We start from the raw sequence: 72,089 nt of genomic DNA, 5'->3' as shown, positions 1-72,089 counted from the left end.
AATACCAAGAACAACATCAACAACAGCAAGAACAGGAGCATCAGCCCCACCAAAATTGGCACTGGAATGGCCTCTACAGCAAGGGCTTATTAGGTCCAGTGCTGAGGCGAAGGCAAAAGAGGCAGAGCAATGCGGAGGACCCCTGAGCTTTGAGCTGATGGTCCAGGCCTATCTGGATGACCCAGCAGATGTCTACATTGATCAAAACCCATTGCTGTATTGGAACGAGAAAAAGCACCAAAGGCCTTTTGCCCAAAATAGAATTTTGGGCAATCTGGCTTGCCCTGTCGCAAGTGTCTCTTCTGAGCGTGTTTTCAGTGCTGATGGTGCTGTTTAGACATTGAGAAGGACCAGCCTCTCACCCCAAAACGTGGAGAGGTTAACCATGACCAAAATGAATCAGCACTTTATACCACCAGATTACACTATACCTGAAGTAGCACAGCAGGAAGATGATGACGGCGAATCAGCTGAAAGTAGTGTGTTAGATGACCTACTTCTGGGCGAACCACCAGAGTTTGAGGATGAGCCCTACTTCCCTGACAACTAGGCTCTTTCAATTTCCAGTTACTTTCTTTCTTTCTTTGACCACCCCCCAAAAAAAAGATATAGCTAAGGAACATTATTTACTTTATTATTTATTTGTGTGTGTGACTGTCTTTCTGGTTCACAAACCCATCCCCACCGTCTTACTATTTTTATTGCGGGATCAGAGATGCAACAGTGTGCAGTCAATGAAGAAGTAAAGTCTACTCCTGAGTCACCCAAAAGCGATTTCTCTCAAGCCAGACATTGAATAGAGATTATAAACAAATGTGTGCCTGCCTCCAACCCTGGGCCCTGACCATCTATCAATCCTAGAGGTACTGCTCTGGAAGAACACTCTGGTAAATGATGGCATGCATTGCACGATGAGTGATTGTTGTTTGTTGTGAATTTCTGTTCTACAAAGTGACACAAGTCAATCTTTCCCTTCTTGTTGTTAAATAACAAAATTATACTACAGGCCGATCCATTCCATTTTTTGTGTCGGGAGTGGACGAGTCTGGAGGACTCACTCGATAGTCGGACACTGTTGGTACAGACTCGGAGTTGGACACCATGACCACCATACTCTCAGTCAGAGTCCGGTCAGGAGGATCAGAGATGATTGATGTAATAACTCAGGGCGTGCCTCAAGAATAAGATGGATTTTTTCACATTCACTGAAACCAACCTATTTGGATGATTGATGATGACTTTGAAGTGGTCTAAAGGTAAACAACAACAGAGACCAGACCTATATGTCTGTGTAGTGGTGGTGGGCGGTGAGTGTGGTGTGACGGACAGCAGTGCATTGATTTACTTCATTTTGAAAATGCAATGTTGCAGTGTGTATACTATGTATGTGTGCTCAGTGTTGTCTGGTTCAAATCTGAAGCTAAGTGGAGTTTGGGTGGGGGTGGCCTGTTGCTGGAGGTAATTGACATAAACAGAGTCTGATTTAACCATGCTGCAGCTGAAAATCTTCTTGTTGTACTCCTTCTCATGCAGTTTAACCTTTTATTTTCTCCTTGATTTTTCAATATCCTTTTGGTTTTTCCATCTACAGGCCCTTTACTCTGCTTCATACTGGCAAAGTAACTCACACTTACCATACCAAACAGCATCCACCAGGCACCCAAGATTCACAGGCGGACAGTCCAATAGGAATGCAGAGATGCAACTCCCAAATTATACGGTATCTTTTTTTGTCTCTTCAATCATTTCGACCGTGTGTGTTGTTTATGTTTTCTTTTTACTCCTAAAGATCATTTAATTGTACAACAGAACATAAATATAATATATGTAGCTTGGGTATCTCTGGGGGCAGACAGGCAATTGCATAATAGTATACTTCCCTGTGCTTGTCTAGTACCACTCATCATCATGCATGTATTTCCTTTTTCCTCCCATAACAGATTTATGATGGTCGGCTGCCAGATGAGTGTTGTACATGTGTAGTGTTTGTCTTTGTCAAACGATTCCCTCAATCCCCCTTCCCAACCTTTTCACCAAACCCCTAACCCTCATCCCCCAGCCTGTGTGATTTATTGAGGTGTCACTTAACAATTTGTACACCATTAATTGATCACACACTTGGTGGGGCGGATGTGGTGAAAGCAACACAACAACTCAGTGCAGGGTGAGGAGGATCTTATTCTTAACTGAGCTCATATAGCCCACACTGACAGTATATATTCTACAATATCCACAACAGCCAGCACAGTGTATGGTTTTTTTCTTCATAGGAACATCTTATTGCCAGCATCATGATTCAGCCACTGCATTAATTTGTGTCTATGCTGGTTAAGCTTGTCCACTTTGTATAGTTCTTAGTAGCTCAACATTGTTCTGAATAATAAAAATTGTCATCACTTATCATGCTCTCTTCTGGTGTCTGAGACAGAGTCTGTTCTAGAAGTCTAGTCTCTGGTGACTGTCATCCAGGTTGCATATAATAATAACAGCATTAACTCAGTGTTTTTTATTTCAGTTTGTTAACTTCCCTTTCGATGAATAGTCCCCACTCCAGAGTCCTTATCCTACACTTTTAATTTGCCTATGAGGGAATGGAACCTCGCTTCTGTTCTGAATCTGATGAGTTTGCCTTCAATAGCAAAAGAAACGCTAGCAATGCATGCTGCTACTACTACCACCATCATGATGGCACCTTGGGAAATCATGGAACCCTTGCTTCATCTAATCAGGTAAGAGAAGTGAACTGTCATTGCTGTTCAACGATAATCAATCAATCATTCTATACAATGGTAATTCACCTCCCACCCCCTTCGAGTCTTTAGGAGTTCAAAATATTATATAGTAGTAGCAGAGTAGACACTATCAGCAGAAACAAACAGTCAATATCCCGCCCAATTGTTTTAAAGTCATTCATAATCATAAAATGTAAAAGTATAAAAAGCTTTTTCTCTGAAGAAATCTAAACCAAACCCACAACTGGGTCACCCCTCTCCCTAACCCCAACCAATGTCCAACTAGGGTCCAAGAAATGCCCATCAATAAAGAAAAACCCACCAATCCACAAACTCCCACCCACCCACAAACAGATTAAAAAAGGGGCTGAAGAGAGCACTACACCCGTTCCTGCCTGTCTATAATATTCGCCAGCCTTCGCATGATGCGGCGCTCACAATGGCGCAAATAAGGTGGAGCCGCAGTGCTGGTGGAATGGTGTTGGTGCTGGTGGGCACCCATCGGACTGCAGCAACAGTGTGGTGGTAGAGTGGTTGTTGGGGCCTGGCTGGAGCCGGGCCATCTGCAGGAATTTCTGCCTCATCCTCCTTGGCCACCAGCCGCTGGTACTCTGCCCTGATGGCCTCCATTTTCTACCACCGGGTCCAGGCTGCAATCTCCACCCTGGTCGGTGGAGCAGCAGTAGTAGCTACATATCAAAAAAGAAAAAAGTCAAATTGTAAACAATGCTCTTAGCAAAACACATAGAAAATAATGCCATGGGTACTATGGAGAGAGATGATTGACGATGGGTGGGTGGGTAGGAAGGATACATAATGTTGCACTTCAAAAAACTACTGTGAGTTCAGAAAGGAGTCAGAAATACCACCTCCTCGCCAATTTGAAGAAAAAAAAACCTCCAAAAAACATTCAAGGCAAGTAAAGGTGAGGCAAACACCACTACAGAGGAGCACCATAGTTCCTTATTCTCCTTCCCAAGGATTTACATTCATCATTGCATTGTTCTTCGAGTATTTAATGTTTTATTCTTCATCCATGGCTTTGCTACTCACCCCCATTTCAGTTGTTTTTACATTTTCTCAATCCCCATTGAAACTACCAAGCCATCCATATAGCAATCTATCCAAAGTTCAAAACATGGCCCTCTGTCTCACTCTAGTCTCATGATCTCGAGTACAAACTTTTCAGTAACATACATTTGTCCTTTGACATTTACCCACCCATATATCCTTAAGTTTAATTCATTCAAAAGAATCCACCACAGGATTCTAATCACCCTCCCAGGCAGGCATCCTTTCACACATACACTTTCACCCACCCAGTCAAGCTTCGTTCACACCCGTATACCAACCTTTCATTCATCCTTCACCCACCCATGCATCCTAGCTATCAGCCACCTATAGTACTATTTATGCATCCAGTGCTTTCACCCACGTATCCTTAGCTTTCAAACAAATAGAATATATTTCATTCAACCTTTCCCCTTCCATCCTTCCCTTTTCCAACAACCCATAGTTCAAGGTCTTGTTCATGAAACGTTTTCTGCTGAGTTGAAGGTAAGAGTGGCCATTAGTTACTCAGTTCAACTTCAACTCCTGCTGTGTTAACCTGTTGTTCACAAGTCAACAAGACTGCACCTTTACAGTAAGCTTATAATTATAATTAATTGTCAATAATAAGCAAGCAATATGACTTACCACCGCCTGCCACTGCCACTAGCTCAACCCCCTATGTTGTTGTATTTGCAGAGTGGCTGGTGCCGTCTGTGCTGGCCCCGGCACTGGTGGTCGGTAGGGCTAGAAAAAAAAGATTACACATTTCTTAGATGCTAAATACACCTACCCCCTATCAATTGTTTCATAGCAAAATAAAACACCACACACATCATTCACTACAATTGGGATACATTACAGACAGTATCTTCTATAAACAATATTGGGATGGGCATTTTATGGTTGGAAAGTTTAAAAGACGCCTGAAGTCAAGTCAAGGCAAGAGACAAGCTGTTAAGGAGTGGCTGGAGCTATTGATTGAGAACTGATGTTTTGAGAAAGAAATATCATATGTCCTTGGTTGGCAAATGCAATGGGGCTGTCCTCCTCGTACTTCCTCCCATGCCATGCTTGGTGCACAGTCATCAGTTCACCAACTGCTGCAAATAGTAATAATACTAGGCCTAGATAATAAGAAGAGACAATTTTGGGGTGTCCTACATGACTTTTGCCACTCTCATGTTTTAGTGATTAAGCCTTCTCATCTATTACAAGTGTAGAATCCATTACTTGGGCAATGGGAATGTAATCTGCACGGCAGAGGAGTAGTAGTAATAGTACTATGTGACCAATGGGTTCTCTGAGTCTTAGAGTACCACCACTAGGCAGTCCACAAAAGGATAGAGGGAAAGCAGACTGAAAAAAGCAGAAGAAAGGAAGCTACAGACAGACCAGTAACTAGAGACGGTTTGCGGTAAAGCAGAGAAACTTGAAATATAGAAAATAAGTAAATAGGATAATGAAGGGATAACAAGAACTTAGAAATGGATACATCATAGAGGATTTGGAAAAATAATATATAAACGGGTAGATGGCACATTATTAAAAAAGGAACAGTAAAATTAGGGGAATAAATATATTAATATTAACACCAGGAAGACTGACTGGGTCCAGCTCAGCCATCGGCAAGGAACTCTGGGAGGCACCTCCAGCTCACGGACCCTCACCCAACTCAGCCCTCTTCTTGCCCCTGGATGCTGATGCAAAGCAAGTGTCCCCAGTAATCTGACCAGGTGCAATCTATATTATAGAAATGAACACTGGTGCTATAGAGCCTATTAGGGTCCTCAGGTAGCCTAGGCTACAACTACTTAAACAAGCATTAGTCATAAGAAACAGAGAATAAGTTCACGGGGGACTTGCTGCGCAATATATGGCAGGACACAAGGTTAAATTACATCACATTTATTAACAGCATAAATGGAGAATCACTTTTTGCATTCAGGTGGTAGTTCTGGTGCTCACACAAATATAGTGAAGGTGCGTGAAGTGAGGGATTGGTGACATTTAAAAATACATCATATTGACAACAATAAACAAAACTCCAATTAAATTAGTGCAATGGAGGAGTTTTGTTTGTAGAAAGGGGTCAACACCATTTCGATCTCATTTAATTGAGATCATCATCAGGACGAAAAAGGTGTGATCGAGTAGAAACAACGAAGAGGAGAGAACATGGTGTCAACCATTGGTCTCGAGTGGTGATAATTTCATTTCATACAGTAAACAATATTTGAAAAAAGGAAATAGAGGGGTAGCCTAGGAATAGGGCTCCCTAAACAATGAATGAATGAGACAATTAAAATGTCACAATAAATGTGTGTAAGAACAGGAGTAGCAGGAGAGTGCCGCCTCCACGAGAAGAATCATCACGTTAAGCAGACACAATAGTGGGAAAAGGTCTCAATTACGCAATCGGTCTGAAGGGAAATTACAACATGCTGAGGAGCCAAGGGGAGGCTGTAAAGCTCGAGAAGCAAGAAAGTGAGGCTAAAACCAAGGCTGCATCATGCTAAGAGGCAGCAGAGGGACGTAAACCAGGGGGTGGCAGTTGCGCCGGGAGCTACTGAAAACCAGGGAGGCCAAAAACCAGGGTACTGGGGCTACTTGAGCGTGTGGATTTGCGGGGGACAGTTACAAGGCCCAAAGCCACGCAATGGGGAATGGTGAAGCAGCGGTCAGCGAGAATGGAAAAGGACTCACTTTCGAGGACCTGAGAATCGGGAACCGTGGCCATAGGAGGTCAGGGGAAGATATGGGTGCGGCGTTTGTGCGCCGATTAAGAGTTGGCTGGTGCCAGCATGGAAAATTGTCTTCCTGTGAGGAACCAAGAGGGAGTCAATTAGCAGAGAGGAATGGAGATCGCGCCGAAGCTCAGAGACATGAGCGCAACTTACCGGAGGTCATGGGTAAAGTATAGGGGGGTCGATGCAGCCGTGAGGGGGGTCAAGAACCGGTGTAAATTAGAAGACAATCGTGGGTATTAACCGTTAATCTGGGGAATTAAGGGGGTGGGGTTAGGCATGTGAGACTGCATAGGGTTACTGAGAACGTCAGTAGATCTGCGTGATTGAAGAACTTACTGTTGGTCCGCTTAAGTCAGATATGAGAGGACACCGAATGAGTCAGATCACTTCCTCAAGGAGAGGATGCGCAGAGAATGAGCCTGATAAAAGCAAACAGCTAGGGCACCCGGGGCGCATGCACAGGAAAGACCTGTCCCGGAAGGGCGACCATCTTGAGGAGTAAGAAGGAAGTCCTCTGCGTGGTTAGGGATTGCATGTGTTCTCCGTGACATGGCCACGAATCAAGGGGCCAAGTGGAGGAAGGGGGTGAAAAACCACTAATGGAGGAGACTGAAGGCAAGGGCAGTCAAGAAGCCTTCTAGAATTAGCGCAAAGAGGGTGCACTGTGTGAGTATTAAAAGGTTAGTTAGGGAGATAAAACCACATAAAAAGTACCATTGTTCAGTTATGTATACATATATACAGATAACAATGTAAGCAGAAAAGGAGAATTACATTGGCTAGAAGGGATATTACAAAATCATATTCCACTCCTCAAGTGTGTTAATTCCATTTTCGATAGATCTGCATTTGAACATCCATTTACATTCCAATTTGTTGAGGATTGGTTGTTGATCCACACCTCTGCTGTTTTGGCGTACAATGTCAAAAAAAGTAGGGGTGACAAAAGGCACCCCTGTCGAGTGCCCCTATGGATCTGGAAAGTATTGGATTGTAGCCCATTCACTTGTACCATAGCAGGGGGTTAGTTATATAACAGAGCTATCCACTTTAGATATGGTTTCTTCCCAATATAGCAAGCAGGTAATTCTACTCGAGCGAGTCAAATGCCTTTGTGGCATCTAAGAACACGGCCACTGCATTTGACTATGGATTGATATCTTACAATAGTGCACAGACCGTTGGCAGGTTGTGGGAAATTGCCCTTCCGGGAATTAACCCTGCCTGATCAGTCAGCACGAGAGCCGTCATCAACAGACTGAGTCTATTGGCTAGTATTTTAGCTAGAATTTTGGAATCGCAATTTATCAAGCATAAGAGTATATAGGTGTCGCATTTGCTGGCATCTTTGCCTGGTTTAAGGAGAGAAATTATCAGGTTTTGCTGCATTGATTGCAGGAGAATGCCATTCTCGATGGCCTCCTCCTTTTTTTAAGTATGGAGACCACCTCATCCATGTAAAAATTATAAAAATCTACCAGTAGCCCATCAGGGCCAGGGGCCCTGCCCAAACGTAGCCCAAATGTAGCTGCATAATGGCTTCCCGTACTCCATCTTCCTTGATGTCCGCAGCCAGAAATTCCCTTTGGTTGTCACTTATCCACTCAAGTGCTGTGTTTTTGAAATACGCTGCCACATCGTGCGTTCGGTAGAGTCACTGGTAGTGGGATGCAAAGATATTGAAGATTATTGCGGGGTCAGCGTGCGATATACCGTCCTCATCCTCCGCGCCAAATATGCTGTTTGTGAATCGGGGAGTTCTGATTGTCTCTGCTAGGACCTTGCTAGGCCTCTCGCCTTCCTCATAAACCGGGCTCGAGCATACTTAGACAAAAAGAGAATTTCTCTCTCTGATGTGTCTGTGTATTCTATTTACTGTTTCTTTAGCTGTATATTTAATGGTGTGGTGGGAGCCTCAGCTATTGCTTTCTCAGTTGCTTTAATTGTCTGTTTCAGTTTGTATGGAGTGTTTTTAATGTCTCTCAGTATACCCCCGCTTTTTGATATGCATAGTCCCTTGACAGTTACCTTAAAGCTCTCCCATATGCTAGCCAGTATCTGCGCACTGCCTACTTTCTGTGGGAAGAAATACTGGATTTCTTGCCTTAACTCCTCCCGGAATGCAGTGTCCACTAGTGTTGGGGGTTGGAGCCTCCATGCGCGATATGGAGTCTCATTGGCAGGGGGGCGTTAAGAGACCAGGGCAATGGTCTGAGTAGGTTCTTGCATAATGTCTTGCCTCTTTGAGCCATGTGAACATCCTAGCCAAGAGTAACCAATAGTCAATTCTTGACCAGCTTGCATGCACTGATGAGTAAAACATGCCCTCCCTATGTGTGGGGGTGTAAGAATCTCCAAGAATCTAACATATGTTGTTCTGCTATTATGTTGTTAAAGCGGCATATGTAGGTAATTTCCATTTTGTGATTCTCAAATAGCGATTTTTAACGAATCGCTATTTGAGAATAGCGAAATGGAATGTAGGTAATAATTTGCAATTTTTTTGCGAATCTCTAACATTCCTTATTTGCAATTAGCAAATTGCGAATCGTAATTAAGGAATGAGTGTCCCATTCATTCCTATGGGCCAAAAAGGTCCAAAGGAATGAACGGGGATACATTCTCAAATTGTGATTTTCTGTGAGAAAATTGCAATTTGAGAATCACAATTCCAAGGGTGCCAGGGTGTCCAAAGGACACCTATTGCACCCCTGGAATGCGCCTGTAGGTACATGTGGCGCACATACATGCCCTAAGGGCACTTTGAATTAAAATAAAAAAGCATTTTAAAGGAAAAAGCAAAATACCATCTACTTGAAGTAGGTGGTATTTTGCGATTCCTTATGCCAAAATCGCAATTTTTAAGGCACCCCTACATAGCATTTAAGGAATCGCAAAATTGCGATTCCTTAATTGCTATAAGCAAAATAAGGAATCGCAATGTTTGCGCTTCCTTATTTTGCTAAGTGGCACCTACATATCAAAACGACATTTGCGTTTCGCAAACGCCAAAATTCGTCAAATTTTGTTGTTTGTGAATCGCAAACGGCTACCTACATAAGCCCCTAAGTGTTTTCCTACCCTAGAATGAGGCTCCATGGTGTCATTTCAGTAATCTGGCTCAGGATGGAGGGCCAGGTTAAAATCTCCCCCCACACCAGGTGTGCTAATCCGGTCTCTAATATACTGCCCCATAAATCATCGAAAAACTAGGCATCATCTACATTTGGTGCATGTCAATTAACTAGCGTAACAGACTGTCCAGCGAATCGGCCCCACATAATGCAGTATCTACCAGCGAATCCTGGTAATGAACCGGGATCCAGCTGGATCTCCTGTATCATTGCGATTTGGACATGGTGATTATCTAGATAGTTAAGCATGTGACGTCTTTTGCGGTAATCACCCAATCCCACACGTTCCAAGTCAGCAGTCGGATAGTTTGTTCCGTAAAGGTTTTAGGGATGCTCATGTATGCTTTTGTGTTGTGCAATCTACTCAACCATACCTATATCGATAGGGTGTTGCCCATCGTGTATATCTGTACTGTCTGCTAGCGTTTCTTGTTCTACATGCACAATCACTGCTGCAACAAACTGCAAATAAAAAAGAACCCTCCCTTCCCCCTCCCACACCTGTGGCCCAAACCCATAGGTGAATATGATCTCCACCTGTGAATTGAGAACGCAATATATCAATAGTTAACAGAAAGGTCCAACATCTACCCCAGCATCTTCAAGTCATTACTGCCCAGGATTGGTAACATTCTGCAAATACGTAGCTGGTGACTACTAATACAGGACATTCTTGCCAGCAGAAATCTATGCCTTGCAGTCAGAGTTTTATACTAAGTAAACATAAACCCCATAATCTAATGGCAACTAGCCTTAGGGGAATACCCATAGAGGGTTGTATATAAGAGAGCCAGGCAGTCCTCCCCGGTTACGTGGGGGTGCCCTAGGTAACCAGGGCTTCAGCACCATCTAGGCCTACAGTCTCAGAGTGGAAAAATAGGAGAAAGTCAATATTCATATGTCTATGCACTTATAAAACTAAATAACCTGCCATCGTGAACCTGCACCACAAAGCAGTTGTAAAATGTGTAGAACATGATGCTCATGATAGAGTTCAGTCAGCTCAGGGTTTTCCTTCAGTCAGCGTCAAAGTTCAGTGCATTCGGTCTGAATTCATTGTCATGTTTCTCCGATCGGCAGCTATGGTATAGCGTCTTTTTGAGGAAATCGTGTGCCTGTGGGGGAGTGGTGAACACATGTTGTTTGCCCTGCTGTGTGATGCACAATCTCGCTGGATACAACATTGTGTATGGGATATTAGCCTGTAGTTGTTTGCGTTTTACAGGTAGAAGTTTTTTATGAGTTTCCTGAACCATCAGCGTGAAGTCTGGGAATATGGAAATGGAGTATCCATCATGATTGAGATCCCTCTTTTCTCGTGCCAAGCAAAGCACAGTTTCCCTGTCTTTATAATTCAGGAGGCACGTGATGATGGGCCTGGGGGGGATCCCAGCAGTGGTCTCACGGCAGGAGTTCGATGAGCGCGCTTTCATCTTGGAGAAGGAGGATGCATCGAATAGGCTTACCAGCAGGGGTTCTGCATAGTCCTCCATCTTACCAGTGTTCGCTGTCTCTGGAAGTCCTAAAACACGGATAATATGACAGTGAGAGCGTGACTCCAGGTCTTCTCTTTTGCCGCTATCACTTTCAGTAAGCGTTCCATGTTTTGCATCTGCTCCCTGCCAGAGGTCGTGACATACTCCAGCTGACAATTCTATGCTTGGTTTCACTGATACGTCCATCATGTTTCTCCAGCCTTTGAGTGAAGTAATCCATGCATACTTTCAGCGCAACCATTTTGGGCTCAATAGAGTTGTTTCATTGTCATTAGCAGAGAGTCCTCTAGTTGGGAACCCTCCGCTGCTGATGAGGCTGCATCTCCCTTCAGACCTCTAAGAGCCTTGTGTGGTTTAAAGGGAAATTTCACCTGTTTTCCCTCTGTTCTCCCCTTGTTTGTGTTGCCAGTTAGATATATTTACCCAGGACACACTTTTTGATGATGCAGCACTTTTTTACATTGCTCCGCGGATTTCTCTGCACTGCTCAGTCAAGGTGCAGGATGCTTAGGGCCTCGCTTCTGTAATCCCTTACAATGTAATTTGTTGAGTATTTCTACAGTTATCTCCACTCTTGAGTTTGGTGGGCCCTTATATGTATCTTTATTTTGAACACTGCCCCTGGAGATGTGTAAGTTTTTGGGACCTGTGTGCCTTACGCTGTTTAGTTACCATCTTCACTGCTTAGTTTCACTTAATCTAGCCATGGACACTCCAAATGCTGCATGGGTGGAGGTCGCGATCAGAAGCACGTTCCTCGAGCTCCCACAGCCCAGTCAGAGGCCCCTCCCCAGCCAAAACAGCAGCTGGAGTCTGTCCCCAGCAGGGGTGGCAGCTCTTGCACTCCTCACCTTCGGTCTGCTGTCAGGGCAACCGGGGAAAGGCCCTTGTGCAGCCGCAGTCAACGACAGACACCAGCCGTGCCCAGGGCACCGTGACACGCACCGGCCCATCCTTCATGCAGCATGCCCTCAGCAGCAGTGATGGCTTTGGCCAGGCTTTTTTTGGGTCTTCCACCTCATGATTCTTGCAGCGGAGGTATGCCTGCCTTTACATGCAATCACAGCAGTTTGCAGCTCCCGGTGGAGGGTAGTCGCTGACTTTTTTGCCTTCACTGTGGCAGTTGCCGGGTCCAGCTTCGATCTTACTTTGTTCTGGCTGTCACCATTTCTTCTCGGCCGCGTGGTTCCATTCCAGCGAAATGACGGATATGCCTATCGGCCCGGAAGCGATTACTTTCTCCTCTGCATGAGGAGTGCACGGTATCCCCTTGCCAGGGGTATGCTTTCTGCTCGTCTGTGGAGGCATTATGATGGATTGTCTCCACGGGCAGCAGGAGCCTCACCGAAGCGCGGCCATCTTGCTAGCCAGCTCTCTAGTGCCCCCACTTTTATCAGCATGCCTGCCTCTGGAGTAGCACTAACATATGTAGGAGATGTATGTCAACGTGTGCACCTAAGGATGGATACATCAGGAACTCAGAGACTACTAAGGCTTGATACCTCTTCACTCTCACCTACCCCTAAAACTGCAGTCCCAGATAAACTACTGGTTTGCATATTTTTCAAAACAGATGTTACCTACACTAATCCAGGTGCCACATCTGTACAGCAGTGACCCATCTGTGTGTATATTTACAGTGCACCTGGATAGCGTGGTAGTGGCCTGTGTCAAGCAGCTTATTGATCAGCTCCATACATCAAACCGCAACATATGCTAGTGATGCCTACTCTGTTGCATTCTATGGTGTTGTTGCATTGCTGTAGTGACTTAGTCCACTGAGTCTGTGAGTTTAGCAAAGTTATATTTCATCATATTTAGCCCACCCACCACCAATTCCCTAAAACGTTCTTGGACATCAATCAATTTTGACCATTTGATCATTTGCTGTTTTGCACTTTTGAGATTTCTTGCTTGCTGGTACTGTACAGAAAGCATAGAGACCTCTAGCTCGCCAAACAACTGAGATGTCTCATCCATATGAAGAGCACCAGTACTACAAGAAGCACTGGCATTATGACGACATTGCAACACCTTGCAACACATCTGTCAGCCTCTCTGAGACGTGGGGCTGTTCTCCATGCCTGTGGTTGGTTCATCTGTCACATCTTTAAAATCAGGGAGCAGTAAAGGTGTGGTCCTTTCTCTGGATGGTACTTCATGTGTTTAATTGGCACATAAGTGTGTGGATTCATCAATATATCAAGGATCTTCTAGAGGAACATATTACTCACTATCATGCTCTATCAATTGTGAAACATCTGTGAAAAATATATTTATGTCGTTTTCCATATACACTGTTAATGGTTTTTTTAAAATAATGCTTGTTCAATCTACTTTTCTCTTTTCTGACTACTTTAATTGTGACGTTATCTAAAGGCCAAACAAGGTACATGTGTTGCTACACTTATTTAGATAGATATTGCAGTTTCACTACAACTCCCATAATGCACTAGTGATTCACTAAGAATGTTATAAATTGATTGATTTCTTAATCAACAGTAAGAATAAATGAATATTTAACCACTTGCTAATCTAGGGAACTGACATACATAATGTGAAACGTTATCTTGAGTACTAGATGGTGGATTTGATGTATCATCATTGAAAACACCCACAACACTCTCAGGCTGAATTGTTTTCTCAATAGGAGTTTCCAAGGGTGTTGGTGGTGTCCGCTGAGATGGTCCTCCACCTGTCCTACGTGCCTCTGCCAAGCGCGTTGCAACTTTTTATTTGGTTCACGATAAGTCACCCAATTTGTTTTCATTTTTCAGGGATGGTATGCTGCCCAACACATCCTTGTCCATATCATTCCAAAGTTTTCTTCAATGGGGTTCTGGCACACTGAAGGTACTCTTTCCAAACAGCTCCTGATTTTGGGGCACACACTCCTCAGTTAGGACCTCTAATCCCTTCTCAGAAACCTTCACTTTACTTTTCCTGCCAGCAAAATCTCTGTCACCTTCTTCCCATTCCATGGTGTGCCTTCTTTTCACTCCAATATTGCTTTCTGCCTCCTCACAGTCTTTCCTGTCACTCACTGCTTTCCTCGAAGTTACAGAGCAGTGGGAGAGGATGTTTTGCTAAATATTTGAATTGCTAAATAGCGAATACTAATGGGTAACCCTGGGTGTAAAACTCTGCTCTGCTCGCAGAGTTTGCGGGGTTTTTGCAACTCCGTGTTCCGCATAGAAAATTAGTTTTCGCACACGCGGGAGCCTCTTACCGGGTTGCCTTCGATCGCCGACCAGATTTCCCATCTATTCGCAAGTGCAACGAGATTTGGTAGCCTGCTGCAGGTCCTGCAAGAGGGTGCGATCGCGAACACATCATTTGGGCGCACTATCGAACTTCCGGCGGAAATTTTGTGAAGATCGCGATCCCGAACACTCGGAATTTGCAATCTGGAGAAAAATCTCCCTCGAGCAGCATCAAAACCTTATCAAAATGATGATTTGGATTAAAAAAACTCCTTAGACTAACATTTGGTTGTACTTTTTTGTGCAAGGAGTCCTTTTTCTTTTTTTACAAGAAAGGAAGTGCCACAGAGTCTCCAACTTCCAGTTCCTGTCCAGCAGGCTTGTTCCAGTGCTTTGTCCATCTCCTGTTCGCTATTCATTTGGATTTGGAGCTGGAAGAATCGCTCTTTGAGTCTGCTGCATCATATGTCATTAAATTTGAGGACTTTTGAATTTGAGATTTCACAAGTGAGTTGGTAAATTGGTGTTGTTTGTTTGATTGGGGCATTGCACCTACATTTTCTTGTTCTTTTCATTTTTTAAATGTATTGTGGTGGGTGGCCTCTAGTTTCAGTAGGGGCCTAGTTGTTTCTTTGTAAGTAAGTTTTCTTCTTTTATAAAGAAAACATGTTGCACAGTTCACTACATTTTCTACAACTTTTTGAAAACATTTGCAATATTTATTTAATTCACTAGCCCAGTAGTCTACCAATAGGCCTTTCAGCCAGTAGACCCAGAGGTACTCATGTTTGCATGAAACAACTGTTTCTATGGTGTCTGTTGACTTTAAACATCATTTAGGGCATGGATGGCATTGGATTGAAATGCAAAATGTAGTTTTCTATTTTTGACTTTATTTTGTGTGTTAAATAAATGCCTTTGTTTGATGTATGTGGTTGTTGTGTAAATGTTTTTTAGCCCTGTGTATTTTCATTTTTGGTATTGTTGCATTAAAGCTGTGTTGTTTAGCATGCCTCCTTTGTCTGGCAAGTGTCTGTGTTGTGTTTGTAATAGTGGGCCAGCATTTGCCTTGGCGTAGCCTCAACGTATGACCAGGTACTATTTTCTGTGTCCCTATAGGCCAGATTGAGTTCATTGTTTTCCAGGCCTCCTGCTTGTTGTTATTGTGAGTGACTGACCATGTGACTGGTGGCTATTTTGTGGTGGTGGTAGTGTTTTTGCCATGTACCTGCACGTCTTCTTTCCTTTCTTCCTTTTGGCTTATTACTTCTTGCTGTGGTTGGCATGCCTGGCCATGTGGCTTGGGCAATTTTGTGAAGGAAACCAGTGTGCTTTTGCCATAGGCCTGCATTGTCTGTGTTCCCTTTCTTGTTGTTGTGGCCTGACCATGTGGCTGTCGGCCATTTTGTGAAGGCAGCCAGAGTGTTTGGCTATGGGGCTGCATTGTCTGTCTTCCCTTTCTTGTTGTTGTGACCTGGCCATGTGGCTGGCGGCCATTTTGTGAAGGCGACCAGTGTGCTTTTGCTATAAGCCTGCATTGTGTGTCTTCCCTTTGTTGTTGTTGAGGCCTGGCCATGTGGCTGGCAGCCATTTTGTGAAGGGGCAGCCAGTGTGCTTCTGCATTAGGCCTGCGAACCGTCTTTGTGGTGGCCATGCCTTCCTGCTGGTTGTTGTTTTGCATTCAATTTTTCTTCTTTTATGTTTTATGCAGCAAAAAAAGTAGTACAATTCACTACATTTTCTAAAAAATGTGCAATAATATTGATTTTAATTAATTCACTATGTGGCCTAGTCTGCCAATGGGTTTTCCAATCAATAGGCCCAGAGCGACTTATGGGTTCATGAAACAACTGTTTCTGTGGTGTCTGGTGAATTTAAACATCATTTAGGGCATGGATAGCATTGGATTAAAATTCAGAATGTGTATTTTGGGGTATTTCACTTTTTATCATGTGTGTTAAATAAATGCCTTTGTTGGATGTGGGTGGTTGTTGAGCAACTAGCGAACCTTTTTTAGGCCTGTGGATTTCGTTTTTGGCATTGTTGCATTAAAGCTGTGTTGTTTAGCATGCCTCCTTTGTCTGGCAAGTGTGTGAGTGTGTTTGTAATAGTGGGCCAGCATTTGCCTTGGCATAGCCTCAGCATATGGCCAGAGACTATTTTCTGTGTCTATATAAGCCTGCTTGAGTTCATTGTTTTCCAGGCCGGGTCCGTTACATTGGTATTTTTGTTGTTGTTGTTCTTCTTTCCTATCCTTCCTGAGTGTACTGTACACCAGTACACTAACCATGAAAGCCCTTGTTTTTGTCAAAGTCTCACAAATGTCTACACTGTATTGTTATATTTTTTAAATAACTGTGGTAATAAATATTAATAACACTAACAAGTGTGACCACACAATAAGTTATATATTATATTTGTTTGTTTGTACTAGTAGTAATTGACCACAACAATGAATGCCACCTTTCAATGATGTTCTTCTTGCTTCTTTGCTTTTAGGTGCACTAAAGAGGAGGAGATGTCATCACCCATTGTACTGCCAGACAGAATTCCTGCTGTGCATGATGTCATGTGACGTGTGGCCACAGACATCTCTTCAACTTGTGCCACTGTGTGCTGCTGACATCTTCAAGATGGCCTCCAAGAAAGGTACCAGGTCCAGTACCACGAAAGTTGCCAGCGAGAAGAAGGAACTGCCACTTACCAAGACCAGTATGTCGACCATGACCTTTTTTAGGAAACAAAAAATTGCGCCTGCAGCAGCGGGTCTGGGAAGCAACCTGGGAGCAGCACCCCCACCCCACCAACCTAGGCCCAAGCCCATGTCTGTTGCTGAGGCAGGCAGTCTAATTACGAGTCCAAAGCCAATGAGCAGTGATGTTGAAATTGACGTATCGCAAAGTAGTACCCAATCAATACAGGAAAATCAGATAAGTGGCAACAACAGCCGCAACCACCCCCAATAGTAGTAGTTCCTCCCAAAGAAGGGGCAGTTCAGAAGTTTAGGTTTACTGCAGAGGAAGAAATAGAGCAAGCCACTCTTTCAGGAGATCCATTGTCTTCCAGATCCCCAGCAAGGAAAAGGAGGGTTAGTCCATCAACTTCTTCTCCAAGCCCACTTTCTGATGATCTAGACATTACTTGGTTCCCGCCTCTGTCTGAGTCGGAGACAAGCCACGCCCACGAGATGAGGCTAGGGAATAATAAGGTTCCAGAAAGCCTTAGAGTTATGGAGGTATATGTAGAAGAGGAGGATGATGATGATGACGAGCCAGTCATCATAGACATTAGTCCCGCCCCAGTGGAGACCGACACAACCCCATCCCAAATTGCTGTGAGGGATGTGGCACGGATACCACCAACACAGATGATACCACCAACACCACCTATAGCTTACATATTTCGCCGACAGCGACCTACATCCACCACAACCACCTCAGTAGAAGTAGTTACTGCAGAGAGTCAAACTTAACACCCACCTTCCAGTTCATCCGGGATTGCAAGTGGCACCAGCAGCATCCGAAAGTTGACCTCCCCAGTTTGGGACTTCCTTTCAGTTAGCAGGAAGGAGGTGAACATTGCTATATGCTCCATTTGTGGACAAGGTGTTAGTCAGGGTAAGCTTGGTACAAACTATGGTACTGAAGGCCAAACAACCCATCTGAAAAAACACCACTTGATCCAGTGGGAGGCACACCTTAGCAGCCAAAAAACTGCACCCATTGTTACTGGTGAGGATGAAGAAGTATAAGATCCAATCATGGTGGAAGTTGAACAAATGGGAGACATTTTCTCTGGTACACAAAGTAGCCCTGTCACCAGCAATGCAATGGTACCACCCACATCGTCATCAGCAACATCGCAGTGGCACAAGACTGAGTCAGGCGGAGACACCAAGGGGTCCCAGGCAGAAGAGCACCGCAACAAAACAACATCTGGCGTCAAGAAATCACCTCAATCAGTTGCACCAGAAAAGAAAAAAATCCAGACTACAATTCTCAGCATGTTTAGGTCAGAGGGACAGTACGAACGTAATCACCCGTAAGGGCACGTTAACAACGAGAAGCTAGCTAAAATGTTGGTGCCGGACAACCTCCCTTTTTCTTTTGCAGAAGGTGTGGGTTTTCTTGAATTTGTGACAGCTATTTGCCCAAAATGGAACCAGCCGGTCCTATTTCGCCTGAGTTGCGGTTCCAGTACTACATCACGATGTGCTGGAATTGGTTGGACAAGCTTTGCAGCAGAGTGCTGTTTACACTATCCACCTGACAACAGACATGTAGACCAGTTGCTAAGCCACTGATTACATGTGCATCACTGCACACTGGATCTCTTTTGTAGGGGTTAGAGAAAAGATATCTGTAACAGGTGTTGTTGACACTGCTGAATTTTTTAAGGCCACTCGGAACCATATTGCTGCAAACATTTTAGAAGATTTTGACAGTAAGGTCATTGAATGGCTGAGAACAAGAGGGCTTACTATTGTTTTTGTTGCCACGGAAAATTGCAGTACTATATTTAAGGCCATGGCCAATGGTGGCTATTTCAGGGTCCTGTGTTTGGCTCACTGCATTAACATAATTGTTCAAGACTTTCTGAAAAAAGAAGACCGAGTCAGCAACTTACTGACCACTTGTCGATGAATCTGCACACATTTCAGCCATTCTTTTAAAGCCTGGAAGCAGTTGAGGATCATTCAATGTGAGCAAAGAATACGAGTTAAAGCACTCATCCAGGAGGTACCAACACTTTGGAACTCAACATATTACATGCTTGAACGTTTGTTTGAGTAGTACAGATCAATCAATGAATATGTAATGCAAAGAGGGGATGCTACTGTGAATGGCATGATCATTCAGATGGACCAATAGGGCCTAGTTAAATGCCTGACAAATATGCTATTTCCTTTTGAGCTCTTCACACGTGAAGTCAGCAAGGAGGACTATACTATGGGCCAAGATATCCCATTGTTGCACATGGTACAGGATCAGCTGAAGGGGGTGTCTGCAATGTACTTAGTTGTGGAAGAAAAAAAGAAGCATATCAGTTGGTGGAGAGCTTAACCCTTCGCTTATCTTAAAATACAAGGGTGCAGAGAGGAATTGTGTGATGAAACCATTACATTTGTGCCACAATTATGGATTCATGGTACAAACCTGTACTGCACACTTTCATTCCTTTTTCAGAAGGGGATTTTGCCAACTACATAACTTGGATAGCTGTGGAAGCCAGCCGCTTAGAAAAAGAACAGCTTGTAATTAGAGGCCTGCTAATCCAGGCCACAAAAAGTACTGAAGGGCAGCCGGCTTCAAGTTTAACTTCAGAGCCTGAGGGCAGTGCTGTTGGTGCACAACAGCCAAAACCACCAACAATACTAAGAACAACATCAACAACAGCAAGAACAGGAGCATCAGCCCCACCAAAATTGGCACAGGAATGGCCTCTACATCAAGGGCTTACCAGTGCTGAGGCGAAGGCAAAAGAGGCAGAGCAATGCGGAGGACCCCTGAGCTTTGAGCTGATGGTCCAGGCCTATCTGGATGACCCAGCAGATGTCTACATTGATCAAAACCCATTGCTGTATTGGAATGAGAAAAAGCACCAAAGGCCTTTTGCCCAAAATAGAATTTTGGGCAATCTGGCTTGCCCTGTCGCAAGTGTCTCTTCTGAGCGTGTTTTCAGTGCTGATGGTGCTGTTTAGACATTGAGAAGGACCAGCCTCTCACCCCAAAACGTGGAGAGGTTAACCATGACCAAAATGAATCAGCACTTTATACCACCAGATTACACTATACCTGAAGTAGCACAGCAGGAAGATGATGACGGCGAATCAGCTGAAAGTAGTGTGTTAGATGACCTACTTCTGGGCGAACCACCATTAATTAATTAATTGCAAGTTTATATAGCGCTAGGATCGACTCCCGGAGGAGTATCTCCGCGCTTCGACCGCTGCGAAACCCTTCCTGGCTTCCCTGAGAGATGGTCCCTTAATGGGTATCTCCAGGGTGAGACCAGGCATCCCCGGCGGTCTGGTGGGGCCGTTAGTGAAGATGAGGCAAGCTAGTGCCTAGAGTTGCCGAGTGCGATCGCTGATCAGAGTGGGCACCGAGGCGAGAGAATTATCGAGTCCGCTGACCCTGGTCCAGAAACCTGCCGCGTCGGGAATCGAACCCTGGTCCCGGGCCGTCCTCTGCTCTCAGGTCTGCCGCCTCTAACCAGTGAGCCACACTACTTCACTTCAGAGTTTGAGGATGAGCCCTACTTCCCTGACAACTAGGCTCTTTCAATTTCCAGTTACTTTCTTTCTTTCTTTGACCACCCCCCAAAAAAAAGATATAGCTAAGGAACATTATTTACTTTATTATTTATTTGCGTGTGTGACTGTCTTTCTGGTTCACAAACCCATCCCCACCGTCTTACTCTTTTTATTGCAGGATCAGAGATGCAACTGTGTGCAGTCAATGAAGAAGTAAAGTCTACTCCTGAGTCACCCGAAAGCCATTTCTCTCAAGCCAGACATTGAATAGAGATTATAAACAAATGTGTGCCTGCCTCCAACCCTGGGCCCTGACCATCTATCAATCCTAGAGGTACTGCTCTGGAAGAACACTCTGGTAAATGATGGCATGCATTGCACGATGAGTGATTGTTGTTTGTTGTGAATTTCTGTTCTACAAAGTGACACAAGTCAATCTTTCCCTTCTTGTTGTTAAATAACAAAATTATACTACAGGCCGATCCATTGCATTTTTTGTGTCGGGAGTGGACGAGTCTGGAGGACTCACTCGATAGTCGGACACTGTTGGTACAGACTCGGAGTTGGACACCATGACCACCATACTCTCAGTCAGAGTCCGGTCAGGAGGATCAGAGATGATTGATGTAATAACTCAGGGCGTGCCTCAAGAATAAGATGGATTTTTTCACATTCACTGAAACCAACCTATTTGGATGATTGATGATGACTTTGAAGTGGTCTAAAGGTAAACAACAACAGAGACCAGACCTATATGTCTGTGTAGTGGTGGTGGGCGGTGAGTGTGGTGTGACGGACAGCAGTGCATTGATTTACTTCATTTTGAAAATGCAATGTTACAGTGTGTATACTATGTATGTGTGCTCAGTGCTGTCTGGCTCAAATCTGAAGCTAAGTGGAGTTTGGGTGGGGGTGGCCTGTTGCTGGAGGTAATTGACATAAACAGAGTCTGATTTAACCATGCTGCAGCTGAAAATCTTCTTGTTGTACTCCTTCTCATGCAGTTTAACCTTTTATTTTCTCCTTGATTTTTCAATATCCTTTTGGTTTTTCCATCTACAGGCCCTTTACTCTGCTTCATACTGGCAAAGTAACTCACACTTACCATACCAAACAGCATCCACCAGGCACCCAAGATTCACAGGCGGACAGTCCAATAGGAATGCAGAGATGCAACTCCCAAATTATACGGTATCTTTTTTTGTCTCTTCAATCATTTCGACCGTGTGTGTTGTTTATGTTTTCTTTTTACTCCTAAATATCATTTAATTGTATTTGCTATCTTTCTAAGCCCGGTACAACAGAACATAAATATAATATATGTAGCTTGGGTATCTCTGGGGGCAGACAGGCAATTGCATAATAGTATACTTCCCTGTGCTTGTCTAGTACCACTCATCATCATGCATGTATTTCCTTTTTCCTCCCATAACAGATTTATGATGGTCGGCTGCCAGATGAGTGTTGTACATGTGTAGTGTTTGTCTTTGTCAAACGATTCCCTCAATCCCCCTTCCCAACCTTTTCACCAAACCCCTAACCCTCATCCCCCAGGCTGTGTGATTTATTGAGGTGTCACTTAACAATTTGTACACCATTAATTGATCACACACTTGGTGGGGCGGATGTGGTGAAAGCAACACAACAACTCAGTGCAGGGTGAGGAGGATCTTATTCTTAACTGAGCTCATATAGCCCACACTGACAGTATATATTCTACAATATCCACAACAGCCAGCACAGTGTATGGTTTTTTTTCTTCATAGGAACATCTTATTGCCAGTATCATGATTCAGCCACTGCATTAATTTGTGTCTATGCTGGTTAAGCTTGTCCACTTTGTATAGTTCTTAGTAGCTCAACATCGTTCTGAATAATAAAAATTGTTATCACTTATCATGCTCTCTTCTGGTGTCTGAGACTGAGTCTGTTCTAGAAGTCTAGTCTCTGGTGACTGTCATCCAGGTTGCATATAATAATAACAGCATTAACTCAGTTTTTTTTATTTCAGTTTGTTAACTTCCCTTTCGATGAATAGTCCCCACTCCAGAGTCCTTATCCTATACTTTTAATTTGCCTATGAGGGAATGGAACCTCGCTTCTGTTCTGAATCTGATGAGTTTGCCTTCAATAGCAAAAGAAACGCTATCAATGCATGCTGCTACTACTACCACCATCATGATGGCACCTTGGGAAATCATGGAACCCTTGCTTCATCTAATAAGGTAAGAGAAGTGAACTGTCATTGCTGTTCAACGATAATCAATCAATCATTCTATACAATGGTAATTCACCTCCCACCCCCTTCGAGTCTTTAGGAGTTCAAAATATTATATAGTAGTAGCAGAGTAGACACTATCAGCAGAAACAAACAATCAATATCCCGCCCAATTGTTTTAAAGTCATTCATAATCATAAAATGTAAAAGTATGAAAAGCTTTTTCTCTGATGAAATCTAAACCAAACCCACAACTGGGTCACCCCTCTCCCTAACCCCAACCAATGTCCAAATAGGGTCCAAGAAATGCCCATCAATAAAGAAAAACCCACCAATCCACCAACTCCCACCCACAAACAGATTAAAAAAGGGGCTGAAGAGAGCACTACACCCGTTCCTGCCTGTCTATAATATTCGCCAGCCTTCGCATGATGCGGCGCTCACAATGGCGCAAATAAGGTGGAGCCGCAGTGCTGGTGGAATGGTGTTGGTGCTGGTGGGCACCCATCGGACTGCAGCAACAGTGTGGTGGTAGAGTGGTTGTTGGGGCCTGGCTGGAGCCGGGCCATCTGCAGGAATTTCTGCCTCATCCTCCTTGGCCACCAGCCGCTGGTACTCTGCCCTGATGGCCTCCATTTTCTACCACCGGGTCCAGGCTGCAATCTCCACCCTGGTCGGTGGAGCAGCAGTAGTAGCTACATATCAAAAAAGAAAAAAGTCAAATTGTAAACAATGCTCTTAGCAAAACACATAGAAAATAATGCCATGGGTACTATGGAGAGAGGTGATTGACGATGGGTGGGTGGGTAGGAAGGATACATAATGTTGCACTTCAAAAAACTACTGTGAGTTCAGAAAGGAGTCAGAAATACCACCTCCTCGCCAATTTGAAGAAAAAAAACCCCCAAAAAACATTCAAGGCAAGTAAAGGTGAGGCAAACACCACTACAGAGGAGCACCATAGTTCCTTATTCTCCTTCCCAAGGATTTACATTCATCATTGCATTGTTCTTCGAGTATTTAATGTTTTATTCTTCATCCATGGCTTTGCTACTCACCCCCATTTCAGTTGTTTTTACATTTTCTCAATCCACATTGAAACTACCAAGCCATCCATATAGCAATCTATCCAAAGTTCAAAACATGGCCCTCTGTCTCACTCTAGTCTCATGATCTCAAGTACAAACTTTTCAGTAACATACATTTGTCCTTTGACATTTACCCACCCATATATCCTTAAGTTTAATTCATTCAAAAGAATCCACCACAGGATTCTAATCACCCTCCCAGGCAGGCATCCTTTCACACATACACTTTCACCCACCCAGTCAAGCTTCGTTCACACCCGTATACCAACCTTTCATTCATCCTTCATCCACCCATGCATCCTAGCTATCAGCCACCTATAGTACTATTTATGCATCCAGTGCTTTCACCCACGTATCCTTAGCTTTCAAACAAATAGAATATATTTCATTCAACCTTTCCCCTTCCATCCTTCCCTTTTCCAACAACCCATAGTTCAAGGTCTTGTTCATGAAACGTTTTCTGCTGAGTTGAAGGTAAGAGTGGCCATTAGTTACTCAGTTCAACTTCAACTCCTGCTGTGTTAACCTGTTGTTCACAAGTCAACAAGACTGCACCTTTACAGTAAGCTTATAATTATAATTAATTGTCAATAATAAGCAAGCAATATGACTTACCACCGCCTGCCACTGCCACTAGCTCAACCCCCTATGTTGTTGTATCTGCAGAGTGGCTGGTGCCGTCTGTGCTGGCCCCGGCACTGGTGGTCGGTAGGGCTAGAAAAAAAAAGATTACACATTTCTTAGATGCTAAATACACCTACCCCCTATCAATTGTTTCATAGCAAAATAAAACACCACACACATCATTCACTACAATTGGGATACATTACAGACAGTATCTTCTATAAACAATATTGGGATGGGCATTTTATGGTTGGAAAGTTTAAAAGACGCCTGAAGTCAAGGCAAGAGACAAGCTGTTAAGGAGTGGCTGGAGCTATTGATTGAGAACTGATGTTTTGAGAAAGAAATATCATATGTCCTTGGTTGGCAAATGCAATGGGGCTGTCCTCCTCGTACTTCCTCCCATGCCATGCTTGGTGCACAGTCATCAGTTCACCAACTGCTGCAAATAGTAATAATACTAGGCCTAGATAATAAGAAGAGACAATTTTGGGGTGTCCAACATGACTTTTGCCACTCTCATGTTTTAGTGATTAAGCCTTCTCATCTATTACAAGTGTAGAATCCATTACTTGGGCAATGGGAATGTAATCTGCACGGCAGAGGAGTAGTAGTAATAGTACTATGTGACCAATGGGTTCTCTGAGTCTTAGAGTACCACCACTAGGCAGTCCACAAAAGGATAGAGGGAAAGCAGACTGAAAAAAGCAGAAGAAAGGAAGCTACAGACAGACCAGTAACTAGAGACAGTTTGCGGTAAAGCAGAGAAACTTGAAATATAGAAAATAAGTAAATAGGATAATGAAGGGATAACAAGAATTTAGAAATGGATACATCATAGAGGATTTGGAAAAATAATATATAAACGGGTAGATGGCACATTATTAAAAAAGGAACAGTAAAATTAGGGGAATAAATATATTAATATTAACACCAGGAAGACTGACTGGGTCCAGCTCAGCCATCGGCCAAGGAACTCTGGGAGGCACCTCCAGCTCCCGGACCCTCACCCAACTCAGCCCTCTTCTTGCCCCTGGATGCTGATGTAAAACAAGGGTCCCCAGTAATCTGACCAGGTGCAATCTATATTATAGAAATGAACACTGGTGCTATAGAGGCTATTAGGGTCCTCAGGTAGCCTAGGCTACAACTACTTAAACAAGCATTAGTCATAGGAAACAGAGAATAAGTTCACGGGGGACTTGCTGCGCAATATATGGCAGGACACAAAGTTAAATTACATCACATTTATTAACAGCATAAATGGAGTATCACTTTTTGCATTCAGGTGGTAGTTCTGGTGCTCACACAAATATAGTGAAGGTGCGTGAAGTGAGGGATTGGTGACATTTAAAAATACATCATATTGACAACAATAAACAAAACTCAAATTAAATTAGTGCAATGGAGGAGTTTTGTTTGTAGAAAGGGGTCAACAGCATTTCGATCTCATTTAATTGAGATCATCATCAGGACGAAAAAGGTGTGATCGAGTAGAAACAACGAAGAGGAGAGAACATGGTGTCAACCATTGGTCTCGAGTGGTGATAATTTCATTTCATACAGTAAACAATATTTGAAAAAAGGAAATAGAGGGGTAGCCTAGGAATAGGGCTCCCTAAACAATGAATGAATGAGACAATTAAAATGTCACAATAAATGTGTGTAAGAACAGGAGTAGCAGGAGAGTGCCGCCTCCACAAGAAGAATCATCACGTTAAGCAGACACAATAGTGGGAAAAGGTCTCAATTACGCAATCGGTCTGAAGGGAAATTAAAACATGCTGAGGAGCCAAGGGGAGGCTGTAAAGCTCGAGAAGCAAGAAAGTGAGGCTAAAACCAAGGCTGCATCATGCTAAGAGGCAGCAGAGGGACGTAAACCAGGGGGTGGCAGTTGCGCCGGGAGCTACTGAAAACCAGGGAGGCCAAAAACCAGGGTACTGGGGCTACTTGAGCGTGTGGATTTGCGGGGGACAGTTACAAGGCCCAAAGCCACGCAATGGGGAATGGTGAAGCCGCGGTCAGCGAGAAAGGAAAAGGACTCACTTTCGAGGACCTGAGAATCGGGAACCGTGGCCATAGGAGGTCAGGGGAAGATATGGGTGCGGCGTTTGTGCGCCGATTAAGAGTTGGCTGGTGCCAGCATGGAAAATTGTCTTCCTGTGAGGAACCAAGAGGGAGTCAATTAGCAGAGAGGAATGGAGATCGCGCCGAAGCTCAGAGACATGAGCGCAACTTACCGGAGGTCATGGGTAAAGTATAGGGGGGCCGATGAAGCCGTGAGTGGGGGTCAAGAACCAGTGTAAATTAGAAGACAATCGTGGGTATTAACCGTTAATCTGGGGAATTAAGGGGGTGGGGTTAGGCATGTGAGACTGCATAGGGTTACTGAGAACGTCAGTAGATCTGCGTCATTGAAGAACTTACTGTTGGTCCGCTTAAGTCAGATATGAGAGGACACCGGATGAGTCAGATCACTTCCTCAAGGAGAGGATGCGCAGAGAATGAGCCTGATAAAAGCAAACAGCTAGGGCACCCGGGGCGCATGCACAGGAAAGACCTGTCCCGGAAGGGCGACCATCTTGAGGAGTAAGAAGGAAGTCCTCTGCGTGGTTAGGGATTGCATGTATTCTCCGTGACATGGCCACGAATCAAGGGGCCAAGTGGAGGAAGGGGGTGAAAAACCACTAATGGAGGAGACTGAAGGCAAGGGCAGTCAAGAAGCCTTCTAGAATTAGCGCAACGAGGGTGCACTGTGTGAGTATTAAAAGGTTAGTGAGGGAGATAAAACCACATAAAAAGTACCATTGTTCAGTTATGTATACATATATACAGATAACAGTGTAAGCAGAAAAGGAGAATTACATTGGCTAGAAGGGATATTACAAAATCATATTCCACTCCTCAAGTGTGTTAATTCCATTTTCGATAGATCTGCATTTGAACATCCATTTACATTCCAATTTGTTGAGGATTGGTTGTTGATCCACACCTCTGCTGTTTTGGCGTACAATGTCAATGACTTGCCAACGAAGTTCTGATTCGGAATGTCCTTTCTCTAGAAAGTGCTCGACATTGGGTGCAGCGATCACTCTGCAGCGTATTCTGCTCTTATGTTGGCTTATTCTCGTTTTTACTTTTTGAGTGGTCTGTCCAACATAAATTAGGTCGCAAGGGCGGTGAATACAGTGGATTGCATTTACTGAGTTACAATTTGAAAAAAAGTTCTGTTTGTGCGACACAGTACCATGCTCAAAGGCCTTGGTATTTTTGGTGTGTGGACACGCTGCACAATTGCATTTAAAATGACCACTACTGGTGGGAGGCCTAAGCATGATTGTACAGTGTTGGAACTGCGCAAGGGTTTTTGTGCGCATACTAAGTGGTTCTTGATGTTTCGCCCACGCTTAAAGAAATATAGGGTTGCCTCATTGGTGATATTGATAGAGGTGATGATGGGCCAGTTCTTTTTGATCATTTTCGTTATTTTGTTGCTTGCAGGGCAGAATGTGGTAACGCAAGCAATGCATGACGTGGTTTTCTCAGGCTTGGGCTCAAGTAGGATGTCCCTATGTGAGTACCCCGCCAGCTTCATGGAACGTTTGTTCAATCTTCTATGGTAGCCTCTATTGGCTAGTTTGTTACATAAGGCCTCGGATTCCATAAAGAAATCTTCTTTGAGTTTGCAATTTCTGTATATCCTTAGAAATTGACTATATGGCATGCCGTCCCTAATTGCTCATGGGTGCGCACTCTTGTAGTGAAGCAACGTTATTACGTTCGGTAGGTTTTCTATATAGTGTGCGGTGAAGCCATCCCTCAAATGGTTTGTCACGTCCAGGTAGTTTATCTGTAAACTGCTAGAGCTGTAAGGGAATTTGAGGTCATGTTGGCAATTATTGATCCATGTGCAAAAGTTATGCAATTCTGTCGCATTGCCTTGCCATATCATGAAGACATTGTCAATAAAGCAATGCCAGCTTCTGAATTTTTGCCGTGGGGATTGACTGAGTTGAGGACAAAAGTTTTTTCTATGTAATCAACAAAGAGGATTGCCAATTTAGAGGCAAAAACTTCTCCCATGGACGTTCCCTTGCATTGCTTATAGTACTTGTCATTGAACATGAAGTAGTTTTTAGTAAGGGCTAACTCCAGGAACAAGATGATAAATTCAGTGGGTACCTGGTGTGGGCTAGGACGGTTGTTCATATGGGTTCTGATCACTGTGGTGCCTTTGTCCTTGGGGATGTTGGTGTAAAGTGACTCTATATCTAGAGTGACCAGGAGCTCGCACGTGGGATCAAATAACTATTGTTCAACCAGATTGATCAAGTGTGTGGTGTCTTTGACGTAGGCTATTGTGTCTTGTACCAAATCACGAGAAAGTAGTTGATGTATCTATCTAGTGGCTCAAAGATAGATCCACATCCTGAAAGGATGGGTCTGCCCGGGGGATTTGCTTGGTTTTTGTTAATCTTCAGTAATGTATATAGTACTGGGGTGCGTGGGTTTTTATTGTTGAGGTGTAGGAACTCATAGTGACTGATGAAGCCTGCTTCTTTGGCGATGGTCTGGATAGGATTCTTGATTTCTGGGAGGGGGTTATGAAGCAGAAGTTCGTAATGTGTGGTGTTTCTAAGTTGACGTAGGAACTCATTGTCATAGGAGGTTTTATTTTGGATGACAACCCCCCACCCCTTTGTCACACGGTTTTATCATTATGTGTTCCATGTTTTTGAATTTTGAGAGACTCTTCTTCTTGTCCAAGCTGATGTTGTAAGGAAGGAAGTTGTGTTCTTTCTGTAGTTTATCTAGGTCTTTCAAGACTAAGTTTTCAAAAGTGACTACCTCTGGAGGTAGGGACCCAGTAGGTGGGTTGAAGGTCGACTTTGGATGTAGTCCTATAGTGCCAGTATTGGGTATAGTCTCTCTATCCTGAAAGAAAGATTTAAGTCTTAATTTCCTAAAAATTTGGACAATCTCTGTCTGAATGGTCAACCAATTGGGTTTCTCTTTTGTCACTTTAGTGGCTTTTTTGTGATGTTCGAATTTGTGGAAGTCAGGAGATATCAGTAAATGTGCAATCAGAGCTCCCCTATCATCACCACTGGTTAACACTGGTCGTACTCCCACCGGTATTGCAGGGGTACCCTCTCTGTATGCTGCAAGCCTGGTTTTCGCATAGTGTGTCTGGATCTCCGGATAGTCTCAGGGTGTGGGTAATCAAGCTCACCTCCCTGCTGTAGGAGGGGCTGCCAGCAATTTCAGCAGTCCCAAGGGCTCTGATGCAATGTCAATCAGTTGCAGCAGCTACTCTTCCCCTCCCAGCATGGGCACTGCAAGACACAGACCGAGGCGTATGTTTCAACGAGTCCCAAACCGCCTCTGTGGTCTTCCAGTCAGTCAGCTCACCATGTTCTCTCCTCTTTGTAAATTCTACTTGCTCACACCTTTTTCGTCCTAATGATGATCTCAATTAAATGAGGTCGAAACACCGTCGACCCCTTTCTACCACCAAAACTCCTCCATTGCACTAATTTGATTGGAGTTCTGTTTATTGTTGTCAATGTGATGTATTTTTAAATGTCACCAATCCCTCACTTCATGCACCTTCACAATATTTTTGTGAGCACCAGAAATAGCACCCGAATGCAAAAAGTGCTACTTCATTTATGCTGTTAATAAATGTGATGTCATTTAAACCTTGTGTCCCGCCATATATTGCGCAGCAAGTCCCCTGTGGACTTATTCTCTGTTTTTTCTGACTAATGGTTATTTAAGTAGTAGTAGCCTAGGCTACCCGATGGCCTTAGTGGCCTCTATTGCACCAGTGTTCATTTCTATGAAGTAAAACATAAAGACACAAAAAGATTAGTGGTAAGAAATAATATCTCCCCAAAATATATTTATTTGACAGGCAAAGGCAATCGCAATAACATTGAACTTTTCAAAATCAGATCAACTAGTAGCACTATAATGCGGACCGTCCTATCCTATTCAAAATTTCCAAAACCTATCTACAAAGTCCACTCCTATTTCAAGTTCAGTAAACTGCATTTTGGAATTACTAATAATAAATTGCAACAAATCATGATGTTTGCTCTTCTCAAATCTCATTCACAACCTCTCAGTCTTGTCAACCTCCTTTGACGGGCCAATGCACTAATCACTAAGAGCCTTATTATTACTTATTATAATGATTACAATGATGTCGGGCGAAGGCCATTGGGATTCTGGAACCGCCCGATCTTAGATCAGCGCCACGGTCAAAACAACCTCACTAATCTACTAAGAATCGATATGATCACCCACAGGCCACAGGGCTGTCGCAAATCTCTATTTGTCAATGGAAGCTTGTGTAGCTGGCGAGAAAGGCCTGCAGCACAAGCTTCCACCGAAAAATGGTTGTTGTTGTTCACAAACATCCCTGCACCATCCATGTGGCATTGCCATACACCATGCAGTTACAAAATTACAAATAACTCACTAAAGAGCGTCTTACATAATCATCACTAATCGCACCAGCCCAAACAAGTGGCAACAAGTACGATTCAATAGCTAGGTTAGGTGGGTAACGCCAAGTAAGCTAAGCACCTGTCTAGAATAACAGATTATTACATAATGTTTTAAAACGTAACTTCCCTACATGTAAGCAGCATACTTGCTATTATTTGGGAAAAAAAATATTATCTATAGCATAGAACACACAAGTTATAATAAAAATCAACAATTTTAATAATTACTCACCTAGCCCTGCAACCTCAACTCCTAGCAAGTCCAGCAGGTCCAGCTCTCGCTGCAGGATGTCGGACCAGCGGTGCGCCAACTGCTGATGGGTGCGCTGGACCCCAGAGCAGCAGTAAACTGCCAGCGCACCCTCGCCCAGCGCTGCTGGCGCTCCCACATTCCGTACCGGGACCCAGGCCTGCTGCCTGCTGCCAGGGTGGAGGGGTTGTGGGGCTGGATATAAATAAACAATATAACATGCGATATGTCTAGATAGCATCTTCTTGGCAAATTAATAATTAAACGTGACCTTAGACTTGAATTCCAAAGCCCGGGTTATTTATTTCACTTTTCTTTTGTAATTTTTGAGAGCAAGATTAGACCATTATTTTCATGTCATCTTGTCTGGCAACACTTTTTTTGTGAAATGATATTTTCATACTTACAAAAAATCATACATAAACAACTTATAATGCAACGCAATGGAATGCAATAGACAATAAACAATACAGTGCTCGTATGAAATAATCCTAAAATACAAGTAACCAGTCCTTATTTGAAATGTACACTGGACGGACACTAAGGGCCTCATTTATGAGGCCGTGCGTCACTTTTTGTGACGCACCAGCAGCGTAAAAAATTTGCCTTGTTGCACCATATTTACAAAGTGACGCATCTAGGTAGATGCGTCACTTTGTAAACCCCTGCGCTACATTATACCTATGCCTGGTATAATGTATGCAGGGGGGCGTTCTGACGGAAGAAAGGGTCATAGAAGTGACGCAGTGAAATCTATAAGATTTCACTACGCCACTTCTAGGACACAAATGCGTCAATTTCTTACGCCTGCCTCACAGCAGGTGTAAGACTGACGCAGGCCTTTTCACATGGGTCTTGCCCCATGTGAAAGGACACATTGCTGGAGTTGCGTCACTTTTGTGACACACTCCAGTAATGCGTCACTTTTGCGCCCTACAGATATGTCAGAAATACTGACGTATCTGTAGCTCCTTGCGCCATGATGCGTCATACTGTAAATATGACGCATCATTGGTGTCGCAAAGAGGGCGCAGTGAAAAGTGACACATTGCTGTTTTCACGCAGCGATGCGTCACTTTTTATAAATGAGGCCCTCAAAGTTCTTTGACAGAGGCTTGTGCCCACTGTCCTGCCCGTGTCTAAAGCTTTGGGAATGGTAGTTCAAGGGGTGTTGTCCTTGCCGGGGAAAATGGTGTAGGATATACCCTTGTGGCACACCCAGTATGCCTAATGTCATAAGCTGAAGTCAATGTGTTTCGAACCCTATCCTGCTGGGGGGTTCTCCTCAGGACTTGGACTGATTAATACATGTTTGTTTTAATTACATGATCCATGCTCAGCGTCTAGTACTCAGTCAACAATTTGTATTCAAATTTGAGGGACCTACTTCGTTGTAGAGGTATCAGGAAGTTGATTAACAGCAGCAAACAATTATTTTTAGGCGTTGTAACTGCAAAAGTTGACACGAAACACGTTTTAACATACTTGCAGGAAAGCCTGTTTTGGATGGTCATGTACAAGTAAGGAAATGCCCCGTACCTTGGTCCGCTGCGGGGTGCGGGATCTATTAAAGACAAACAAGTCTCTGTTAATTAACCACTTCTTTATATTCGTATCTTCCCTCTGAAGGGAGAATAAAGAGGGACTGATTTTAGTTACTATGTTAATCTGGATCAGGCTGTGTGCAACAGGCGCGTGCTGTTTCCAGTGGGCTGATGATGGCTACATAGTGAGTTTGCCAGGCCCCGCTGTCTAATTCATGCGCTCACTCATTAGAAATCCCTTTGTGACTCGCTCTTTTTGCTGAAGGCATTGCAGGTAATCATTCTACGCACGGAATAGTCAAACACTCACAAATTCAAAAACACACTTGCCTTCTGTCAGAAGCGGTCGGACGCGGCAATGCTCGTGGGTCTCTGCTTTGACTCAGCTGGTAATCGCAGCCTTGATTACGGAATTCAACTCGATCTTTTTACAAGACCCGGAGTGGATTTGAGTAGGTAGATAAACTCATTGCATTCTGGGAACCGTAGTAAAAAAGAGGAAAATTCCCAATCTGGCAATTTCAGACAACTCATTAAGCCCACCTATGTCTGCAACAAATTTCATAATGAGAAATGCTTCTTTTGAGTCAAAATAAATTCAGGGTCGCCCCCCTCAAATTCGATTCAATGGTACACAGGACCGTCCATTTATACTCATTTTCAGAGTGTTTCAGTGTGACAAAGCGGTTCATCATGGGCGCAGTTAGGACTTAAACTTCAATCTAGAACGATGTTGTACAATCCTTTGTCTCACTTCTTGACTAGTTTTGCCTATGTATGTTTTTTGACATGGACATACAATGGACTACACCACGTTTTTGGTCTTACAATTTGAAAAATCGTTGTGGCGCTAGTGTCTTTGACCGTCGGTGAAGATGGTTCCTCCTATGGTGGAGTTGTAAACCGAGCAACTCCCGCAGTTGTGATGACCTTGGATCGGTTTAAGATTTAACATAGTGTGCAAGTTGTCAGTTCTTTCTTGGAGTGGCGCATTGGTACATATGACTTGTTGACCAATGTTACGGTTCTTTTTAAGCGCGAATAGTGGGGGGCCAACGTTTGGTATAGATCCTTCAATAAGGTGCCAATTACTTCGAAAGATCTTCTTTAAGGGTTGAGTGTGGTGTTCAAAAGTGGTTATGGAGACAATACGTTCAGTTGATGGTTTACTTTTTTTGGTCAGCAGGTGTTCCCTGGGCGTGAACCAGGCTCTCTTCAATGCTTATTTTAGAAGTTTGTTGGGGTAGCCTCTCTCCTTTAGTTTTTTACTCAGTGTCTCAGTTTGTAATTTGAAGTCCTCATGTCTGGTACAGTTAAGTCTTATGCGTAAAAATTGCCCATAGGGCAAGTTGTTCTTCAGATTTCTAGGGTGGTAACTTCTAAAATGCAGGGAGTTCTTTTTGTCTGTTGGTTTTGTGTGCAACATCATGATCAGTCCATTAGGTGATGTGTTTACCTCCATATCCAGAAATGGGAGGTTCTTTGTGCCAAACTAAATTTGATGTCTGGACTCCGGTTGTTAAGCCAAACATGGAATTCCTTCAATGATGATTCTGAACCTTTCCATATGCACCAAACATCAACGATATATCTGTACCATTGCATTATTTGGTCAGTGTACGGATTGTTGTTATGGATGAATCAATGTTCATAACAGGCCATATACAATGTGGCCAGTTCTGGAGCAAGGGGACAACCCATGGCTGTACACTTTGACTTTTAGGAAGAAATCCTCATCAAATTTGAAAACATTATTTGGTCAAGATATGGAAACCAGTCTAAGAATGAACTCCGTTGGTACTCCATGTTGTCTTGGTCATAGTTCCAGGTAAAATACCATTGCATCTAATGCATCTTGCTGAGGAATTGGAGTGTAAAGAGATGAAACATGCATGCTTACTAGGATGTGTATGTTTGTATCGAAGACAAACCATTCAACTTTGTTGATAAAATCCATGGTGTCACGTAAGTAGGATGGGACTTCCAAGAGAAATGGCTTCAGCAACCTGTCTATAGAAAACTACAGGAAAGCGAGGAATAGGTAAAGGGGTACGTCCTCTTCCCCAATATAACAAATAGAAACAACGTGGACGAACCCACAGGTAAGTGATTACACTTTTATTGACTTCATAATATGTAACAGAGTACAGATGTCTAATGGAATTGTAATAAGACCCCTCACCTACAAACCTTGTTGGTGGCATGCTTTATCATTGGGGTCCCCGCTGGGCTGCCGTATGGAACCCAGCTGTGCTTTGACAGCTGACTACAGCAGACCGAGTTTTTTAGTTCAGTGCGGTGTGTGCTCAAAGGGTGGGATTGTTAAAAATGTCTCTAAGGAATGCCCAACCGAAAAACTTTATTGTTAGGTTCTTAGGACATGGTTACAAACTAAGGCAGGAATATAATTAAGATAAAAATACTTACTTCAATATCCCTTAGGTGTAGGTCAACATGTTTCAGCCTTTTCCGGTAATCTTCAGGACTAATGTATGTGTGAAAGGTAGTGGGGTGGCTACAAAAGTACAATTAGCCACGTGATGGAAATATCAGCACACATCCTAAGGTGTGCTGTGTGTGTAGTGGAAGAACCGTACTTATAGATCCACTTAATGGTTGAAATCTGTAAGCAAAACATTCAACGTAAAGGACATACAAAACATATGCATGGAACAGGTGTCTGTCCTTACTTGCACGCTGCACGTTTTGCTGTGATCTGGTGCATCTGATGAGTCGAAAGCATCCGTATCCATTGGGCAGCCCAGCTGGGACCCCAATGATGAAGCATGCCACCAACTAGGTTGGTGGGTGAGGCGTCTTTTTACAAATTCATTTGACGTCTGTACTCTGTTACATCATATTGAGTCAATACAAGTATAATCACTTACCTGTGGGTTCCTCTATGTTGTTTCTATTTTTTCAGAAATAAGTACACATATTTGGACAGGGGCTCTGAAATAGAGTCACACCTGACACAATTGGCCTGTGTGGGGGGTGTTTGTAGCACCTTTATGGACCTTCAGCAAAAACTATAATGAAGGTGTGCATGGATATTTCCTAATGAGATATCCGCTTCTTTTGGTCCCAAGATTTCCTTTTCAGTGCCTTCAGTTACTATCTTCTATATTTCAGGTGCAACCTCTTTTGTTGGGTCAGCGTGATGCACATGGCTTCTGCCTTCTCTTAGATTTTTTGACCAAATGACCATGGTGGCACCTTTATCTGCCGGCCTGATGACAGACACTTTTTGATCCTTCAAATAGATAATGGCCTTTTTGTGTTCCAGTGAAACGTTATTTTTACTGTAGACCCTTTTCTTTTCTTTTCAAGAACATTCAACGATGATAGTACTGCGTGTTCAAAAGTAATGATGTTCTTTGGAACACTGTAGACAGGGGGCAAAAAGTAGATTTTTGTGTAATCCTGATGCCTCAGATCTCGTTGCATCCTTGTCTTTGAAAAAGACTTTAAAACGTATTTTCCAGAATAATTCCATGGCTTCCATTTTTACTTTTCTTAAATCCGATTGTACCCCAGGGACAATGGAAAAATCCTAGTTCCAAAACCGTTGTCTGTTTTTTAGTTTAAACCATGTTAGATATAAAAAACCAGCGCTGCACCCTCCACCTTGGAAAGCAGGGCACGAGGTTGTACCCCTGCCTGGCGTCGCCTTCCGCAAGGAAGGCGGCCACGCCTTGGCGCGCCCTTTTCTGCCATGGGGCTGGTGGGAAAGAGAGAAAAAAAGAAACAGAGAAATAGAAGGAAGGACTGGGTAGTAATAAGGAAGTAGGAAAGATAGAAAATTAAATACAAAACTCACCAAAAACACACAGTAAGGTAGAAAAATACACAAATACACACTTAGAAAGACAAAGGGTCAGATAATGTAAAAAGAAGATGGGGAAATAAGTTTAAAAATCCAAGGATTACAGAGATTAAGGAAGCATGAAAAAGTAGGCCCCAGCACCACAAACAGAGTAAGAAACAAGATGGGCGCGCCCATGTGCGACCACGTGGTGCAGTGCTCGCAATATTTCCACCCGAACTCGCAATCCACGTTTCCATATAGCAGAAAATGTCAGACGAACGGCGGGAGAAGCAACTCTGTGTGCTTGCGCAACTCTGCGTAGCACGGTGAAGGTTTTTGCCAACTTTGGGGAGTTCTGGGTAGCGCTGCAAACTCCACCCAGGTTTACTAATGGGAACAATTTGCAAATAGGGAAGGAAAACCATTTGTACATTCTAAATAGAGATTTCCAAATAATGATTTGGATGCAATTGCTATTTTGAAATCACAGTAGTTGCAAAATATATCGAGGCTTATTTCTGAGCCCCTTGCGACACTTTTGCACCACTTTTGCGTCCCTTTTCCTGATGCAGCGGCGGCCACATTTACAAAGTGATGCGTCTAAGCAGATGCTTTCCTTTCTAAGCCCCTAGTCACATTATACCTGCGTCAGGTGTAATGTATTCAGGGTGGGCGTTTCCCCTTAAGAAAGCCTCTGGTAGTGGCGCAGTGAAATCTGATAGATTTCTAGGATGCCACTGCGACAAAACCTTATGCCTGGCTTATACCATGCATAAGGGTTACGCAGTGCAATGTTTATAGGCCTCCCCATGAATTGTTGGAGTTGAGTCATGCTTACGACACAACTCCAGCAATGTATACGTTTAGCGTCGACAGATACGTCAGGATTCCTAACGCATCTGTCATTCCTTGCGACATGGAGCACTGTACAATAAATATGGCGCATATATGGAGTTACAAGGAGGGATCTGTTTTACCGCAGCAATGCAACACTTCCCATAAATGAGCTCCATCCTTTCTAAAGGTGGGATTGAAAGCATGCATTACTTGTCTGGCATGTTTTTTTATGTTTCCTATTAGTGCAAAATTGAGAATCATGTTTTTTCTTCATTAATACTAACTCGAGAGATTATGTAAATAAAATATATTCAATTATGATGATTAAGTTAAAAAAAAATGATATATTCTACTAAAATGTATTGCATTCAAAGATGAAACGTTTAGCTAAATAAACCTTGTTATTCTTTATTTCTATTCCACAACTTTATGCATTTTTCCTTGGGTAGCCTTATCCTAGCACCACTCTCCTGCCCTCAATGACTCTATAAACCTTTTACCCAGAAAGACTCATCTGGTACCCTTATCAATGCGAATTTAAGTATTATGTGCATGTGTGAAAGCTGTATTTATTTACACATTTTATAGTTTGTCTGCAGCGAGTACGTGCAGTATGAACCTCTGTGCATATGTTTAGGTCTATTCAAGTGTTAGTGAACCGAAATAATTTGCAATACATTGCCATTTGATTTCAGCTGACGTTGACATTATCCTAAAGCCAACCCCCTCCTTCCCCCAACACACACAAGGCGAAGGCATTAGCGTGATTAGTGCTTTCTATGCTGTCTGCCATCACACAGGCAGCCATGCCAGGGATACATCCACCTCGGTCACCCGGCGACTTCATGACTCATTCACAAACAGAGATAGAAGAACAAGTGGAAGATGACACCAGCAAGCAAGGAAAACATCGGTGAGATTATTCAGAATATTGGCACCAAAACCCAGGGACAATCTTTTGTACCAAAATCTTCTGCATGGCAGGAGGAACAGAGCTCTCCATAATACATGCTTAGAATATAATCTCCAGAGAGTTTAACCCGAACAAATACATTTTGAGGACTTCTCAAAGCCAGATGCTTACAATTGTCAGAACTAGATATTATGTTGTTATAAAGTTGGCATAGTTCAAAAATATGTTTAACAAGTTTCTCGGGCAATTCAATTAATTGTTGTTGTCATTCGTGGCAAATATATTGTATTTTGTAATTACTTCAAGGGGCTTTAGGCGAATTTCATTAATCAATTTACTGTTTTTGTCTTAGAGAAGGTGGAACTGATGGTGTTTCACCCCGTGGAACTCTGTTGAGTTACATTAAAACCCTGTGAGATTGAGCGGAGTTTCACCAACAAGCGAATAATATGCATATTATGCTGCAATGTACAGCTAGCAGTGCGAGCAGCACTAAAAATCAGCACAAACTGCACCATGCATTGAGCAAGATCCCACAGCCATTCAAGTTGTAGAAATTCTGCTTGAGTGGCAGCAAATCTACTTGAACTGCAGCCCTCTGACTGAGATCGTCCTCCTGCATCAGAAAATCTCACTAGGGGACGTCAAATTTCACACTCGCTTGCCAGAATATAGTATCTCTCTCCATGGGGAGAGAACGTGGCCTCACCGGTAGAGCAGTTGACCTTGAAGCTTGGGAACTGGGTTTGCATCTTGGCAGGGACACTCATCATCCTGTGAAGTGCATCTGAAACAGTGGTTGCGGGGAGCCATAACGGCAATTCCCAGAATCATAAATGAAACTCACTTAGTGATAGACAGCCAAAATCATATCCTTTCATCAACCTTGGACATAAGTAAGCAGTCAAAAAAAAAATATATATACACACACATATTTATGTATGTATGTGTGTATATAATATCTATCTATCTATCTATCTATCTATCTATCTATCTATCTATCTATCTATCTATCTATCTATCTATCTATCTATCTATCTATCTATCTATCTAGATACTATCGACCAATATCCCAGTTACCTTACCTCTCAAAAGTGCTGGAGAAACTGGTCAATAGACGGCTATCCACTTATTTGGAAGCCAATGAACTGTTGGATGTCTCTCAGACAGGTTTCAGGGCGAACAACAGTACTGAAACAACACTTTTGGCAGTGACGGATTATATCAGGGTAAGACAGTCGTCCTGATACTCTTGGATTTATCGGCGGCTTTTGATACTGTACCACACGACCAACTACTGAAAGCCCTTGAAGGGAAAGGTATTCGAGACAAGGCATTGGGATGGCTACAATCCTTTTTGGCGGATCGAACACAATCAGTGTGTCTGGGTGATTTCATTTCTCCCCAGTGAAACATTAAATATGGGGTTGCTCAGGGGGCTTCATTAAGCCCAACCCTGTTTAATGTATTTGTTTCCTCATTGGCAGCCATTGGAAGAAAGTGGGGTGTTAAAATGTGTTCTTATGCTGACGACACCCAGCTGATTGTCACCATTGATGAGAAAGATGATCCTAAAACTCGACTACTAAAATGCCTGACTGAGCTGGCCAATTGGATGCAAGAGCACTGTCTGAGATTAAATGCAGACAAGTCAGAAATCCTCCTGCTTGGCAAAAATCCCCAGCTCTGGGACAACAGCTGGTGGCCAAGTAACCTGGGCTTGCCCCCAAATCCTACCATAAAAGCGAAAAACTTGGGTGTGGTATTGGACAGTGCTCTGTCCATGAAATCACATGTCTCCACTGTCTGTGGCAGAGGCTTTGCATTATTGAAAATGCTCAGACGAGTCTTCCCCTGGATTCCGACTGAGTGTAGGAAGACCCTGGTCAAGTCGCTGCTGATGAGCAGACTGGACTACGGCAACTCTCTGTTTGTTGGAATGGCAGACTATCTTTTCTCTAAACTGCAGAAAGTGCAAAATGCCGCGGCAAAGGCTGTATGCAATAAGAAGAGATATGATTCGGCCAAAAGTTGCATGCGAGAACTACATTGGCTCCCAATGCGACAAAGAGCCAACTTCAAATTACTGTGTATCACACACAAGGTACTTTACAATACAGGCCCTACCATTCTACACAATAAAGCCAAATTCCATAGACCATCGAGGAACCTTCGATCCAGAACTTCAGGAAGAGCAAACACTACCCACGTGAAGACTGTCAGGATGGGAGAGCGGGCTTTCTCTCATCTAGCTGCAACCAAGTGGAATGAACTACCTCCCAATCTCAGACTGACAGAATGTCTCTTATCATTTAGGAAACAATTAAAGACACTACTCTTCCCTAAACCAGAATAATCAGTAATCAATGCGGTTACCGTACCCCTCAGCACCAAACCTCAGCGCCGTGATATCCTACCTAGGATGATTGTTAGCGCTTTATAAATAAATTAAATACAAATACAAATACAAATACAAATAGATGGATAGATAGATAGATAGATAGACAGACAGACAGACAGACAGACAGACAGACAGACAGACAGACAGACAGATAGACAGATAGACAGAAAGATTCACTGAAGAAACCAAAGGTTATAGTTAGGATCAGATTTCACTTGCACAAAACCAGTGAAATTCAACAGTTATTGTTACCTGAGCTAACTAAAACTTACGCCCCGCAATGCGCATCTTATGACCTCATATATTACATCACTCCTGACATGGTCAGTGAGATCACTGATGACACCTGATGATTACCTGAGCTAACTAAAACTTACGCCCCGCAATGCGCATCTTATGACCTCATATATTACATCACTCCTGACATGGTCAGTGAGATCACTGATGACATCCCTGGTGGAGTTTGCAGAGTTTTTCCTCTCATGCGGCGTGCCAATGATAAATTGGCGAGTGCGAGCAAGGCTAATCATACAGTAGACCACCTCCTGGCGAGATTTCTCAACGCAGATGGTCCTGAAGTCGGTGAAGTCAAGAAATCACAACCACGTTGCCAAGCTGAAGTTATACAGGTATGCCTGACTTCGCCCACCCTTGGTTTACAGGATAGCATGCACTTCACACACATTGGATTTGTTCATCTATTGTGAACAGTAGAAGTAATAGTTAACTTCAGCTATCCTTTCCTCCCAAGACATCAGTCATGTTCCTGGACTCACAGCACGACGTTCGCCTGCATGGTAGCATCTTGACAGGACAAGCTACACACTCCTGGAAAAGTACTATCATAGAGAGAGAGAGTGTCTGTCAACAGGGATATTTACACCCTCCTATTCCAGTGTGACATTCAAACGTGGCGTCCAATCCACAAGGAATATGCAAAAGGAACAATTGACGGATGTAATGCTGGACAATGCAAACATTCACCCCCAGGAACAGTCCAGCCCGAATTGCCAAGCCAGGTCCTTCCTGGACCGAAAACAAGCATCCTGGGACCGGTTTCGGGGCATCACCCTTCATCAGCCAGGCTAGCTTGAGTCCAGTGGTGTAGTGAGCACAGGACCCACGTCTGGGCATACCCTTTTCCCAAATAGGGCGAAATATGCAAAAGAAACAATTGATGGACGGAATGCTGGACAACGCAAACATTCCCCCCAGTCACAAGGATCTGGGTTAAATTCATCATTCTTTTGCTCACCACACCACCCCAGTTTGGACCAAGCCATATGCAAGTCAGTCTTGACCCTGTTCCTTGTGGGAACAGTCCAGCCCGAACTGCCAAGCCAGGTCCTCCCTGTACCGGAAACAAGCATCCTGGGACCGGTTTCAGGGCATCACCCTTGATCAGCCAGGATAGCTTGACTCCAGTGGTGTAGTGGGCACGGGACCCAAGTCGGGGCATACCCTTCCCACTTAGGGCGAAATATGCAAAAGAAACATTTGATGGACAGAATGCTGGACAAGGCATACATTCACCACCAATCCACAAGGAAGGTATGTTTCCTTGTCCAGGGAAGTTAATCTCTACATCAGGGGACTCTCTCTTCTATGCTCACATATTCCAAACATTTCTGGTACTGTCAGGGAACCACCTGACATCAGTAGCCAATCTGGGCTGGATGCCGCTTGTATTTTTCTCATCATGTTCCTCTGTGGTGAGGTCTGATCTGGAGCTGGCACTTTTCTAGGTCAGATAGATTTCACCTCCCCAGTCGGCCAGGACACCGGCCCCAGAGTACCGACGGAGAGAGCGGTGCTTCATTTACCCCTGAGCCGCTGCCAGGTGGGGTGAGGCAAGTCTACCTTACAGATTAAGTGATCGGCACTAACTGTAATGGCATTTGGACTATACAGGTGACTTTTTGCACCTGTTTTATTTCTCCTTTTGTCACTCTTTCACTTTATTATTTATTCACGTTGTGCAGTAGCCCTAGCATTGTAGTCCTGGTCCTGATGAAAGCAAGGACGCAATAGTCCATGTTTGCTGAAACATGTCGACCGACCCTACCTCAGACAGTCTACATAATTTGACTGCCTAAGGTCACATATATTTTTAACCTTGGTATTGAGAGCATACATAGAATAAATATCGTTCCGTGCTCTTTTAACCAATTTTAACACACTCTTTTGTCTTGGTTTCTTTTTCACTCACATTTACTTGCACTGCACACCCCAGTCCCATGTCTTTTTCCACTCATTAAGATCGAGTGGTAGACCACACTGTAATCAAGAACCACGTAAGGGACCTCCTTACCACCAGGTCATCCTTTGATTGTGGCAATGATTTTCTCAGACGGGTGGTCCGGATAAAATCCCAAATGATGAAGGGCGGATCCGTATGGTGAATGATGGGTATTTTCCTCATCCCTTGAGAGCCTTCTGTGCCGAATCATTTCTGAACCCTGGGTGATCAGGGTACTGTGGTGGATTAGGCGGCTAGCGTACACCTTTGAGCTGTGTTTGGCTTTAGACCCTCTGGTACCTTTTGTTGTTTTCAGATAGATTTCATTCCTACCCAAGGAGCGGGTCAGTATTCCATGGACAGTAAGTGAAGCAGCCCTGGAGAGCCAGTTGGACAATACGGCTGCTATCCCCTTCCCTGCCCAGCATCTGGCTTGCAAAATGCCTGGCAAATTGTGTGTTAATATAGCGCCAGGGTCAGAGCCGTGAGAGCTGTGGCAGAAGTACTGGCAGATGAAACTGGTGTGAGCGGAGGGGGATTACCCTCTGAGGGGAAGTCCCACTGTAGATCTCCTAGAAAGCCCCGAAAATAGTTTTCGAATATATCTTAGTGAATCCCACTCACCAAAATTAGGTCTAATGCAAATAAATCCTGCTTTATTCAATGGGAGTCCCCGTTTCTTAGAATAGCAAGTATAAAATACATTGAATATAGGTTTGAAACCCCATATTTCAAAACAAAAGAGCATAAAAGCACAGTAAAAATTTAACACTCAGTCCACTGAAAAGCATTTCTGTTCCCTCACTCCCTATGAACACAGTGCGAAAGTGTGGCAAAAATATTCTTAAATATTTTGAAAATGCACATTTTACCGCATTCTAATTGAAAACAATCAGGTTTTAAAATCCTTTCCTTACAGTCAAGATTTGAAGGTAAACAAGCCATGCCGCAGCAACATAGGTGCAATTGCCATGCTACACTGTATTGATCATCACAGAATGTTATTGAATATCCCAGAACATATTCTATTGCCGAATTAGCCTCATCTCTCTTTCAGAAGATCCCTTTTCAGATATATATCACGGGCAAGCTGCCAGTGTCTGTCACAACCAACACGGGTTAAATTGGGACAACAGCGTTACCGATTTATCATTTTTCTCTGGCTCCTGGTCTTTTGCCAAACCTATTTCCATGGATACAATCACACATGAGATTCAAAATAATTAACATTTAAAGAATCAGCTTTGAAATGCTCTCCATTGTTGCATTACTTTATTAGTAAATGTAATCTTTTCATGCAGCCTATACTCAAAGACCATTGTTTTGAAATAATCTTATATATTGTTAAATTTGACTCTATCTTTCTAAATTGGTTTAGGATTTTTCTAGTGTTATGTTCACTTCATTACTGTTTGAAGAGCTGCATAAATACTTTACCTCTGAGTTAAGTCTGACTGCTTTGTGCCAAGCTATCAGACGGTTGGGCACAGGGTAATTCGGGTTTTACTTGTGTTTCACCCTGACAAGAATTGTGGTTGCAGCTTGAGTAGAGTTTCACCCCACTCAACCAGTAACCCCATTTCCTACAGGAAGGATGCAATCTATGGGGAACTACTTTGGACCCTGGGGGGTATGCTTACAAGAACTGGTTTGTCACTGTTTTACCTCGGCAGTGCGCCTAAAAAATTACTGCAGTGGTAAAAAATATTCTAAAGCCATGCTAGCATTGTGTTTACACTACGGTACTCCATGGCATTAGTAACAGGCCAGTATCATAAAAACTGACACTGTTCTGTGAGCCATGTTATTAACAAATTTGATGCTAATGCTGCAAAAGTGAAGCTCGGTCCATTAGCGTCTAGAAAATAGGCGCTAGCCATCCTAGCATCATTTTTGTGCTTCTAGTGGGCAACAAAAATGCAGCTTTGTGAGAACACATACCTGGAAACAGAAATGGAGCAGCCAGGAGTGAGCACACCCCAGGACAACAACCCAGCAACCATAGTACCAGCCAGGATGACCAGCCAGAGTCCCAGGGAAAGAGGAAGAGAAAGTTAAGTAAGGAGGAGAATGAAATCTTTTTTTTCCTATTTTTATTAAACAAGCTCAGATGACAGTACATCTTTGAGCATATATGCATGCACATCATTAGGATGATTGGTTACAGTACATCGTAGGAGGGGTGAGGCAGACATATCTATCCAAGGAATAAAAACAGTATTGAGGTAACAGTTATATCAAAGAACAGGAGGTGAGTTATCATAGAGACCTTATCCTACATTACAAAGTAAATGGAGCTGTGACGCAGGTCCAGGATCCCACTATGCATTTCTGTATCAGCGCCATGGTGTCCATATTTTTTCTCATTTCTTCACGCCCCCTACTTTTGTATACCACCTCTTTCGCTCGTTGGCACCTGTCTAAATCATTCTCCTACTCTGTCACCGACAGGGGGATAAGACGTACACCAGCGCTTGGTGATGTTTCGGTTTGCAATACCTGCCACCAGTGCCAGACAGAGATTAACATACCTAGGGCGGTCTGCCTCTCCCCTAATCATTAAAAGGAGCCATCTGGTGTCCATTGAGACCTCTATTCCGGTTACCCTGGACATTAATGTTGTGACTCTTTGCCAGAACTGCTTAATCTTGGGACATTCCAATAAGATTTGCATAAAGGAGCCCTCCTGCTGGCAACCCCTGATACAAAACATTGTTTGTACCTTTACCCATTTGTGCAGGAGTGTGCGTGAGTAGATGGAGAGATGTAGTATCTTAAGTTGTACCAGCCTGAATCTTGTGTGGATTGTGATTTCTCTGGGGCTTTGCAGTGCCTCTATCCAGTCATCGTTTTCTACATTACCTAAGTCATCTACCCAGGCAGTACGGGGGATGCTAGAGGGTCCGACGCAATATTTATGAGTTTGCTATATATTGTTGACGTCACTTTCTCAGAGATGGGGTCAACCAGCAGCCTGTCCTCCAAAGGGGAGTGGTCAGGAATGACTGTGCCTCGCTGTATGTGTTTCTGATGGCTGTGTGTGAGTCTCAAGTAAGGAAAATTCTGAGCTGGAATCAGGGCGTATTCCTGGTGGCCATCGAAGGGAAGAGGTGCACTGCTCCTCCACAGGTCCCACAGATGTTCAATACCTATGGTCTGCCAGCCATGAAAACTCCCTATTGGGGCCACCTCCCTCAGTCGGTTACTGGTCCATAGGGTGTTATGCAAGTTGACTTTCCCTGTCATCCCAGAAACCTGATTGCCTCGATCCAACATGTAACCACAGGCGCTGCGTGTTCAGGCTATTCTGGGTGTATCTTGCGGGCGTAGAGAAATGATTTGCAGCTCCCTCCTGGCATCACATCTCTATCTACTCTGTCGCCGGTTCTTCCTTGTCCGCCTAAACCCAGTCATTTATCCCTGACTTTAAGGATCCCAGGGCACTGGACAGTTCCTCCTCTGCAAGCTCTGCATCTAAAGCCTCCCTTTCCTCCGCGGACGTGTCGGCAGTGAGAAATCTTCTCAGACAGTGCGCTCACTGGCGAGTACATGCTTTCATAGTAAGAAGCGCAGGTCTCTGCTATTCCTACACTGGAAGTTTAGAGTGTCACAGATTTGTCCCTAATACTTACCACCTAAGATAGCTCCCTGTCCCTTTACTTGAGCCAGGCTAATAGCCTAGAGGCATTGTTGTCCACAACGTATAACCTGTGTCGTGTTACTAGAGTGTATGCTCGCTCTTCGCTGTCAACCATGGCATGCAGCTTCTGCTGTTGAAAGGCTAGTTTATGTCGCTGATCAGCTCCCCCGCCGGTCATCATCTCTCTCTCCATTGCAAGAATCTCCTGTTCTAATGTCCATATTTTTAATGCATCCTCTTTTCTCTTCCCCCTATTAGCGCCTGGGCTTGGCCCCTTAGCAATGTTTAGTAGGCCTCCCATATGGTCTGATGGGATTCGACTGATCCTACATTTTCTTTAAAGCAGAGATCAATTCCTTTGTGGATTTTATCCCTTAGTATTGGGTCTTTTAACTGCCAGGGGTCAATTCTCGGAAATACTGCTCTGCTGGTGGACAGTCCCTGGATGGTAACACCAACTGGGGAATTGTCTGAAATGCCCCTAGCCATATGCATTGGTTTTGAAAAGCCTCCCACCCTGTCATTCTGCATGAACAGGTAATTAATTATTGAAAAGGAGCTGTGTCACGCTGAGTACTTTGTGCATTGCTTTCCCCTTGGGCTGTGCATCTTCCAGAGGTCTGCCAAACCCATGGCTGTCGGGAAGCTTGAAAAAGTCTGCTCCCTTTTCTGAGCCGCCTGCACGTGGGAGCAGTCTAAATCAGGATCCAGAACTGCATTAGTGTCTCCCCCACCAAGAGGGTGCCACTGGGAAGCCCTACCAAGAGCACGCTAATCTTTGAGACAGTGATTGTTTGTAGTCTCAGTGGTATGTAGAACAAGCATAGTTCAATTGAGCTTCCCTCCCTTTTGCCTGCCACAGCTACTCAACAGCCGTCATCAGACCAGGTTTTGTCTATGGCGAGGGTCAATGTGTTACGTATTAATATGCCTACCCCCCGGGCATCCATCGAATACCCTGAGTGAGCAACCAGTCTATATCCAAAGCAGTCTAGAGCCTTATATCGGCTCCTCTCAGGTGTGTCTCGTGCATCATTACTACACCTGTGGAATGCCGCTTAATGTGTTGAAGGACAAGTGTTTGTTTAAATTTTTCCTAAGCCCTTTCAGGTTCCAGGTCCAGGCACGGATACTAGCTAATTCACCCATTATCTTGGCTATGACAGTTTGCAGCTGTGGATTGACCCCCTCCCTGATTGGCATAGTGTCAACGCGCATCGTATTGCCACTATATCTGTCCTGAGCAATGGCTAAATTGAGAACAATAAAATTAAACCGTTTCCCCAAGAGAATGAAATCTTGATCATAGAGGTGATGGAGCCCCAACACCAGCTCTTCATCAGCTCCAAAATGTCATTGGGAAGGAAAAATATTGTATGGCAGGCCATTGTGAACAAGGTCAACAGTGTTGCCGAAGTAAAGAAGACAGTGAGTGACTGTTAGAAGTGCTGGCATGATTGCAAGCACAGGACAAAGGAGAAACTGGCAACCAATATCAAGGCAGCATTGCAGACCTAAGGTGGTAGTCTAGCAGCCCAGGCGTGGCTAGATCCCTTGGAGTAGAAGGTGTCTGCTGTCATTTCCACAGAGTCCATGGTTGGAGTTATGGGACTTGACATTGCTGGTTATGTAGAACTACAACAACAAAAGCGTAAGTTACATCAAGGGGCAATGTGGGTAACTAGGTCCTGTCGTGCAGTGCAGGTAGCTATGTCCCAGTGCTCTGCTGCATTGTCTGCAGGCAAAACAGTAATATGCTGGCTCATCTATGGGAGCCCCTTCTTTCACATAAACAATAATTCCTGAATCATGCCACTGGAGTCAAGCAAGCCTGGCTGAAGAAGGGTGACATACCCTAAATCCAGTAACAGGATGCTTGTTTCGGGTCCAGGGAGGAACTAGCCTGGCAGTTCGGTCTGGACTGTTCCCATGGGGCACAGTGTCACGACTGATTTGCATATGGCTGGGGCCAAACTGGGGTGGCGTAGTGGGCAAAAGAACAATGGATTTAACAAAGATCTTTTGACTGGTGGAGAATGTTTGCATTGTCAGCATTATGTCCATCATTTGTTTGATGTAACACTTTTTGCCCTAAGTGGGATGGGTATGCCCAGACATGGGTCCTGAAGTACCGGGTTTTAAGAACCCAGCGGTGCCAGGGTACAACACCCGAAGACTTCGGGTTCTCCTGTTTCGGACTACAGAAACACAGAGTCTTCTAGGTGAAGTCAAAGATCGTATTTATTGGCTGCAGCCAGTAACAGGTATCCTAGAAGTACAACAACGTTTATATTCTCAAGAGACTGCTCAATCTTACAAAGCCAGCCTTCCCTTTTTATACAAAATATTATGCAAACATTCCTTATTTTACAGTTGTATCACCATTCGGCAACTTAAAACACGAACCATCAACCCACAAAGTACCATCACATTCAGAAAGAGGAGTATCCCTCAAGTCTATTCTCCCTTTCGTTTCTTCCTCAGTTCTCAGAAAACAGTCATGCTGTTCTTCACTATCATCATCTGTCTTAACTGAAATCGGCAACAACGTGGCTGGGTTTAATGTGTTGCATCGTTTAATGTGGACATGACTCGCTAACAACGTCAGCTCATAACCTGACAACCGAGCACTAGTTAAATGCTGTGTCTTTGTACGATTCAACAAGGTATCCACTGCATGTGGAACGATAACAACTAACGTGTTATACATAACCAAACCAGCAGACTGTCGAATTGAAACAGCCGCTGCCGCTGTAGCTCTCAAGCAACTCGGCAACGCTCTAGCTACCGGATCTAAAGTCGACGAAAAGTACGCACATGGACGTTTCTTATCGCCAAACTGTTGAGTCAAGACTGACAATGCACATCCTTCTCTCTCGTGGACATACAATGTGAAAGGCTTACTGTAGTCGGGAGTACCCAACACAGGAGCCGAACACAACGCATTGCGTAATTCAGAAAAGCTCGTTTGACATTCGTCAGTCCAAGGAATAGGATTTGGAGTATCTTTAACAGTAAGAGCTATCAAAGGCTTCGCTAGTAAGGAAAAATTAGGAATCCACTATCTACAGTATGACGTAATACCCCAAAACGCACACACTTCTCCCTGTGTCGTTGGCACACTCATTTTCGCAATAGCTTGAATTCTTTCTGGGGTCAGTGTTCTTCCCTCCTTCGATAAGAGGTGACCTAAATAGGTTACTTCTTGTCGACAAAATTGCAACTTTGAGAGAGAAACTTTGTGATGACAATCAGACAAGTGACGCAATAACGACAAAGTGGCTTCCCTGCAAATCTTCTCAGTATCAGCAGCGACTAACAAATCATCTACATATTGAATAAGGGCTGCACCTTCAGGTAAAGTCAACAGATCAAGTTGTGTCATCAAAGCTTGACTATAGATCGATGGACTCTCGCAATAGCCTTGAGGAGCGCGTTTAAAGCGGAAACTGCGACCTCCTAAAGAGAATCCAAAAATGTCCCTACTCTCCATGGCAATAGGGATGCTGAAGAAAGCATTCTTCAAGTCAATCACCGAAAACCAGGTAGCAGTAGCTGGAACCAGAGTCAACAAAGCCGTAATATCAGGCACAACTGGAAATTGTGGAACAGCAGTCTTGTTCACTTCGCGAAGATCGATGACAAACCTATATACAGGAGACTGTGAAGAATCAGTTCTCTTCAAAACAGGCAAAACAGGACTATTGCACACATTACCTCTCGTTTCCTCGATAACACCCTTTTCGATCTGATCATAAATAATCGCTAAAAGTGCACGTTCACCATCACTCGAGATGCGATATTGTGGAATGCGCGGTAACTGAGCATTCGCCTTCAGTGTCACAACATATGGAGGAATGTCCAATAGACCCACATCATTCGGTATACAACTGTTGCAACGCATTTTTTACAACGCAATACCATTACAACGCATCTTTTACAACGCAAATACTGTTACAACGCATACTTTTATAACTGAAACTGTTACAACGCTAGTACTTTTACAACGCAGGTACTTTTACAATGCATTTTTTTATGATATGTTTGGATTAAATTGAACTAATTTATATTTGAAATAATGAGTATTTAATTTTTTTTAAAAAGAGTATTATAGTATAATTTTTTTTAATAATTAATAAATATTACTAGTTTTTACTATTACTATTTCATATTTTACATTTGTAGTTTTAATTTATTAATTAGAGTATTTATTTGGGTACTATAGAATTAATTTATATAAATTAATCTTTTTTTTTAAAAAAAAAGGGGGATTTAATTAATAAACTTTAAAGGGAAAAATATTAGTAATTTAAATTTAGTAAATAGTAATTTATTTTAAAATAATATTTAAATTAGAATAAAAATTAGGGTACTATAGAAGTAATTTATATTTATTATTAAAGAGTATTTATTTATTTTAAATAAAAGGTACTTTAGTATTTATTTATTTTTAAAATATTATTAAATTATTTATTAAATGTAGAATTTTTAAAGAGTTTTACATTTTTTATTAAAAAGGCTACTATAGTATTAATATCTATAGTATTATTTTTCAAATTATATATTTGTAGTATTAATTTAATAATTTATTAAATAGAGTATTAATTTGGGTACGATAGAACTCTATTATATTTATTATTTAAATTTAAAAAATAAGAATAGTAGTTTAATAGTGAATTTATTTATTAAAATGTAAAGGGAAACATAGTAATAATTTATATTTAATATATTGCAATGTATTTAATAAAAATATAAATTAAAAAAAGGTACTTTTGAACTAATTTATATTTTTTAAAAATGAGTATTTATTTAATTTACAGGGTACATTAGTATTAATTTTTTATAATAATTTCATATTTTCAAATTTATTACATTGAGTATTAATATGTTTACCATATTAATAAATTATGGTTCCCACGGTTTTATATTATTTTCTATGGATAAATTTGTCCTTTATTTATTTCCATGGTTTCTTGATATGTGTATTGCGGTCCGGAATTACAGTAATGGAAAGAACAGGATTGAATCGGAAAAAAAGGGTAATGAAAGAAGAAAACAGGTAAGTAAGGAAAGTTGTAAATTTAGATGATTAATGTATATATAAAAAAATAATGCTTATGAAAATAATAACACGAAACCAGTGATTACATAAGTTTAGTTTTTATTTTATTAGTGACAAATATATTGAAAAATACATCCAATTTTTAATAATTAAATGCATATTTTTGTACAATTTATAAAATAATGTAAGATTAAATAAAAAATATAACTTTATTAACATATATGTAATATATATAAATGTACAGTAGTCCTTTCTTTATCGTTGCAGCACTTTTTGACGACATGACATTTACGTGAGCGTCAGCGGCCATTTTGTGGAGTATCGGAGCAGGAAGCAGCTGGAAGCTGATCTACGTCCAGGTAGGAAACAATTTAAACCTTCTTAAATAAATTTATTTTTAAAATGATTAACATTTACTGTAAGGAAAGGATAAGTAGAGGTTGCTCGAATAGTAAACAATGTAAAATATGAAAACATGTCGCTACCCGTATTTCTAGAATATGCCTTTGTTGGGTCTATGGGTGGGGGAAGATCGGAAACTTAAAATTAGGAAGAAGTAGTTGTATTTATTGAAGAATAAGTGATTTAGAGTTTATGTATTATAAATTCGAAATTGTTTGGAATGCAATGTATTATAATGCATTTTTGATCTAATGTAAAGGTTTGCAAAAAGACGTTTGAGAAAGTTAGTTTCACTTTATTGTTGATAAAACATAAATCGATAGTAAACAGTGATATTTCTAATGTTGTTTTCTTGATTTGCGGAAAAGGAATAAGATTTTTAGTTTCGTAGTGTTGTATAATGTGGAAAAAAAGACATTATGAAAGGCCGAATTGTTTTTCACTCATTTTTGAAAAATATGGTGAAGCTTATATTTATGAATTATATTTGAGTGACTAAATTTTGGATAAAAAAATCCGATTTTGCTACTTTCTTGTTCGGTTGATTATTTAGCGTTGACAATTCATTGCAAAAAAAGATTGTACTAGAAATTTTGTTTAGAAAAAATTTCAAGAAGTATAAAATGTAATGATTACATTTGCTCTTGTGTATTTGGGTATGTTTCTAAATGGTAATCAATATGTTTAATCCGTTTGATTAAAAAAATTTGAATATATTTACGAATTAATAAAATATTGGATGTGGTGTTTTAACAAATTAAAAAAAGATGGAAACTGGTTATAATGAAACCAAAAAAAATACAGAAAATATTTTTGCAGACTTTTCAAGTTTAGAATCATGTTTGATTGGTACGAAAATATAGAGGTTTAGTAAAAGTAGATTGAAGATTTTTGGAAACTATGTTTTGAAAAAAGTTTGACAATAATTTGCCAATATCGGTAATTTCTAAGAAATATCAAGTTACTGCTTTAAGAAATAGTTTTATCAACAATTGTATGGTGTAGACTGAAAAGAAGAAGAGTATAAGCTATCAAAAATGCATTTACAAATTTTGTAAGGTAATGTGGAAAAGATTAGCAATAAATAATTACATTTTGTTTGCTATTAATCTTTTCAAATTAATCAAAAATATTTATTTTGAAAACCAAAAAAATGTTTTCATTTGAAGTGGATGATTTGTTAAATTTATAAAATATTTATATTTTTAAAAATAAAATAAAAAAAGATAGGTGACCCAACATATAATTTAGAATTTTTTTAAAAAAAAATGTTTTTTTTGACAATTAAAATTAGAAAGGGAGTACATTTAGAGCAAAGCAGGAAAGTAATGTGTATATGTATTTAAAAAGATAGGATGTTAGCAAGATTCTCAAGGTAATCTAGAGCCACACACAACGAAAACTGTTGTATAAGTGCCAATAGTCGTTCAGACATTTCCTTAGTTCTTTGAGTAATCCGTGACTTTAGACTACCTGTGAGAGTTTGTGATATTCTCATTTCTTGAAAACTTTGCTCCTTCTTCAAAGTTTCAAGAAATGAATAGAAATTAGGGTGGGGTTTTCCAATTACATGATTGAAGGAGTTATGCCATCCCTCAATGGCATTATTTGTTTTAGCCTCTCCCTGTAGGCAACTCGAATAACAGTTCCACCACTCCACATGGAAACGTGGCTTCCTCCTGCGACCCGATCTGCCTAGGTGTCCAATCCATGTGTCTTCCATATAATTTAGAATTGGTGCCAATTAATCTTCATTTGTTAAATAATATTCAGATTCTGTAATGGCAGTGTAGTACTTGTCTACACTTTCGGGAGGGACAAAACAAAGAGCTGTTAGTTTTTTTAATTCGACTTGAAGTTTGCTGTCTGTTGAGTATTCTGTAACCAAGGGTGTTTTTTGTAATTTACAATAAATGTAACCTACATGATTAAGGAGTCGGTTTCCTTTCCTGGAGTTGATATATTTAGCGGTAGGATGTGTAGACATTTCCTGAAAAGATAAATAAATGATATTAAATTTTTTGGAAACATTTGATAATTTTAATTTCTGTATTATTTACAAATATGTTGTGTTTAGTATATGATATTTGTGATACATTACTGCACAATATACTCATACAATTGTTGGTATCTTTAGTACTGAACCATTATCAAGGATTAAAAATTGTTTTTTATACGTTTAACTTTTCATGTTTTTCCCTATAGTTTTTGTTATTTTTCAATTGAAGCATTTACTTGGTATATTATTGTAATTCTGTAGACTATCCCGCATTTTGCAATCTGTAGCAGATAGCCTGAGTTAAATTACTAATTTATTTCGTTAAACTATCCATCAGTTTCCCTACTGCAGCACTTACCAGGAGTTGGAAAAGTAATTTAAACCTCTAGAGTATCCAGCACTTTCCCTACTGCAGCACTTACTCGGAGTTGGAATACTAATTTGTACCTCTATACTATCCAGCACTTTCTCAACTACACCACTTACCCTGAGTTGCATTAATAATTTATATCCCTATATTATCCAGCACTTTTCAAAATGCAGCACTTACTTGGAGTTGGAATAGTAATTTATACCTCTATACTATCCAGCACTTTCCCTACTGCAGCACTTACCCGGAGATGGAATAGTAATTTATACCTCTATACTATCCAGCACTTTCCCTACTGCAGCACTTACCCGGAGTAGGAATAGTAATTTAAACCTGTAGACTATCCAGCACTTTCCCTACTGCAGCACTTACTTGGAGTTGAAATAGTAATTTATATCTCTATACTATCCAGCACTTTTCCTACTGCAGCACTTACCCGGAGATGGAATAGTAATTTATACCTCTATACTATCCAGCACTTTCCCTACTGCAGCACTTACCCGGAGTAGGAATAGTAATTTAAACCTGTAGACTATCCAGCACTTTCCCTACTGCAGCATTTACTTGGAGTTGAAATAGTAATTTATATCTCGATACTATCCAGCACTTTTCCTACTGCAGCACTTACCCGGAGATGGAATAGTAATTTATACCTCTATACTATCCAGCACTTTCCCTACTGCAGCACTTACCCGGAGTTGGAATAGTAATTTAAATCTGTACACTATCCAGCACTTTCCCTACTGCAGCACTTACTTGGAGTTGGAATAGTAATTTATACCTCTATACTATTCAGCACTTTCCCTACTGCAGCACTTACCCGGAGTTGGAATAGTAATTTAAACCTCTATACTATCCAGCACTTTCTCTATTGCAGCACTTACCCGGAGTTGGAATAGTAATTTAAACCTCTATACTATCCAGCACTTTCCCTACTGCAGCACTTACCCGGAGTTGGAATATTAATTTATACCTGTATACTATCCAGCACTTTCCCTACTACAGCACTTACCTGGAGTTGGAATAGTAATTAAAACTTCTACACTATCCAGCACTTTCCCTACTACAGCACTTATTTGGAGTTGGAATAGTAATTTATACCTCTATACTATCCAGCACTTATTTTTAGTTACTTATAAAAATTAACAATTTGCACTCATGCACTATTGTTATGTGTATTAATTATTTTCAACTTTACTTACTTATGAGATTGGAGTTTTCTTCACTTGAAACGTGTAATTGATGTGGTTGTTTCCTTGAGCTCTTGTTTTTTGGATCTAGATTTTTGTGGGTAGTACTCTGCAAATAATATATGGAGAAAAATATGTTATTTATGCTTTTTTTAGAATGAGAGACAATTTAAAAGCACAATGTTTATATGTTTTTCAATTTAATATGGATTTTAATGATGTGCACTGTTTGAGTTAGATTGTCTTTTTGACGTTTTGAAAATTAATCTAAACGTTCACTTTTGTTGCTGCTTAATAATGTTGATATTGTAATTTATACCTCTATACTATCAAGTACTATCCCTACTGCAGCACTTACCCGGAGATGGAATAGTAATTTATACCTCTTTACTATCCATTACTTTCCCTACTGCAGCACTTACCCGGAGATGGAATAGTAATTTATACCTCTATACTATCCAGCACTTTCCCTACTGCAGCACTTACCCGGAGTTGGAATAGTAATTTAAACCTGTAGACTATCCACCACTTTTCCTACTGCAGCACTTACTTGGAGTTGGATTAGTAATTTATACCTCTATACTATCCAGTACTTTCCCTACTGCAGCACTTACCCGGAGATGGAATAGTAATTTAAACCTCTATGCTATCCAGCACTTTCTCTATTGCAGCACTTACCCGGAGTTGGAATAGTAATTTAAACCTCTATACTATCCAGCACGTTCCCTATTGCAGCACTTACCCGGAGTTGGAATATTAATTTATACCTGTATACTATCCAGCACTTTCCCTACTACAGCACTTACCTGGAGTTGGAATAGTAATTAAAACTTCTACACTATCCAGCACTTTCCCTACTACAGCACTTATTTGGAGTTGGAATAGTAATTTATACCTCTATACTATCCAGCAGTTATTTTTAGTTACTTATAAAAATTAACAATTTGCACTCATGCACTATTGTTATGTGTATTAATTATTTTCAACTTTACTTACTTATGAAATTGGAGTTTTCTTCACTTGAAACGTGTAATTGATGTGGTTGTTTCCTTGAGCTCTTGTTTTTTGGATCTAGATTTTTGTGGGTAGTACTCTGCAAATAATATATGGAGAAAAATATGTTATTTATGCTTTTTTTAGAATGAGAGACAATTTAAAAGCACAATGTTTATATGTTTTTCAATTTAATATGGATTTTAATGATGTGCACTGTTTGAGTTAGATTGTCTTTTTGACGTTTTAAAAATTAATCTAAACGTTCACTTTTATTGCTGCTTAGTAATGTTGATATTGTAATTTATACCTCTATACTATCAAGTACTATCCCTACTGCAGCACTTACCCGGAGATGGAATAGTAATTTATACCTCTTTACTATCCATTACTTTCCCTACTGCAGCACTTACCCGGAGATGGAATAGTAATTTATACCTCTATACTATCCAGCACTTTCCCTACTGCAGCACTTACCCGGAGTTGGAATAGTAATTTAAACCTGTAGACTATCCACCACTTTTCCTACTGCAGCACTTACTTGGAGTTGGATTAGTAATTTATACCTCTATACTATCCAGTACTTTCCCTACTGCAGCACTTACCCGGAGATGGAATAGTAATTTATACCTCTATACTATCCAGCACTTTCCCTACTGCAGCACTTACCCGGAGTTGGAATAGTAATTTATACCTCTATACTATCCAGCACTTTCCCTACTGCAGCACTTACCCGGAGTTGGAATAGTAATTTATACCTGTAGACTATCCAGCACTTTCCCTACTGCAGCACTTACTTGGAGTTAGAATAGTAATTTATACCTCTATACTATCCAGCACTTCCCCTACTGCAGCACTTACCCGGAGATGGAATAGTAATTTTTACCTCTATACTATCCAGCACTTATCCTACTGCAGCAGTTACCCGGAGTTGGAAGAGTAATTTATACCTTTATACTATCCAGCAATTTCCCTACTGCAGCACTTACCCAGAGTTGGAATAGTAATTTAAACCTGTAGACTATCCAGCACTTTCCCTACTGCAGCACTTACTTGGAGTTGGAATAGTAATTTATACCTCTATACTATCCAGCACTTTCCCTACTGCAGCACTTACCCGGAGACGGAATAGTAATTTATACCTCTATACTATCCAGCACTTTCCCTACTGCAACACTTACCCGGAGTGGGAATAGTAATTTATACCTCTATACTATCCAGCACTTTCCCTACTGCAGCACTTACCCGGAGTTGGAATATTAATTTATACCTCTAAACTATCCAGCACTTTCCCTACTACAGCACTTAACTGGAGTTGGAATAGTAATTTAAACCTCTACACTATCCAGCACTTTTCCTACTGCAGCACTTACTTAGAGTTGGAATAGTAATTTATACCCCTATACTATCCAGCACTTATTTTTATTTACTTATAAAAATTAACAATTTGCACTCATGCACTATTGTTATGTGTATTAATTATTTTCAACTTTACTTACTTATGAGATTGGAGTTTTCTTCACTTGAAACGTGTAATTGATGTGGTTGTTTCCTTGAGCTGTTGTTTTTTGGATATTGATTTTTGTAGGTAGTACTCTGGAAATAATATATGGAGAAAAATATGTTATTTATGCTTTTTTAGAATGAGAGACAATTTAAAAGCACAATGTTTATATTTTTTTCAATTTAATATGGATTTTAATGATGTGCACTGTTTGAGTTAGATTGTCTTTTTGAAGTTTTAAAAATTAATCTGAACGTTCACTTTTATTGCTGCTTAGTAATGTTGATATTGTAATTTATACCTCTATACTATCAAGTACTATCCCTACTGCAGCACTTACCCGGAGATGGAATAGTAATTTATACCTCTTTACTATCCATTACTTTCCCTACTGCAGCACTTACCCGGAGATGGAATAGTAATTTATACCTCTATACTATCCAGCACTTTCCCTACTGCAGCACTTACCCGGAGTTGGAATAGTAATTTAAACCTGTAGTCTGTCCAGCACTTATCCTACTGCAGCTCTTACTTGGAGTCGGAATAGTAATTTATACCTCTATTCTATCCATCACTTTCCCTACTGCAGCACTTACCCGGAGATGGAATAGTAATTTATACCTCTATACTATCCAGCACTTTCCCTACTGTAGCACTTACCCGGAGATGGAATAGTAATTTATACCTGTATACTATCCAGCACTTTCCCTACTGTAGCACGTACCCGGAGTTGGAATATTATATTATACCTCTATACTATCCAGCACTTTCCATACTGCAGCATTTACCTGGATTTGGAATACTATTTTTTACCTTTATGCTAACCAGCACTTTCCCTACTGCAGTACTTACCCGGAGATGGAATAGTAATTTATATCTCTAGACTTTCTACATTTTTACCAATACAGTACTTATCTGGAGTTTGATTGTAAATTTATACCTCTACATTATCAAGCTTTTTTTTGGGCTGCACTTACCCCGTTTTTGAAAAGTAATAAATAATATTAGGCTATCCAGCACTTTACCCACTGCAGCACTCACCATGAGATTGAGTAGTAATTTATACTTCTAGATTATGGAAACACAACAGGTGATGGACCGAATGTGGATCAATGTCACTCCAGTCCAAAGATATAATACATATTAATTATTTTTTTTCGAATTTACCTTTTGGAACGAACGTTGGATGTTTGATTTTTCTTGAAATGGATGAATTTTCTTATCTGTTTTTTAGCCTCGGTTTTCGTATCTAAAACATTTAAAAAATAATAATATTTCTTCTGTTTCTAGTTTACATGTTTTTTAAACTAATTGCTCTATTTACTCTTCCTTTAAATAATTTTATTTACCTTTTTCAAAAGATGTTGAGTCACTTTTTTCTGTCAGTTATGAAGTGGTATTTATTTTTGAAGTGATTTTTCTGTCAAAATAATCAAGAATATGTATTTATTATGCGACTTATTTCGTATACTTCATTTTAAAGTAGTTGTTAAAATACTGAATATGTACCTTTTTTTAAATTGAAAAATACGGTTGGAAGTGTTGAATAGAATATTTTTCGTGGTCACACGTTTTCTGCGGCCAAGAAGTGATTTCTATGAGTAATAAATTAAACACATTTTAACCTTATGTTAATCCAAACAAATGTTATTGCGTTTTTTTTTTCTGGTCAAGAAAATTACTTGCATTTAGAAATACATATTTAGCGTTCTTTCTTAATATGTGTTTCTTTCACGTATATGTTTAATAATTCTCAGTAATATATTTAAAATATAAGTTAAATTTTTAAATATTAATAATAATTATTTTTAACTTTTTCCGTCATTCCGTATGAATAAAATGTGTTCTTTTTTTTATCGTTTTCTATTAATGTTACTCACTTGTTAATCGTTTAATTATTTCGCTCTGTTGGTAAAACGGATCTCAAAAGGTGAAAAGGTCAGAGGTTCAGATTTCACGTCTGCTCTCTTGGGTAGTTGAGGATCAACTGGTTTAAAAATGGTGTCTGGCTCGTAAGTTTTGCTTACTGACTCTATTTTATTATTAAAAATATGCGTTATAATTGTTTTTATTTTTTTGATTTATTTCTCTGTAAACGCTTATTTAAAAAATGAAATAAAAGTAATTTTGTTCGCGATAATTCTGCCGTTTTGGCATACATTTTGGATAATGTGTTGTGGTATTAATTCATAGAAATAATAGTAGGACTAATCTATGCAATACCTTCTTAAAATGGCGTCGAATTTCTTTAATGATTAATATCGTAAAAATAATTGTTGTTTCATTTTTTTTTCATTTTGAAATGTAATGTGGTAAAATACGTTGATTTTTAGCAACCAGAGTATTAATTTAGGTACCCGAGTATTAATTTTCATACTCGAGCATTAATTTTTAAAAAATACTTCGTTTTCGTTATAATATGGTAGTTTCTTTCATCATTATTTAATACACTTCCCCACCCAAAACCCCTATTTTCCCTGCATCCCGTGCCAGGTTTTATTGTACAAAAAAAAAAATTATATATAATTATATTTTTGCGTTGTTATGGTATACGATGTTATATGTTGCGTTGTAATGGTATTTTTAGTATTAAATTACTATTTTGCGTTGTTATTGTACTCGTTGTAAAAACATGCGTTGTGACAGTATTTGCGTTGTAAAAGATGCGTTGTAATGGTATGCGTTGTAATAGTACGCGTTGTAACGTCATATATCCCATCATTCGGACCAGTAGCCCACAATGAATCTGGTAAAAGACAATTCAGATGGAAGACAATCTTTCAACACGTACATCGGAGAAATCACTCTTTTACCTAAAGTAAGATGTACTCCTGATGGAGAACAATACAATGTCACGTACAATCTCTTCAACAAATCTAATCCCAACAAATTCTCATTACAACCTGTAGTCAAAATAAGGGGTGCTTCGATCTTACACGACCCAACAGAAAGAGACAATGGAGCAGAAATCGGATTCGTAACGGGGGCGCCAGAAAAACCTACAGAAACATTATCAAAGCCAGACAAAGGTGCGCCAGGGAGCTTAGAATGCATAATAGAACTCTTTGTAGCACCAGTATCCAACAGAAAAGGTTCTGAGACACCTGATGTAATCACTTCAACATAAGGTCCACTCTGATCTACTGGAACTGAAACAACTCCCTCTCTTTGTCCATGGCTGTCCTAACAATCATTATCAATCGCTTCATCGCCTTCAACATAAGAATCGTCCACATAGTACTGTGCTGTCCTACCAGACGAACTCTGTTGCTGATCAAAGCAATTCATTGAATTCTGCGGAGGCAAAGGACGTATATTCTGTCCGCGACCTCTACCTCTAGACACTTGTTGAGCACCTCTACCTCTCACACCAGAAGCACCATTCGTGCGTTGTAACAAAACCGGACAACTATTCTTGTAATGACCCTCTTCTTTGCAATACGCACACTGATTGGGCCCATACGGGAAACGCTGTTGAGAAGGCTTGTTTCTTTGCGAGTTTCTCGAATATTGCTGAGGCTGCTGATAATCACGCTGACTAGAAGTACGACGTGGATAAGCTTGCTGTAGAAGAACCTTAGTCTTCAATTCCTTAGTCTTCTTATCCACTTTCTCTAACTCATCTTTGCGCCGATTTTCATAGTACTGAGCAGTAGCCCAAGCACTTTCAGAATCCTTCAACTTATTACATAACTCAGGAAGCAAATTATGTACAAACTTGTCAACAAACAATCTCTGACCACCTTCGGTAGCCATATCCTGACCACTGTGATCTACGAAGGTCTCTTCGAACCTTGTGAAAAAGTCCGACACCGTCTCATCTTTCTTCTGCTTACATGCAGACAACTTGTCCCCGTTGACACGCAATTCGGGCATTAAAGTCTTCATATATGTAATAATCCTACCAGGAAGTTCTTCTATTAACGGCTCGGGCTTAGCACCACCAACTTGTCTGCCATCAGCAGCAGCAATATTAACCCATGTGTCGCCTAAATCTTGATCATGATCCGCATGACGAATCTTTCCCCATAAAGGCTGTGGAACAACATTTCCAAATAACATGTCTATATCAGCTAAATTCATAATGCATGAGCCTGCAGTCTGTGATAATTCCTTGTAATATCCTACAGGATTTTTACGGGGATCAGGCAATGTCTGTTTAAGAGCCAAAACTTCAGCTCACTTCCATGGAACATGTACCCACACACGCTGAAAATGTGGAAGAATGGCGGGTTTAGCATTAGCGTCCCCTTCCCTCCAAACTGGGGGAACTTCTCTCATGGGATATTGTCTTGCCTTCTGCTTAACCTCAGACTCAAACAAAGACTGAGAAACACTCTCACTCCTAAACGACAACAATGTCGCAACTGCTTTCTTAACATCAGATGGACTCACAATCGTCCCCTTCGCAAATTCGGAACGTAAACTATACAGCTTGTCAGGAGCTTGTCCTACTTCCTCATCCCATTTCTCAACAAGGTAAGCACACATCATATCAAAAACGTACCGTTGTCTCGGTGGCTCCCATTGAACGAAAACATGCATAACACCATCAAGATCATATTGGGTATCATACATAATCCATCTACGCGCCATATGATCCAAAATCGTACACTCATCCATATTCGGCAACTGGCTACGTGACTGTCTACGCTCAATACCAGGGGACATACCCAATTGTCCCAAAAAAAGGAGAAAAGAAACTAGTAACTGCAGTTGACATTCGTTCCCTAGCAGAAGGAGAAGGTGAAAGAATAAGAGAAGACTGAACAGTAGCAGGAGAATTTAAAGTCGGAATAGAGGAAACATTAAGAACAGGCGTAGAAGCAGCAGACGAAGAGGGAGAAAAAGGCAAAGTTGGCGGCCCCTGAGGAGGCTGCGCCAAAGGAAGAGTAGCCAGCGGAAAAGGAGCTGGCTGTGGTGGAATCACAGGTGGCACAACAACTGGAGGTTGTGCAATCGCAACTGGTAGCGGTGGTGTCGTAGCATTCTGTGCATAGGGAGGTGGTGAATTCAAAAGGTGTGACACTAAAGGATCTTTCTCAAGATCTTCCCTTCCTTCCTTGTCTTTACACGACAAAACTGGGTAGCATCTATCTACCGCTAATTTCTTCACCCTAAGCATTCGTTCGCTTTCCTGCTCTTCCTCATTATCCCTAAACGCAACCGCTGCTTGTACCATAGACATACCACGTTCTCGTTTATTCCTCTTCGCTAATTTAATTTCTCTCTGTTTGGCTTCTTTGCGCCATGTGCGAAAAGAGTCAAACATCGCCGGCCGGGCTTTCTTCTTGAAGAGTTTAACCTCTAAATTATCCAAAATCTCTGTATCGAAACTACCATATTGAGGCCATTTTGAAACACCATCTTTCCTGGTGTATCGGATCGCATGCTTCATTATGTGCGATAGGGCCTTCGCCATGCTTCACATAAAGTTCGTACGTTGAAGTTCCAATCGGAGGAACCGGACACGAGTCCTCCAATCGGGAATCCCTATTACGACCAAGACAAAACAAGTTTCCAAGTCTGCTAAGACCAGGCATCTTTGCTCTCTAGTCTAGCTTCAAACTTCGAAGGAGTATCGAAATACGATAGTCTCGTGAATACACGAGTCCCTCGGCTTTGGGATTTGCAAATTCCAAATCAAAGTGATCCTAAAAGGATACCAAAAACTAAGAATTAAACTAAGGACTGGGAGACGCTCCACTCATACTTAACTGAAGGTATGGATGACGTCACCAGAAGACTCGTCTACCGTTTCGCTCTACCAATCATCAAGGGTCCAAAACAGGGCGATAGTCAGGGCAGTAGTCCTACGTAGCCGTCGGAAAGCGGGGAACCTCGCAGCAAAGACTTTCCGACCACGTCGACATACAGGGGTCGATGAAGTGGATGGCCTTCCTCCAGAATTTTCACACGAAGCTCCTCACGAACCTCTGGCTTGGACCAGTACCGCTGAAAACGCCCCATGTTGGGCGCCAACTGAAGTACCGGGTTTTAAGAACCCAGCGGTGCCAGGGTACAACACCCGAAGACTTCGAGTTCTCCTGTTTCGGACTACAGAAACACAGAGTCTTCTAGGTGAAGTCAAAGATTGTATTTATTGGCTGCAGCCAGTAACAGGTATCCTAGAAGTACAACAGCGTGTATATTCTCAGGAGACTGCTCAATCTTACAAAGCCAGCCTTCCCTTTTTATACAAAATATTATGCTTTAGGCAAACATTCCTTATTTTACAGTTGACCATTCACATATTTCCACTACAAAGAAAAAGCAGAGTCATGATGACAAGCCCATATTTCAGTTTGTCCAACCCATAATCAATTATCCGGCAAGGCCCAGTATTTCCATCAGATATCGTCAGACCCCCAATAAAAACGGGCACCTCCTCATCGTAAAGCAAGTCATAAAGAAAGAAACAGAGACAGGTGTGTGTAAGATTAGACATAGCCGGTGTGCGATGAAAAGGTTTTGACATGTGCGCCTTGATGCTAATCTCACTCGGCCACTGGGAAAAGAACTAGCCGAACAGGTTTGGCTTCAGGCAGTGGACTCAGCTCGCCCAGGTCACAGAAGAGTCAGCAAAGGTATACGTGTTCTTCTGACTCGAACTCAGTTTTGACGATGTTCATAACACGGGTCCAGAATCTTCAGTACTACAGTCCCTTGCTCACTGTGCCACTGGATTCAAGCTAGCCTGGCTGAAGAAGGGTGACATACCCTGAAACCGGTCCCAGGAGGTTTGCTTCCGGTCCAGAGAGGACCTGGCTTGGCAGTTCCGACTGGACTGTTCCCATGGGGCAAAGGGTCAAGAATGATTTGCATATGGCTGGGTCCAAATTAGGGTTGCATAGTGGGCAAAAGAACAATGGATTTATCCCAGATCTTTTGACTGGGGGATAATGTTTGCATTGTCAGCAAACTGTCCATCATTTGTTTGCTGTAACAAGGAACAAATTGGGAGCAGCCAGAGGAGGCATGTACACATAGAAGTACACGGGTTAGATCAAAATGATGTGTGACACCCTACACATAACCAACTCACTTTCGTCCTGATGAAATGGGTTGAGCATCACTAATCGTAATCTGACTAGTATGACAGGGCCCATTTACTCAGAGTAGGCACACAGCGGAAGTGAGAACAATGCTGAGATTGAGTAACCTGAAAGGGAAATACAGTGCAATATGCAATCCATACCCTTGTGTAACATGTGTCCTATGCATCAATGAGAAACAGAAAGTAAAATGTATTGAATCTTGATTGTCAAATGGATTACTTATGTCAATATTTGAGAGAGATTAGCAATAGCATTTCTCCATTTTGTTGCCGAGGATGAACCCTCACCTCCAGGTCAGCATGCTGCCCCAGACTTCAGTGATGATGGGGATGACAATCTTCAAACCATTGACCAGAACACCAACCAAGAACTCCATATCAACATCATCTCTGTTCACTGGGAGAGCTAACAGCGTTATGGGGTCTCCACATCCCCTGCCTACCAACCAACAAGCACCACCTGCCACCTTATCCAGAGCCCTGTCCTCCGAGGACCCACAGATTACCTTCCAACGCACGTAGTGGGAGTTGGTAGAGCAGGTGCGGGTAGGGATGGAGACAATGGCGGCCACCCTAGAGGGACTCCATGAGTGCCTCAGTCCCAATAGGGACAACACTACTGCCATCAGATGCACTTACTCTCTGCTCCATGGTCTCCAACAGTCCCTGGCTGACATCACTGGTGTCTTGATGCAGAGGCATGAACAAATTCTCTGCCAAAGTGGCACCAGTGAAGTAGCCAAACCAGCTGGGGGCAATCAGAACCATCTTGGAGTCCATGGAGCAGAAGCAGGACTCCCACTCTGCTGCCATGGCTGCCTACCACTGCGATGTTGCTGCTGTGTTGCAAAACCAGCAGACCCTCCTCGCTGCTGTGCTGCCTAATATGTTGATACAGAAAAATGCTGCTACAGGCACGGTATACACATCTTCCGACCCTGATGTGTGTGTGCCTCCCTCCCCTCCCTCCCCTGCCGCACCTACAACACCCCACTCACAGGAGACATCACAGACATCAGAGGAAGAAGATGTGGACTGCACCTCTTTCCAACAAAAAAGTGTCCAGTAGCATTCATCTGTGCCACATACCCAGTTTCTCCTTTTCCCTGTCCTTATGAAAATGCCAAAAGAAATCAGCTACCACTGTCCTCATTTTGGTTCTACCCTGTTCACCTTGACCATTTGTGGACTGTCATTGTGGCCTATCCTCCCTGATGACATTGTGGTCATCCTTCTCACGGAAGCACGCCTCTCCTCCATATTTCCCATGACATGTTACCTCCATGGACTCTGTCTGGACATCCACTGGCTCAAAACATCTGTTGGGGTTGTTGTCCTGAACTGCAGCTGTGAGCTGTATAAACATTTCCGTGTGTAAATAAATGCACTTCACATTACCTGTGTGCTGTCTGTCTAGTTGAAGTCAGAACCAAGTTGACCATTGGACATTCTGCAAAGACACCAAATACTTGCCAATGGGCCATGTGTTTTTTGGAGTCAGTGACAAAGCCTGTACGTGAGAGTGTAGCATATTTGGTGGACTCTGTGTGTGTTGACTAGCAAGTTGTTACTCAAGGATGCAAACATGAATTTCAACAGGTGTCAAGCAGTCAATGTTGATTGTGAATGAAATCACACCACAAGTGCCAGGTCTACCCATGGATATTAGCAAGCAAACAACATTGGGCTTACAAGTAAATGCCGAAAGTCTGAGTGGTTACAGGGCAGCCATCAGTGTTTGAGTCCAAAAACCCACAAATTGGGTGAATGTTTTGACCTCAACATCCCTCCAAAGCATTTCGCATGATGTAGCCACACAGAGAAATTGTATGTGAACATGTTGCAAAGTTTACCATTTTGATCATGATAGCCATGTGCACAGCTCTACAATGTCTGTAGATAGATAATGTAATGCCATGGCCAACCTGACAGATCCCCGTCCATAGGTAAGACACCTACTGACACATGTTGCCAAACACCGTTAGCAAAGACAAATGCATGTACGTAACATAACCTGAGCACGGTAAACAACCATTACCACAAATCTTTTATCCCGCATACCATCACCCCACATACCTTGACAACGCATCTACCATGACTCCGCAATGCCATTACAACGCATGGCATTACATTTTATATGCTTTTACCACGCATACCTTTACAACGAAATTCGTTGTAAATGCATGAATGGTAAAAGCATATGTTTTTTAAATGTAAGTATAAGGTAAGTATAGGGTTTGGGGTTGGGGTGTAGGAGTATATTTTATGGGGGTTCAGTGGTAATTTTAGGGTTATGTGTATACTTGGGTTTTGGGATGCTGGGGTATTTTTAGGGTGGGTTTAGGTTTTGTGGTGCTAGTGTAATTTTAGGGGTCTGGGTGGGTTATGGTTTTGGGGTGTAATTTTAGGGTTCACGGTGTGGTTTGGTTTTGGGGTACTGGAGTATTTTTAGGGGTCAGGATGGGTTAGGGTTTTGGGGTGTAGTGAGTATTTTTAGGGGTCAGGATGGGTTACGGTTTTGGGGTGTAGTGGGTATTTTTAGGGTTCAGGGTGCGTTTATGTTTTAGGGTGCAAGGGTATTTTTGGGGTTCAGGGTGTGTTTAAGGTTTTGGGGTGCAAGGGTTTTTTTGGGGCTCAGGGTGCATTTAGCTTTAGGTGTGCTGGGGTAATTTTAGGGATCAAGGTGGGTTTGGGTTTTGGGGTGCAGGAATATTTTTGGGGTTCAGGGTGCGTTTAGGTTTTGGGGTGTTGGGGTAATTTTAGGGGTCAGGGTGCTTTGGGGTTTTGGGGTGTAGGGGGTAATTTTAGGGTTCAGGGTGCGTTTTGGTTTTGGGGTACTGGGGTATTTTTAGGGGTCAGGGTACATTTAAGGTTTTGGGGTGCAAGGGTATTTTGGGGGTTCAGGGTGTGTTTAAGGTTTTGGGGTGCAGGGGTATTTTTGGGGTTCAGGGTGAGTTTAGGTTTTGGGGTGCTGGGGTAATTTTAGGGGTCAGGGTGGGTTAGGGTTTTGGGGTGTAGGGGTAATTTTAGGGTTCAGGGTGCGTTTAAGGACTTGTGGTGCAGGGGTATTTTTGGGGTTCAGGGTGCGTTTAGGATTTGGGGAGCAGGGGTAATTTTGGGGTTCAGGGTGCTTTTAGGTGTAGGGGGTATTTTTTGGGTTCAGGGTGTGTTTAGGGTTTTGGGGTGCAGGGGTATTTTTGGAAATTTAAGGAAACTTGTTTTGATAGACTTTCAATTTACATTGTGTCATTTTTATTGAAACGTATTCATTTTAATATAGAAAACATTTCAAAGTGTTGTTTTAATTCTGTTTATTTATTCGAGTGCTTGTGGATACACAATGTTTTTTGTTTTTCTGTCTGGTCCGGTGTCGGAGCTAGCTTTGTGTGGCAATAACCAAAACGGAACCCGGTGCACGCCAGCAACACACTAAACACTTGGAAAAAGACCGCGGAAACACAGGACTACCCGGTGGACCGCCACCGGAGGGTGAAGGTAAGCATGGTTGATGTCCGTGTAGAAGGTGTGGCTTTTCTTTAATGTGATCCAAAAAATTGCGTATCTGCAAGACTTCTGTTGCTGCCATCTGTTAAATATGAAGTAGAGAATGGCTACAAGGGAATTTATTCATACAATATTTAAATTGATTTGTTAGCATAAATCTTAGGGGTTAGTTGTCAACAAAGGCATCTGTGGAAGGTTATTAGGCTAAAATGCATCATGCCGAACATTTCCTTGCACTTACCTGTGTGGGCTGACATCCTTTCAAGAAGGGGAAGGATGTGTTGTTTATATATATATATATATATATATATATATATATATATATAATCTCACAATGTAGAGTTGAGCCCTCGATGGAAGTAGCCACTTAATTGGAAAAAATTGCATCCATTTCATTTGGGAGCAGGTGCAGCAGGGGACGCAGGGGAAACAGTCATCTCATATTCTTCGCCAGACCGGTTTCGGAATCTTGGGGCATATTACCAACAACTAGCGATAATTTTTGTCTCTAACGTGTTTAGAGACAAAAATTATCGCCGCACATCGGCGATTTTTATCGCAGATAAACCTTGCTATTAGCAAGGTTTATCGCAAATGCGATAAAAAACGGCCGCAATGCATGAATATCGCTGAAAAGTCAGCGATATTCATGCATTATCGAGCAAATGCTCTTAGCCATGTTATCCACCTCCCATTGGATAACATGGCTAAGAACTGCTCAGGGCAGGTGTTAGCTTTTGGAGATATTCGCGCTTAGCGCGAATATCTCCAAAAGTTGGTAATAGGAGATAGCGATGTTAGGGACTGTTTCCAGTCGCTAACATCTTGGCACACCCACTTTGCATGTCATTAGTGATAAATATCACTGACATGCAAAGCGGGGCCCAAGATGGTCGTTATCTCCTTTTAGCTGTCACTAACTGGTGTTAGCGACAGCTTGGTAATAGGGAGATAATTTTATCTCCGCATTCTTGTCTTTTAAAGCCAAAAAAGCGGAGATAAACCCCCTTGATAATATGCCCCCTTGTTCCTTTCTCAATGGAGTCTGCATGGATTCAAGGTTTGTCATGCACTTAAATAAAAGGGCCTGCCCTGGTATATATATATATAGGTAAAGCACTTTTACACAGTTTATGACTTCACCACGCATGCATTTGCATTGCAAAGGCTTGCGTGGTAAAGTCATATGAGGAGTGAAATTTTGTGGGGTAATGGTATTGCTGAGCAATTGCATTTTCGTTGGGAAAAATGCGGAATAATAGTATGCTGGATGAAAGTATGCGGGATAATGTTGCATATTCCCTGAGCACATATGCTTAAATTACTAAAACTACCTAACCTACACTGACTAACTAATCTAACCTAACCTACACTATCTTATCCTACAGACTATCTAAAACTACCTTAACTTAACCTAGCTTACTCTACACATTTAGTACGTGATAAACATTAACCCCCCACACCTCTTAAGACATGTCTTCAGACAAGGACAACAGAAACTACACCTAAACATCAACTAACTTTTCATAATTTCCTAAACAATCACATATATTTAATTTTGTATATTTTTTTTAATACACATATAAAACCCATCACCCAACAAAACCTCAAAGTACCTCTACCCACTAAAATTGTAACCCACCCCTACAAAACCTCTAAAACCACTAACCCTAAACTAAACTAACATAAACTAAGCTATAAAAACATTATGACCAACATTAAAAAATATGTACAGGGGGGAGGGATGAAAGGCTCCCTGTGGCTAACATGGCTTGGGTCTTCCAACTACCTGCTTCAGTTCCTGGCATAGTTTTATTGCCAGGTCCATTTTGTGCTCAAGCGCAGCCACACGTAACATTGGGTCCTAAAGGACCTTCTCGTTATGGTTCTCAATTGAACTAGCCCCTCCTGTGTCCTGAGTTGTCGGGGTAGGTGGTTGGGATGGTACGCTAGTGGAGGTGCTGGGTAATGGTACCTTGTAGGTACCTTGGCCTGCCTGTCCATCTTTTCCTAAGCTTCTCTTGTCCATTGTTGGTGGTCCCAGAGGAAACACTTTCCACTTGCCCAGAGCCTTCTCGTGTTGCTTTCTCATTGACCGATGTGGCTAGGCGACTCTTCAAAGGTGGATGTAGCACTTCTCTCTGAGGTTATGCTTCCCTAACTACTTGAGGCCATGTTGTCTGTTTAAGCAAATCAGTCAAATGGTGACTAGGAACAGGTACAAACATCATGAAACAATGTAATTTTCACAACATGTGAGGTAGCAGCTCCTACAGCCTAAATTCATCTTCCAGCTTTGAGTGAGCATATACATGCCTATTATTTATCACAACAGATGTACTAAGACCAAATTATGAAGGCATGGCAATTGTTGCACAATGCAATTGCACCACCATGGCACATCTAAGTATGACCATGTCAGTACATAGTATGCTTGGGAACAATGCTGTTTGGTGCCCATGGAATGGTAGACTTGCCACCTTTTCTGAATATTAGTGGGCCTTCTGCATCCTGCAAGGGCCCTTATGCAATAGGCATTCACCACAGTAAGATGTGTAATATCTGCAAAGCACATGTATTGTTTCACAACGTAGTGTAACTGATATGGAAGATATTAAATGTAACAATGGATGCTGGAATCACATCACACAGAGGCATATGAAACCTCTCCTATCTAAACTGTTGTAAGTTCACGGTAGACCATTCCACTGCTCATTAGATGTTCCCAATATCATAGCATGTGCAACTAACATGCAGTTTGAATTCTTCACAACCACAGCCATGGACAGATGAGTATCCACTACCACATATTTTTACATAGCCTGCCACTGTGATCATGGCTCCCCTGTCAAGTCTCTTTCATATGGTCCATCCCAGATTGGCAATGTATTCTCCTTGATAGCAGTCTGAAGCTGATAGACATGCAACATTTAACATCCACTTTTCCTGACTTATTAATCATCATACAAAGGTTTGTGCTAGGGGTTCTCATTGAATCTGGTAAGTAACACAGCATCTGACATCACACTAAATACATGTACTGAATATTATGTCGGATGTTATCTGGGAGGAAGGAATGTATTTGGTGACATTAGATGTTGTTTCTCTCTATTCTAATATTGAACACTCCCTAGGAATAACATCAGTGGAGACCTTTCTAAATAAGAGATCAGTGGAGTTTTTTGAACACACAAGGATGTTGTTAGATATGACTGAAATTGTATTGAAGAATAATGTGTTCATTTTTGACCAGAAATGGTACAGACAACGCCTTGGTACTGCGATGGGTTCCAGATTCGCTCCGTCTTTT

The 72,089-nt window shown here is 41.9% G+C and overlaps 1 pseudogene; it reads left to right on the top strand.

The window, feature by feature from the left end:
- Window positions 1–22,708: 22,708 nt before the first annotated feature.
- On the top strand, window positions 22,709–66,344 carry LOC147702059 (uncharacterized; annotated as a pseudogene).
- The last annotated feature ends 5,745 nt before the right edge of the window (window positions 66,345–72,089 follow it).

Source organism: Lissotriton vulgaris, chromosome 7 (assembly GCF_964263255.1).
Source record: "Lissotriton vulgaris chromosome 7, aLisVul1.2, whole genome shotgun sequence".
NCBI classification, from domain to species: Eukaryota; Metazoa; Chordata; class Amphibia; order Caudata; family Salamandridae; genus Lissotriton; species Lissotriton vulgaris.
Note: the sequence above shows the minus strand (reverse complement) of the source record. Positions and strands in the feature narration are given on the sequence as shown.